The 72,089-nt window shown below is 36.1% G+C and overlaps 2 protein-coding genes and 4 pseudogenes across 3 annotated transcripts; all 6 read right to left on the bottom strand.

Moving 5' to 3' along the window:
- Nucleotides 1-8,802: 8,802 nt before the first annotated feature.
- On the bottom strand, nt 8,803-12,668 carry LOC143570920 (uncharacterized). Its single transcript, XM_077056437.1, has 6 exons — nt 11,363-12,668; nt 10,714-10,967; nt 10,365-10,506; nt 10,142-10,281; nt 9,451-9,538; nt 8,803-9,369 (listed from the first exon to the last, which is right to left on the bottom strand). Exons 1-6 carry the CDS (start codon nt 12,399-12,401, stop codon nt 9,035-9,037), a joined length of 1,998 nt encoding a protein of 665 aa, XP_076912552.1. The 5' UTR covers nt 12,402-12,668; the 3' UTR covers nt 8,803-9,034.
- Nucleotides 12,669-27,259: 14,591 nt separating this feature from the next.
- On the bottom strand, nt 27,260-54,665 carry LOC143570922 (calmodulin-binding receptor-like cytoplasmic kinase 3; annotated as a pseudogene).
- A 493-nt stretch (nt 54,666-55,158) lies between these two features.
- On the bottom strand, nt 55,159-58,410 carry LOC143570923 (putative receptor-like protein kinase At2g23200). Its single transcript, XM_077056440.1, has 4 exons — nt 57,797-58,410; nt 56,058-56,479; nt 55,336-55,407; nt 55,159-55,217 (listed from the first exon to the last, which is right to left on the bottom strand). The coding sequence occupies exons 1-4, from the start codon at nt 57,856-57,858 to the stop codon at nt 55,159-55,161; spliced, it is 615 nt and encodes a 204-aa protein (XP_076912555.1). The 5' UTR covers nt 57,859-58,410.
- On the bottom strand, nt 57,883-58,416 carry LOC143570924 (putative receptor-like protein kinase At5g39000 pseudogene; annotated as a pseudogene).
- Nucleotides 58,417-65,465: 7,049 nt separating this feature from the next.
- On the bottom strand, nt 65,466-70,553 carry LOC143570914 (calmodulin-binding receptor-like cytoplasmic kinase 3; annotated as a pseudogene). The gene is made up of 5 exons (XR_013142017.1): nt 70,163-70,553; nt 68,260-68,425; nt 68,085-68,174; nt 66,854-67,152; nt 65,466-65,663 (listed from the first exon to the last, which is right to left on the bottom strand). The product of XR_013142017.1 is annotated as a calmodulin-binding receptor-like cytoplasmic kinase 3 (transcript).
- A 273-nt stretch (nt 70,554-70,826) lies between these two features.
- LOC143570915 (receptor-like protein kinase FERONIA pseudogene) overlaps nt 70,827-72,089 on the bottom strand; it is a 1,307-nt pseudogene continuing 44 nt past the window's right edge.

Raw genomic sequence — 72,089 nt, forward strand, 5'->3', positions numbered from 1 at the left:
AATGTTAAAATTGCTCCCGCCTCAAATGAATTTGTAGACAACACGATAAAGAACTAATGTCTCTTAAGAGCCGATACTATTCATTAAGACACATGATTTATCAAATTTAATATTATTGCTTATTAAGACACAACGAATTTTGACCGCCGCCGCCTAATAAAAAAGGTAGGGGTTTGAGGACCGACTAACCACCGACTATTTAGCCTTGGAATCTAACTTTTACAACATTGTGTGTGTGCAATACACCAATTGTTATCATGCATAGGTACAAGAGAACTTGTATTCATGAAATTGATCCATGAAATCACATCACATGTTCTCGAAATCATTAATCTATATCCAATTAATCAACAAATCATCCAAAAAACAGGTATGGATCGTCAATCGATCAATTTTTTACTATTCTTAACGTAAAACGTTTTGTAAGCATAATAATGAAAAACTGATATGGATTTGACTGAATTGGATTTTAATATTTACCGTTTTTTGTAAATAGTTTGAACTTAATATTTACCGTCAATCGATCAAGTTTGAAAGCCCCGTGTTCCTTTAATGGAAAGCCCCGTATTCCTTTAATGGAAAGCATAGTGTTCCTTATATGGAAGTATATAGGATATTCCTTCTATGGAGAATATATATATATATATATATATATATATATATATATATATATATATATATATATATATATATAGAGTGTCCTTCTATGGATAATATAAATAGTAGGGTAATAGTAATAGTTCTTTTAATAGATATTATGTGACGTCCTCTTATGGATATTTATACATGGTTAAGATATGTATATGTGTAAGATATGTGTATGTATTGTATGTCGCCTGATTAACTAGAACTCACTCAGCGTAGCTGACTTTTAGTATGCACGCAGGTACATATGTTTATCGAGAAGGCATGAGGACGACACATGGCATGGATTGAACGGCTGGCATCTGAAGATGGAAGAAACGATGTTTAACATATGATGTTTTATGTTATGGTTTTAAAGAAAAGATTAAATGTTTTGTAATAAACGGCAAAAGTTTTATATTCCGCGAAAGTTTTAATAAACTCTGATTTGTAAGAACTGTGTTTATGAGTAAATCCGACGTTAAAGTAGGGTTTCCGGTAACGGGGCCTTACAAGTTGGTATCAGAGCATAAGTTCGAGAGATTTAAGCATCTTACATGCTTAGACTCGAACAAAAAATGGTACTTAAGTAATAAAAGAAAGAAGATGCCAGTTCAAGATAGCCATGTGTCACTCAAGCAAGCCCGGTAAAGGTAAAAGTGCATGATAACTTTATCTTAATTATTAAAAGAAAATTATGTGCAGGATAGGGATAGGATTAATTGGTTGTTTGATTGATTAATTGTTTTAAAGTAGAAATTAGCACAAGTGAAATCATAAAGGGAAGTATGTAGAACCTGAGGAGTAGTGCAAATAGTTAATTACACTTGGCCACTGTTATTAACTACTTACTTTACGAATCATGTGCTAAACAATTCCTGGAGTGATGACGTTTGTGTTCTTTAGAATATGATGACTGGAACAAGAAGGTTCCTTGGTAAGGGAGGTCACACTGGACGTCCTTGTAGGCCACGTGTTGTCTGGGAACCTTCTGAAGAACCAATTACTACCACGAGAAAAGAGAAAGGTGAAAATCTGCACCAAGCAGCAATGAAGGGTATCAGCTGGATCATGTTGTTCAATATGCCATTTCCTACGCTGTGGCTGCTGCTGCAAGGAAATTCCGTCCTGACAAGTCTACTGAAAGCCATGCAAGGGCCATTGAGAGGGCAGGGGAAGATGGTAAGAAAGTTGATGATAATAGAGTGGAGCGAAAGGAACCAAACAGTCTGCAGATGTCATGGAGTATGCGGGGAAGAAGACACCAAAAATTGTGGACAAGGGAACATGCAGAGTGTGCGGGAAAAGGCACATGGGAGAATGCAAGGCTGGTTCAAACCAGTGCTACAGATGCAGGGAGAAGAGGCACATCTCTCATGAATGCACAAAGGACCAGAAATGCTACAAGTGTGGTAAATCAGGTCACATAACTAAAGATTGCGGAGAGGCCAGAACAATGGGAGAAAAGAAGGAGGAGAAATGGGTTGTTCCTGCTAAACGACCCAGTGCCTAGTTGTGGAACCCTAAGGACAAGAAACAGAAGGTGTGGGAGATAAAAACGTGCAAGACGTGTGGGAAGGTGCATGGTGGTGAGTGCAAGTGGAGTACTGGTTCAGTTGTGTGTCACAAATGTTGAAAAGCTCATGGTGGAGAGTGCAGGTTCGGAACAAATGCATGTTACAAGTGTGGAAAGGTGGGGCACTATACTAATGACTGTGACGCAAAACCTGCATGCTTCAAATGCGGTAAGACAGACCACATGGAAAGGGAGTGCAAGGGAATTAAGGCGGGAGGCGCGAAGGGATAGGAGCATAGGCAAAGGAAGACTGCTGAGATGAACGCTCGATGGAGGAATAATTTCTTAGACAATAGTTTAAATTGGTTTCAAGTATGATTGCCTAAGAACTTGTTTTGTGTTAAGGTTTAAAACTATGCTTATCTATGACGTGTAATATATTGAGTTTGGTTATAAATGATTATTATGTTATGATAAAATGTCGTACTAGGAAATGGTGTTAAATGGTAGGGTGAGCGTTGTAATAGACACCGTTGTGTTTTTCCTTTTAGAATACGATGGCTGGCGCAAAGGAGATCGTTGGCACTGGAGGTCGAACTGGGAGTCGAGGCAGGCCTTGTATTGTCCGAAAACCTTCGGTACAAGTAGCTTCTAACACCGGAGACGAAGGAAGCGCAGCTGGAGGAAACCCGAGCAACAACGAAGGGGTTCAACTGGATCCCGCAATTCAAGCCGCCATTGTTCAAGCTGTAGCCGCTGCTATGAAGAACCAGAATCCCGAAAGATCTGCTGGAAGTCATGGGAAAACCGCTGAAGGATCAGGAGAGAATGGTGAGAAAGATGGTGAAGGAGTGAAGGGTGATTCAAGTGAAGCTGGGTCTGTGAAAGCCGATGATGGAAAGAAACGCCGGTGGGTGTAACTACAAGTCCTTCAAGGGCTGTGACCCGCGAAGCTGACTGGTCTAGGTGACGCAATCGCTACTCTCCAATGGATAACCGCAATGGATAAAATTATCCGGATTAGCGAGTGCCGTCCCGACCAAGCGGTGGGTTATGCCACTCAGTCATTTGAAGATGAGCTATGTACTGGTGGGAAACTGTGGAACAAAGGAGGACTCAAGAAGAGATTAAGGCAATGAGGTGGATTGATCTGAAGGAGTTAGTGATGAGAAAGTTTTGTGCTGATACCGAAGTTGAAAGAGTGGAGATGAAGTTTCTGAACTTGAAAGCGGGAAAGATGACACAACGTGAGTATACTACTGAATTTAACCGCATGTCTAGGTTGGTACCTGAGAAGCTAAGAGGATCAAGTGTTACGTAAGGGGACTTCCACGGAATGTTCGTACTTTGGTTAAGGCTAGTAAACCCGCAACATTAGACTCGGCCGTGGAATTAGCCGAGATGGTTTATGAGGACCTTGCCATCTGTGAAGAGGAGAAGATGGAACCGAAGAGAAAGAACCCAACCCCATAACCAAATGAAGCCAGTGATATGGATCCACGTAAGAAGAAGGAAAGGCAGGAGGAGTTCACCGCTTGTGAGAAATGTGGGAAGAGACACCCGGGAGAGTGCAGAATGGGATTAGGTGTTTGCTACAGGTGTGGGAGATCAGGACATTCCTCTTGGGAGTGTAAGGATTACCATAGGTGTCACAACTGTGGAGGACGTGGGCACCTAGCAAGTGATTGCAAGAAGCCGAAGGAAGGACGTGAAGCAGAGAAGAGTGCTTGAGGTTTAACAATTTCCTCCGTACGCTTAGAAAAGACCATTCATGAAGGCTAGATGCTAGCCATAAGTATTAAATCTATGTGTAACTTATTTATGACTCGATGCGTGTTGTTTTATGTTGAGGTTTAGACTGATGTTTATTAATTATGGTATGAATTATCTTGAATGCATGTTAGTCATGATAAATTGATGTGTTGTGATAAAGTGTCGTCTTAGGCATTAGCATTAATATGATATAAGATAAAGCCCCTTGAAGATCGAGACGAGACTTGGTATATCGAGGGCCTCATGGACAAGCTACATTAATAGCTAAAACACATGAACATCACTCGATGACTACAATTCAGGAGTAAGAAGGATAACCCAAAAAGCAAAGACGATTAGGAATTGTTCCTTTCACAATGAATAAGCTAGGTTTCGGGGACGAAACCTCTTTAAGGAGGGAAGACTTGTAACATTCCGAAATTTCCAAGAATAATATTTAATGTATTATTCGTTAACGATGGAAAGGTTTACTGGAATTGGTAGAGAAATGATGACGTAACAATAAGATGGTTCAAGTAGGCTAAGTAGATGGAATTGATTATGGACCAAAAAGAAAAGATGGGCCTTAGGTCCATGGGCTTAAGGGAGTATAAATACCCCTTAAACCCTAATCCTTTCCATTATTATCTATCACTACACCATAGCCTACACCTTGAGAAACACACACACACCATCCTTTAACCTGAGCCGAGATCCGAAGGCGAAATCCTAGGCTTGTTGGTGCTAGATCGTCGTGAAGAACCAAAACAACATCAAGGCTCAACCGTGTTTGTATTTCGACTCGTTTAAGGTACGTTTATAGCTAGAAATCATTCATATAGGTTCGGTTTGATTTGGGAAATCATAGATCTGTTTTAGTATGTTGAAAACGAATCTAACCAAACAAATATTACTGGAATTGATTAGCATTTGATAGGTTAATTGTTAACCTAAAATAACCCGTAACCTAGATGCATAAATCGCACCCTGTAAACCCGATGTTTTGAATGATTGAATGGTTAGGGTTTGTAGGCGCTGCTTAGACGATTCCAATGATACCTAAATCATGATTTTTGGTTAAGAAATGAAGGTTTAATCGCAGATCTAGTATAGTTTGACTGTTGGGTGTTCTTGACGATTTTGACTTTGACCATAAGTCAAGGACTGGATAAGAACAGAGATGATTCGTTATGATTGACCAATTCGTTACGCGTTCATAACGAATGGAACCCAGCTCGACCCCAGCCAGGGGCTCTGCCCCTTGGACCCTGCTAGGGGCTGCCGCCCCTAGAACCCCGCTGTCAGGGGCGCTGCCCCGAACCCCCGTTCGTTGAGGGTTATAATTAGACCAGGAACGCGTTATTGGTGGTAATAGTTAATTGATACGTATAATTGTTATACAGTTAGTCGCGCACAGCTAAAGAGAAGGACAACCTTTAACAGTGAACTTAACCGAGTTCAGGTGAGTTTCTAGCCCCACTTCCTTGTTATGTTTTCGGGGCTGTGTGCATACTTGATGTGACAGTTAATACACTTAACTTAAATGGTAAGTGTATGCCATATAGGATATATGTGTTAGATACGATTGATTTCTTGTCGGTACGTGAACGATCTTCGGATATTGCATGTACCGTTAGGTTATAAATAAAGATATTGATATTTTATGTAATGCAGGGATGATTACTTGTCGATACGTGAACGATCTTCGGATATTGCATGTATTGCCAAGAATAGCGATGATTGTCTCCTTATATGGATATTAAATGATAACTTATATATAGAGTTCCCTCTACGGATAATATATAGAGTGTTCCTTAAATTGAAAGCCCCGTGTTCCTTTAATGGAAAGCCCCGTGTTCCTTTAATGGAAAGCATAGTGTTCCTTTAATGGAAAACATAGTGTTCCTTATATGGAAGTATATAGGATGTTCCTTCTATAGAGAATATATATATATAGAGAGAGTGTCCTTCTATGGATAATATAAATAGTAGGGTAATAGTAATATAGATATTATGTGACGTCCTCTTATGGATATTTATACAAGGTTAAGATATGTATGTGTGTAAGATATGTGTATGTATTGTATGTCGTCTGATTAACTAGAACTCACTCAGTGTAGCTGACTTTTAGTATGCATGCGAGTATATATGTTTATCGAGAAGGCATGAGGACGACACATGGCATGGATTGAACGGCTGGCATCTGAAGATGGAAGAAACGATGTTTAACATATGATGTTTTATGTTATGGTTTTAAAGAAAAGATTAAATGTTTTGTAATAAACGGTTAAAGTTTTATATTCCGCGAAAGTTTTAATAAACTCTTTGTAAGAACTGTGTTTATGAGTAAATCCGACGTTAAAGTATGGTTACTGGTAACGGGGCCTTACAACCATGTTGAGGAAGTAAACGGTTTCTCAAAGTTATTAACAGTAATCAGTTTTTATAATAAATTGTTCTATATAGGTTACATCTGAAAATTTTACGAGATCAATGTTGAAAGTGTAGATTGTTTTGTTCGGGAATTTGGCAACGAAGGTTGTAAGTGATTTGCCCTAGCTAGTGTTAACTTTTCTTTATATTGTGTTATGATAATCACTAATGGCCTGGTGGAAAATGATTATAAACATCATCGATGCTGATATTAATCATAATCCATTGCTTAATTGCAAATGGATTTTTTCTATTTTTTTTTTTGTTTTTGGAAATGAAAATTGTGTCAAAATCAAACCAAAGTGGTGAATTCAAGAATTACTTAACCGATAACAAACAGCGGTTTCAAATAATCAATCACGCTTATAAGAATATGTTTCGACCTTAAAATTATTATTAGAAATGATGAAAGTCAATTTGGTGAAATTGGTGAATGGTATATATAGTCATGCATATATAATGAATAGTAGTATACTCGCGTGATGCTGCGGTGACGACAATATGTTTAAACGGATTTTTGGTAGTTGCAACCTTTTAAACATATGGTACGATACGGTTTTTACAAAAAATGAATGTTACTTTTTGTACGTTACAATTACTATACGAATCATAAAAACCAAGTTTTATACTCGTGGCATGGTAGTTTAAGAAAAATGATTGAAACTCATTTTGCTAAGCATTTTGACCTGAACCAAATCTATTATGGCAATCACGGTTATTTTGGAAGTCTTTTGAAATTTTGCTGAACATATATTCGTTTTTGTATATAATTGTTATAACGCAAACCAAAACCTATTTTTTTTAAAGATGACTCGAACTCATTATTCTTATAAAATGCTCTAACCAGAATCAAAGCTATTTTTTTTATTGCCCGGAACTCATTTTACTTATTACCCATCTTAATATGAACAAAATAACTTTTTTTTATAATGACCTTAACTCATTTGGCTTACATCTCGTTATAACTCGAATACATTTTAACATATCAAAGTCCTAGATCGTTAACCCGAAAAAATAAAAATATTAAAAAAAATGATTGAAACTCATTTTGCTGGACATTTTGACCTGAACCAAATCTACTATGTTAGTCACGGTTATTTTAGAGTCTTTTGAAACCTTCATAAACGACCAAAGATTTAATGTTCACCCCGAGCCAAAATTAATATTTTTTAACATCACCTAATCTCATTTTGAATATAATCGTTTTTACGCAAACCAAAACCATTTTTTTAAGATGACTCGAACTCATTATGCTTATAACATGTTTTAATCAGAACCAAAATTGACAACTTTTTTTTAAATGACTCAAACTCATTTTATTATTGCATGTTTTGACCTAAACAAAATTTTAATCTTTTTTTTATAATGACCTAAACTTATTTGGCTTATATCCGGTTATAACTCAAAGGCGTTTTGACCTGTCAAAGTCCTCAATGGTTGATCCGAAACAATAAAAGTATTTAAAAAAAATGATCAAAACTCATTTTGATGTCATTTTAACTTGAACCAAAGTTGATACTTTTTTTCTAAATGACACGAAATCATTTTGGTTATAACATGCGCATCAATATTCTTACATTGGAACGCCGACAAAAATAAACACGTTGTAATTGTGTGTTTGAAATTTATTAATACGTATTATATTCAAAGATATAAATGAAAAACAAAGAAAAAGAATATAGATGACTATGTGGGTAAAGTAAAGGGGATGGAAGAGTATTTATTAATTAAATTTACAAAATTGAGTATAGTTGAAGGGTTAAATTTGTAATTATATTTTAGGTTCATAATTGCATATTTGAGTTGTACTCTTCTGCCTAATTGACTTGTACGTTATAATAAACACCTCAAAATAAAACAAAGTTTATATTGAAACGTCAACAAAAATAAGCATGTTGCAATGGTAAGTTCGTTTTCGTTTAAAACCCAATATTTTAAAAGATATTGAAGAAATAAAAAATTTTAATGAATTTGTCAATTAATGGGTAAAGATAGAGGGTCTATGTGTAACTAATTTATAAATTAACAAAGTTTTATTGAAGTTGAAGGATTACTTTTATAACTATTTTCTAAAGTAACCATTTATAACCGTACAAGATGTCACAAATACTATATTGCCCTTATATTTTCAAAATTGAATGCATTAGTGATTGTATTTTATGTAACAGTGAGTGTACCTCTTAAAATTTAAGATGTCCTTCGCTTTATATATAGCATAGATAATGAAACAAATAGGAAATGCTATATCTATGCCAAAGAATTAATTAGTAAATTCAACATGACAGATTCGTCCCCTTCATCTATCCATATGGATTTTGGTTTATAACTAAGCCCTCACCCAAAACGACTATAGACTCGTTTTTATTTTATAGAACCTTGGTGCGTTGGGAACTTGATGTGCCTTGCAGAAAATCGAGCACATATCATGTATTATGTTAGTTTGATTAGTCATTACATGGAAAATCTTAGGCAAATGACTTAATTTGGAGGCCGGTAAAGGATTTTAAGTTTTCTAAAGGTTCTATTGATCATAATATCATCGAATTTGGCATCAGTGAACGGGATTAGTTTCACATCCAAGTGCGTACCTCAAAAATACAAACAATATCAACATCTGTAACTAGCAAAGATTATTCAAATTTCCAAAGACAAACAATGCTTTTAAAAGGTGTTTCTACAATGAATATGCATGCTTAAGCAACCACCCCTCTAGTTACCACTATTACCAATATTTAACATAATGACATAGATTTCTTCTAGTTCCTCCAAGACTGATTCAAGGGTTGGACGCAGATAGGATTTATCCACGGCACATTTTTGAGAAAGTAAAGCTAATTGGACTGCTGGTTTTGTTTGCAGGAAGTTTAGTTTTATTCGGCAGTCCAATGCACCATAAATGCTTGGCAATGAAACAAACCCATGTTCTCCTGGTAAACGATGCCTCGTTGCTGTCAGATCACTTTCACTAGCAACTGGATTCCCGGATAGTAGCTCCATCAATAGCACTCCAAAATCGAAGACACCATTCTTCACCTTCAAATCATCTGAAACTCTTGTATACTATAAGTTCAATATCAAAAATCAAGGAAATGAAAACAGCAGGAAGTGAATTAAAGTTAACTTACATGATGAATTTGGTTGGAGATATAATGGGGCATCACTACTCGCTACCAACATTGCCACATCAAAATCCGAAAGTTTTGCATTAAATTCCTGGGATATTTGTTAAGTGAAACAGAAAATTTGTCACTGGCATGTCCACAGAAGAAAAAAGTCATGGTAGTTAATCTTGTTGAACCGGTTCCAATATTCGGTTAGGGAAGTGCACTTGGCCCTCCATAAGTTAACCGAGCATTTCTTTTTTTAAATTTACAATACCAATTCACGGCTTCTGTTGTTTCTAAAAAGATATTCCAAATTTTTGTTTTCTGGGATCGGTAGAAGGATTTTTTTCTTTATCTTTTAACACATGGGATTACTTATTCTCATGCCAACAAAAAATCAAGTACATTTGACCCAAACTGCCAAAACTAAGACCACACCAAACGGTTTTGGTCAACGTGTACCGATTCCGCTAGTAACAATGATATTTTTAAAGATCATTATGCATGGAGATGGAGTGATATCATTCTATCATGTCTCACAATCCTAGTAGCTCACCCGTCACCTATGTATGTTTGATTAATAGCCTATCCGGACAAGTTTGGGTTAAAACACCAATGAAGTTGCTTCAACATTTGCATGCCTGCCGCACTAGATTGGGTTAAGGCATGTTGAAGGAACTTTATTAGACTGAATCTTATAAAGCACAAGTACCTCATCCAACAATATATTGTGCATCTGCAATGAGCAATCCACAAGTTTAGGCTGTGTTTGCAGGAAAACAAGACCTCTAGCAACTCCTATCGAAATCTTAACCCTCGAAATAAATAGGTGTCGCTCTGTTCTTCTTTCAACTGCAAGACAATTTCTTTTATTTCTAGTACTCTTATACTGCTATGTTTCAGCTACTTGACAAGTATACTTAAATGGCACTTACCACTAAATAGATAATCATTTAGTGTTCCTTGGTGCATAAACTCGTAGATAATAAGTACCGAATCTTCTTCTGCGCAATACCCTAAGATCTTAACAACATTGGGATCACTAAACTCTTCCAAACTTTTCATCTTCTGCTGTATCTGCAAAAATGAAGTAACTTGTGACCATGGAAATAAAAAGTTTGTACCCACTTTCGCAGAAAGAAAAAAAGAAGAAGAAAAGGTAACACGTGTAATGTTTGAGTACCAATTCTTTTCACAAAAGTTATAAACTTTAAAAAAATAGATAACAGCATCAAACAGTCAAAAGATTCATTCTATCAGATTTTTGAGGGAGTAATGATTTACCTCCTTTACCATATGAGGGTTAAACTTGTATGTAAAGAGTCTCTTAACTGCAATGATCAATCCACTATCAGACATTGAAGGGGAATAGGTCTTCTTATCAAGCCAACCTCTAAATACCTCTCCGTAATGTCCGTGACCCAACAACATGTGACTACCGAAATTCCTAGTGGCACGTTCGATATCTCTATATGAAAACATTTTAAACGAATGCTCCATATGGCCATTATGGGTAGATGGCAGTGTGTCAGGCTCACCTTAATAACAAGAAAAAACAAGAAAATTAATCATATTCTCAAGATGTAACAAAAAACATGACACTAGAATACTATCTTGAATTGTACCCAATGTGTTTGATGAATGTTCTTGCAGACCATTGTTACAATTTACAACCAGTGCAAACTGCAACATTTACTAGGAGGCTTCTCTGTCTTAATAATTACAAGTCTTTTAACAATTTGAGAACAATAATCATTATCTCTTGGATCTTTGAAAATGTCACTTACATACTTAGATAAAAGATTGTCTGTAAGATATATACCATTACTAATGCTACAAAAGTGAATTTACAATATACCAATTATGAAAGAGCATATGCAATTAATATTTATCAAATATATCACGCGGCACTTATGGAAGAGTTTGGCTATACCAGAGTTATGTCTAGACCCGAAAAGTAGATTCTGCATTTTATAGGTGAAACCCGTTGAACTTTCAGCTTGGGCAGGCCTATCAGATTGCTCCTGTAATGCCATTGATAGCTGAAGAGCAGCCACAACCTCAGCCATAGTGGGTCGTTCTTTTCTGGAGCTTTTTACACAACGACCTGCAATCTGGACAAACTCCTTTAAACATCTTGGAGAGATTTGTGTTGCAATATGAGAACTAACAACCCAATCTATTCGTCGTTCTTTGATACATTTTCTAGCCCAAGCTGCCAAATTAAGCCCCTCGTCTACAAACAGTCTATCCACTGCACGCCTCCCTGATAGCAATTCAAACAAGACAACCCCAAAGGAATAAACATCTGATTTCCTAGTCAATCGCCCTGTCATATAGTACTCTGGATCTAGATACCCAAACGTGCCTTTAAGGCGGGTACTCACACCCGATGTTTGTTGATCTATAATTTTTGACAACCCGAAATCTGCGATCTTTGCTGTCCAATATTCATCTAGTAAAATATTTGAGCTTTTCACATCTCGATGTATGACTCCTAGTTGGGTACCTACACCAGTATGAAGATAATCTAATCCTTCCGCAGCACCTATGCTTATCTTGAGCCGCTGCATCCAAGTTAATGGAGTATCAGCTTTGTGCAAATGGTGCTCGATTGTCTCATTGGGCATGTACTCGTAAACAAGTATCATCTCATTATTATCGGAACAATACCCAAGTAAAGACACCAGATGACGATGACGCAACTCGGAAAGCATCTCAATTTCAGTCTTGAACTCAGCCGCCCCTTGGTTAGAAAATGAATCCAATCGTTTAATGGCGACAATACGTTCAGTAGTATCTCTATTATCATTAATACGCCCTTTGTATACTTTCCCAAAACCTCCCTTTCCAACGATTAAATCATCATCAAAGTTTTGAGTAGCTACCTGAATCTCTGCAAGAGAAAAACGATGAAACGCGTGTTCCATTGCTAATGATTGCAATTTCCCTTCATCACCTACAGAGAACATTTCTTAATTGTATTGACTGAAGAACAGCCAAAGAAAGTACTCCAGATCAAAGTAAAATCAACAAACCCATCTTAAGAGTTTTATAATATCCAAAATACTTCTGTGTCAATGAAGATGAGGGATCCTCCTATCAATAAAGGCGGCTAGGAGTTAAATATCTACATATTACAAATAACATAATAGTTTATATGCAACTTGAAGTTCACAAGGAATCTTCATGTTGTTCAAGAATAATAAAGTAAATAGTGTCTCCATATACGCATAGAAAATAATAGTTGACGCATCAGAGTGGTGCTTCTTCTTCTTGGGGCCACATGAAACAGACAGCTAGTATTAAGTTATTTTGGTCTTTGGTAACTTTCGAAACTACCAAAGTTCTTTTTTTTATTTTTAAGGAAAATTGATTTTAAGTAATTTCAATAATAACCTATGGGTAAATAACAGTCTCAACTTCACACTTGGCTGGTAGCGGTCCAACTAAAAGTGTATTTGCTTCCAACGGTCCGCGATTAACGAATGGTTTAACTCTGTGTTAGTCTGATGCTGACACACCTAGTAAGAGGCCACATGATTATGCCACAAGAGCTTTTTTATAACTCAGCATGTCACGTAAGCATCAGACTAACGGAGTTAACCGTCCGTTAGTCACGGACCGTAGGAAACAAATACACCTTTAGTTGGGACAACGACCAACCAAGTGTGAAGTTGAGACTGTTATTTGTCAATAGATCATATTTAGGATTATTTAAAACCAATTTTCCTTTTTCTTTATTTGGTTATTTAAAATGGAAGTATAAAACTTGGTTACATCATAGGTACATACATACTTGTTGAACTGGTACTTAAAACAATTGCATCAACTCAGAGAGGTGGCACTTAGTTAACTAACTTAACTAATTTAGTTAACAGTTTTATAACCCATTCAACTTGTTAATTATTTATAACTATAACAACAATATCTAGATATATTACAATGGTAACTCTAAGGATAATAAGTAAGATTATATATGGGTCACGTTATTCTACAAACGGGAACAAAAATAAGAATAATGAGAATGATTTGTAGCCACTGTAGGTTCGTTGACCGGATCTAACAACACACACAACTATTACTAGTTATCTTGGATCAACCTCTACACTAGTTGGCGGAAACAACTAGTTAGGACCGAGATCTCGTATCTTGTTTGGTATTATTGCCGAGAAGATAAAATAGGAGAAGAGAGAGTTTGTAGGTAAATGGATAAGGTTTTTGTCAAAAGATTAATTTGTGCATGAGTTACACACACCTTATATAGTGTGTGCTCATGCACATCTATTCATTGATTACACCCAATGGGTTCCAAATACAAAGTCTCCTTGGGCCAAACATACATAAACAAGAGTCTAACAAACTAACATCACATAAACGAAATACAAAACACAAATACGAAAGACTAATCCTGAAATGGGCCTTACAATCTATCTCTAGCGTTTGGTATTTGCTTTATTTACTTCCATCACAGCTCACACTCGGACTCTTACTCGAAGATATCGTCTGGATCTTGAAAGGGTTGCTTTTCAACAAGCAATTGGAAAAACTTGTTGAATTTTCCAATGATGGCGTCCGTGGTGTCACGACGAACATCTTCCGCAGTAAAAATGGGCGACTGGACAATCTTCTTCAAGCCGAGTCCAAAACCTTCAAGTTCGTGTTTATCAAAGAACCGCAGGTCATGAGTGCGCTCACAGTGAAGAATGACTTCACCATGTTCATTATCAAACTCCCAAGAGACAAAGTCAAAGAGAAATCTTCAAAGGGCATGCCATGAAATATCGGTTCACCATGGTAATCTGGCATCTTGTATCTTCTTCCTTTGGACGACTTGTTGATGAAGGGATTTATCTCCTATGACATGTAAGACCTACCCAGATTGACTGTGAACGTCGGGTAGTTGGCCTTCCATTCTCGCTTCAAGAACCGTTTGAACCATGACTACACCGAGTCTTTGTCATCTTCTCGAGCTACGGTTTTTCTGAAGTAATTCATGTCGAGAATTGACGAAGAGTGCATATCTCCATAGGTAAGATATGTCAGATCCCCGTTTGCACGCCAAATAGCCCAGCTTTTGCTATCTTTGTGTCATCTTGCATAAAGAATGAGATCTGAGTCATGGTACGGCTTTAATCTCCACCGCATGCTAGTCATCTTGCTCACGCTATAGTACTTGATGTATTTTCTGGATCGTCGTCGAGCAGGCTTGGAGACAGGAGTTATGACAGTTTCTTGAGGGATGGTTTCTTCAATCACCCTTTCCGGAGTGTCCGAATTGGGTGAGTAGTTGATACCATCATCACTGTCTCCGTTATTTCCGTCCACGGCTTCTTGAGTTGGTGAATCAGTACCTGCAAATGAACATACATTAAATAAAGAGGCTATTTCAGCCTCGACAGCAGCATCCGTCTCACGAGTTTTCACAGCCTCCTGTGGCGGTTCATCATCTCCCACCTTATTGAAAGTGGCTTCACCATTGCCACTATCATCACCATTACCACCATCACTACCACGAGGATCATCGAAACTATCATACTCGTGGTCATCATCATCCTCATGTTTGTTCTTATCATCATTTTCCTCATCATCATCGTTGTTACCAACATCGTCTTCACCATCAGACTCATCATTGTCATCATCAACTCCATCATCTCCACCACCTTGAGATACTTGTTGTGGAGGAGCATAAGTAAGTAGAGCAGTTGTGAATACAACACTAATTTGCTCAACCGTTGAGGGAGCAACAATTTGTGAACTTGTGGAACTGACTTGCCCAGTTGTAGCGGCAGTAGCAACCACAAGTTCAGTGCTAACAACGGTTTCAACAACAACAATAGGCTCATCACCACCAGCCTTTGCACTAGATCCACCTTCACCAAAATCCTTTGGAGGTTCACCCGTGTTTAGGAAACCATACATGTTTCCTTGAGCTCTGACCCTTTCGGCATCAATGGCCAGATTGGCTAGAGCAGTTTGTCGTCGGTTTCTCTGCTCGGTCATTGGCCCTACTACACGGAGAAAGCCTCGAAAGGTCTCCATTAGGTGCATCCTTAAGTTCTCTACGTCCTCATCCGTTAACCGCATTACCTCCATGACTGCAAGGTAGCGGTTCACCAACGACTCGTTTATGTGACCTTGAGAGTCGCGTTGTTCTTCCATCTCTCCTTCCAGCCGCTTAATCATGTTGCGCAGCTCTACACTCTCACCCATCAATCTATCAACATACCAGTTGGTTCCACCTTCCAATAGCCCAACTCTTGAGCTCAGTCGCTAAAAGTCAATCCAGACTTTATCAAGAGTGGATTCAAGCTCCCTTCTGAAGTTGCTAGAAAAAGTGGAGGAAGAGGGAAGATTAGTCTCCAGCTTAGATATACTTGACTCAAATAATCTAGCTCAAAATGTTGATCATCATTTCTCAACGAATTATTATTGATTAATTCTTGCTAGTTGTTGATTCTTTGCTGCAATAGATCACTCCAATCTTTCTGACTAGAAATTTGTGATTGATCCATATCACGTCTTTCTTGTAGAATGCCAAATGATCAGCCAGAGCGTCTCTTTGTTGTGTAACTTCTTGATTGATTAATTGTTGATCTTTGATGAACTTGATCAACATCAACTCACGCTTGTCTTTATTCTCGTTTGCTTCCTCCAATGCCTTAATCTTATCGAGGATAGGATCTCGAAACACCGGCGACTTCTTCGATTTACCACTCTAAAGAGTAGTGGCAGCTATGAGTGGTGACTGTTAGGTTGAGGGAGGTGTAGTTGAAATGGTTGAGTGTGGTGTGGTTGGTATGGGTAAGGTTGTAAATGATGTGGTTAAGACTAAGGGTAGGCTAGTTGGTGTGGTTGTGGTTTCTATGATGGATGTGGTGGTTTGGATGTGGTGGTTTCTAAGGGATTGAGTTTTCTACTTGGGTTTGGTTTTGGTTTTGAGGATTGTCCTAGGTTTGGTTTTGGTTTGGGCTTAGGGTGGTGAGGTGAGTTTGGTTTTGGATTTGGCTTTGTGTGAAAGTGGGGTTTGGGCCTTGGTGAACTTGATTTGTTTAGCTTTTAGTACTTCTATGGTTTTGGCTAGGGTGGTAGGGGATCCTATGTGTAGGTCAGGTAAAGTTGTGGTTTGGGGTGTGATTGTTTGTGTGGCTAAGGATTCACTTAGCATAGCTAAAATCGAAGGAAGACGTACCTTAATATGAGGTACCTTTGAAGGCGAAGACTTCGTGGAATCTTTGGCCTTCTTCAAGCATTTAAGCGGACGCTCTGGCTCATCTACATCTTCCTCCTCCTCTGCAGCAGGAACAGACTTCTTAGAGGACTCACCAGCTTTCCTCTTCCCTTTGTCATGTTTCTTTTTCGATCTGCCCTCAATCACAACATCCACTTCCGGCTCTGTCTCAGTTTCACCAGCCAGTTCATCAACAGGTTCATCCTGTTCCTCTTCTTCATCATCACATTCATCATGACCATCAACATCATCAGGATCATCACCACTGTCGTCACCTTCCTCCTAGATCTCAGTCTCCTCACTGTCAGTTTCAGTCTCAGCAAACTGACCAAATTTAACCCCAGGCTCTTCACCTCTATACTCGTGGGTACTCCTCCCAGAAGGCTCAAGGATAGCCCTCATAGAAGATTGTCTAATCATTTTCACATGAAATGGCTCATCAGCTTCAATTGCATTTCCTTCTTCATCAACTTCATCAGTGTGCACAGGTTTGGGTTTGTCGGGAAGCAAGTAGTCCAAAATCAACTGGATGAAACTAGGATACATCATCCTTCTGTTCTTTGCAAGTGCATTTTGCTGTATATATTTGAAGAACAACCTTGAGTAGTTGTACTTCTATTTACGAGTCAAACACATCATCACTACAACCCAATCTACATTGAGCTTGTCAAACCCACCCTTTTGTGAAGATAGGCAGTTTGCAATCATGTGGAAGAGAAGCTTCCAATACACCGAGAGATGCTTCTTTTCACATGTAGACCATTTTACGTCATACCCAATCTCTTCCTTGGTGAATGTAGTAAATGGGTCATTAGCATTATCTTTTATCTGTAAAGCCTTTAGGATAACCTCTTCATTCATCACTACCTCTAACCCATCTATCTTGGAGGTGATCTTAGAACTTCCCTTCCTTGTCTTTGCCTTTTTCCAGACCGGGTTAACAACAGAAGTTTTTAGATTCGCATGCGAATCAAAAAGTGAATTTAAAATCTTTTTATCTCCACAACCCTTGTTTGTTTCCACACAATCACTTTCTTCTACACAACCTGCTAAAGAAGATCAACTACCATTATGACTTACTGAAGGAACAACTGGATCAACTGTCTTGTGAACAGCAGGGACAAATGTCTTTGGTTTTGGCACGTGACCAATACCATTGAACATTTCCTCCACATGTAAGGAATTAAAACTAAAGTGAGGAAGGCTAGTATAGTTATCATTAAAAGGCGGTGGAGCTACAATACTTTCATAGCCTATTCCTGTCTTTATATTTAACCCCATCTGTTCCCCAATTATTCTATTAAGTTTTTCAGAGGCTATGATATGGGCTAAATTATATATAAATATTATAATTACTTCTGACACTTATAAGTTTCTTTGGGGTGGTTTTTATTAAAGTATTACTTTTAATTGGTCCATATTAAAAGTCTCAAGGTTCATAAGATAACGTGCTAATATGAAGCATTTTCACTAAAAATGAGACCAACGAATAAATAGTCGAACAAATATTATTATTATTATTATTATTATTATTATGCACCCTTGTTTCTTATAATATTAAAAATCAATTCTCTTATATGAAATTGAAACTCACGTAAACTTAAAAGTGTGAAACAAGTTTCAAAGTAAATATGTATGTATATGAATACATATTTAAATTCTAATAATAAAACTTGTTTGCATTTTATTTTGAGGTTCAATTCCAGCCCACATGACATGCTAAATTGGATCTTGGGCCCACAAGAAAAACTCTATGAGATCAATGAAATTAATATAAAGAGGATTGGGAGCTAGGTGAAGGCAGAGGTCAAGAGAGGGTGGCGCAAGTCAAGGGGGTCCACCCCTGTTGGTTGCTTCTCGAAATAAATTAGATAACTAAGCAAGCAAGCAGGCAGGAGCACTTTTGGTCGTTGTGTTTGTCCGAAGGAAGCAGGCATACAGGTTGCTCTCTTAATTAAGCTGGCTAGCACACAGGTCAATTAATTTAACCAGGCAGGCTAGTAGCTAACTTATTTTCTAATTCTTTTGCGATGAACTCTTTTATAATTATTTTGTTTTCGTTCTTGAACATGGTTATTGGCTAAACCTTTTTAGTTATCTAGGCTTGTGATGATGCTTTGTTGAGTGTTTTGGACTAGTCGGTTTTCGAGTTTTGTTTATGGATTTTGATTAATTAAAAGTTTTTGACTAGTTTTATTGGATGTGTCTCATGCGTATTTACTTTTGATTTGTGTCAGAATGAACGTTTCACATGTTACTTGATTGATTGTTTTTTCGATTATAGGTTGCATGTTAGGGTTGTTTACTGTGTGTTTGCAACTTGTTTATGGTTTATTGAGCTCATTCACCATAGAAACTAATTTTCGGCATATTATTAAAAGTTTATATTCTTACCTGCTTAGATATCCGACGGGTGATAAGTTGTCGGGTTTGTCTGCGTTGTTAGGGTTTTAGGTTAAATTATCTGACAGGAAGTTTGCCTATTTTTGCCTTAATTTCACTGTTTACCCGTATCCTTTAGATTGTTCATAAACCACCCCGTGTACTTTGGTGCATTGAGATAGTGAAACCGACGGGTTAGCTGTTTTATAGGGTAATTAATCATAATTAGTGAACTGACAGGTGAACTAATAAGCCAGTGTTTTTACATGATCTCTAAGATTTCTTTTTTGGTGACACCTTGAGAGTGATTAAGGATCCATTAAGTTTCGTAGAGCTTCATACCTTTAGATTCCCGGTTCCCGTAACACTTACCCGTAACCGATAAAAACCCGAGTCGTCACAATTCGGATTCCTTGCCTAGATAACTCTTGCTCTCATTTGAATTTGTTAAAGTTTTTACTCGGTAATTTAATTTTCTAGTTTAATTTAATTTAATTAAGTAATTAGTTTTTTAAAATAAGATAAATAAAAAATCCAAAAATATATATTTTCTTAATTATTTCTTTAAATTAGCTTTCAGAACTAGTTTCGTTAATTTAATAAGTGTCTCTAGGGTTGATATTCCCGGTCTTCTCATAGCTATTCTACACCCGATAGGTTCACTTGCCTGTTGCTAGTGGTTTGGTTTAGGGTATTCTAGGTTTTTATTACTCGTTGTGCTTGGTCATTATTTGTTAAAATTTTATATACCACTTTACGCACATCAGGCTAACTCAAAATTCTCAATTGTAATTTTTCTTTGGGCTAAATCTAGCTCTAACTTGACATGATGTTTAGCTAATTTTTCAGCTATAAAAACTTTTTGACTAAGTTTAGCCATGTCATTACCATGAGTTTTAATCCTAGTAGCGTAGATCTTTTCAGCTTTCTTAAGTTCATCATTCTGACACCTAATGCTACGGATTTGATCTAAAATTTTAGCATCGTGGCTTCTATTGTGTAAGACTATTAATACAAGCTCGTGAACAAAGTTTGTGTACCTCGGGAATGAGAGAGGCAGGTGTAGGAATTCCGTCTGCATGGCTTGACGAGCTGCTTGCTTGATTCGTGAAGGCCATTCCAGCAAAGGTCAGAGGATTCTTCAACTCCTCAACTTGATCATCATCCCAATCCGGTTGATTTGATTCAGCAGTTCTTATGATCATGTCCTTTGAACTTGACTCGAAGTTTCCCTTTGATGATGTGTCTCCTTGACTGATTCTAGGGACTCTTTGCTTCGGGGAGTAGCTTGGAATGTGTCTCTTGTCAGGCCTTTTACCAGCTTCATTTTCAGACACCTCAGTGATCTTGATGTCATTCACAGCTATTGGTGGATTTGTACATTCCCTAGCAAAGTGGCCAGGTTCGTTGCATTTGTAGCAATGCAGCTTGTCCTTCTCAAACCCAATGTTCTTCCCATCAGCATCTTTGAAGTTGTTCTTCCCTTACTTCTTTATAAAGTTTGACGCTCTGTGAACAGCCATGGACATCTAGTACTTGATGTCCATTTTCTTGAGATCTTTCTTGTTGATCTCGGGAAGATCTCCTTGCTCAAAGGATAGAGGAAGCAGCTTTCCTTACAATAACTCTTCGTGGCTTGCTATAACGGCATGAAACGGTGCCATGTTGGAGTCAAGTGAGATGGTTTGAGGGGCAGAGTAAGCTTAAGATATGGGTAATGCTTTGATCCCATAAGCTTTTAAGGCTTGTGTAACGGCTTTGTCGACTGCATTTTGAAAGAAACTGGAGCTTGAGCTTCATGAAACTTGAGGTATGGTAGAGGTCTTTGAAGGCTGAGTTTGCATTGTGAGCAGCAGGGTGAGTTTGACTTATGAATGTCGTGCTTACACCTAACCCATTAGTCATACCAGCTTTAGAAAGAGAACTAATGTGATTACTCATCCTTAATTTTTCATCCATTTCAAATGACTTGATAATTAAGGTCAAGTCAGCAAGGCTAGTAATCTGAAGATTAGTGGTTCTCTTGATTGTAATGACACTGTTGTTCCAGGCATAAAGAAAATAGTTGAGTAGCTTGTCATTGATTTCAACTTGATCATATTCAATACCGGAACTTTTAACTTTGGTAATTAAGGCTTCAAATCTCTTAATGAGATTGACAATTGATTCACCTTGAACATGATTAAACATGTTGAATTCTCCCTTTAACATTCCCTTCTTTATAATGCATCCCAGAGTGTTTTAGCTGTGGTGTAATTTCTAAAGGTTAGTGCAATTTCCCATGAGAGACACACACTAAGAACACCGAAAGCTCTGTTGTCTTCATTGAGCATCCTTCTGTCAGTATCATCATAATCAGCTACCTGTTTTTGAATTGAACATCACCATCGGCAGTTGAAGACGTGGGACTATATGGACCTTGCTCGAATGGTCTAAGGAGATTATAGTCAATGATTTTAAGGTAGTTCTTGAATCTCCACTTGAATTCGTTAATGTCACTATCCCAATTCATTAGCTTTGGAGGCTTTGTCGTAGTTCCGGTCTCATTTTCAAACATCACATAACTCCTTACGGCTTCGTTACTGATTTCTGCACTTGGATTGGCCATTGCTAGAACAACTTTAAGATAAAACACAAACACAACTAGATTCTGCTGAAAATTACAAGTACAAGGTATTCTAATGGAGTGTATTCGAATGTAAGGTAATTAAATGCAAGGTAATTGGATGAACAAGCAAATTTTGAAAATGGTTAAGTATAAAGCATTCAAATGACTTGATATTCTAATCGAATGAACAAATCCAATCGAATTAGATTGTATTTGAATCGAATGGACTACTCGAATCGAATGGGGATTCGATTAGAAGATGATTCGATTCGAATGCAATCTGGACTCGATTCGATATTGCAAATTATATTCGATTGGTGATTCGATTCGAATGGTTACTTGATTCGAATATGCTGACTTGATTCGATTCGATTAACCTTGATTTTGATTATATTACAGTTTGATTCTAATCGAATGGTGATTCGATTAGAGTAGACACTCGATTCGAATGGGCGTTTAATTCGAATAAACTTGTACTTTGGGAAAGTATAGTGTGTACTTTCCTGCCACCTTTTACAAGAAATCCCTTTTGGTGAATGTCACTTCTTTCAACCTTGACCCTTTATGGATCTACACAAACCCCAATGTTTTCACACTTTCAAACACCGTTTTATGAAGATCTATGACCTTTTTAACCCAAATTACTTGTACTTTTAACACAAACTTTTGAATCTTTAAAGCTTGAACACACTTTTTATGAACTTTTGAGCATTTTTCATGAACCCGTAACCCACAAACTTCTTGAAAATCGTCTTTTGACACAAACAAGACCAAAATCCAAGGTTGTGACCCAAGATCTACAACTAGTAGAGCTGTAGGTCCCTTGTCAAAATCTAACAACACACACGACTATTACTAGTTATCTTGGATCAACCTCTACACTAGTTGGCAGAAACAACTAGTTAGGACCGAGATCTCGGATCTTGTTTGGTATTATTGTCGAGAAGATAAAATAGGATAAGAGAGAGTTTGTAGGTAAATGGATAAGGTTTTTGCCAAAAGATTAATTTGTGCATGAGTTACACACACCTTATATAGTGTGTGTGCTCATGCACATCTATTCATTGATTACGGCCCAACGGGCTTCAAATACAAAGTGGCATTGGCCCAAACATACACAAATAAGAGAACAAACTTACATCACATAAATGAAATACGAAAGACTAATCCCGAAATGGGCCTTACAGCCACACAAAAAGAACTATTCAAAAAAATTAATAAAAAAATCATAACTTAAAATTTAATAAAAAAACGCAAAAAGTAAAAACAAAAATGTTTTCACCTTCTTTCTCTTTCTAAAAAACAAAAAAGATAACGGTGAGTGAAAAAGATCTATGTGTTTTTTTGTTTATCATTGTGTTTTGTATTTATATTCGTCATTAATTGTGTCTTTTTTCTTCACACTTTATCTTTTTTTCTTGATATTGTTTTATATTACTCAACATAATGTTATATTTTGTTCGACATTGTGTTATATTTTGCGATATATTGTGTTTTTTATTAGTTACAATTGTGTCTTTTGTTAATTTTCGTCATTGTGTCTTTGATCTCGGCATTGTGTCTTTTCGTCAGTTTTTTTAACAGGAACAACGGGGAAACATTTTTGTTTTTTTCGTTTTTATTTATATTTTACTAGGTTAGGTACCCGTGTGATACACGGGTTGGATAAATTATATTATAAAAAAGTCAATGAATCTAAAGATGCACTTAAAACATCTAATAAATTACAATAAAGACAAATAAAATTACATGTAAAAACTCTCTAAAAATCTTTTTATATACAACGTTCGTAGTCTTTTTTTAAACTTGACCATTTTCATCAAAAATGAGTACTTTGAGTCCTCTTGTTTTAACTCTAGACAGCACAGCATATAACTAGTCATGAGCGAAAACTGGTTGTCTAAGAAATAAACAAACCCTATAAAGTGATTGGCTTTGGCTTTTATTGTTGTCATTGCAAAACAAACCGCAACCGGAAACTGCCATCTTTGAAATCCAAATGGAATTTTTTTATGTGTTGGCATAATATTTGTTCTTGAAATATAAGTGTGGTCACCAATATTGATTCCAGATATGACAACTTTAATAACACGATTATAAAGTCTCTTTACTTGTAGTCTTGTTCCATTACATTGACCATTTTTCCGGTAAACATTTCTAAGTAGCATGATCGTTACTCCAACTTTTAGTAATAACTTGTGATTTGACATTCCAGAAATTTTTAATCCATTTAAAACATTAGGAGAGTACATATTTTCTTGAAGCGTGTCACAAACATTATCATCTTGACATATACTATCAGAGCTAAGGTATTCTTTCTCTTCTCCTGGAACGTGGACAACAAACGATCGTTAATTTCCTCAACGACGTCATTTGTTGGTGAGTAAGACTCCTTCACTAAAGAAATCTGGATTTTCATAGTCTCTGAGGATACAAGGATATACAAAGTTAATTAATTGTGAAATAGGATCACTAGTATCCTTAATAAGAAGATCGTCATGAATATCAAAAGTCGCTTCACCATCATTTTGACCACCAAATTTTCCCTCTCCTAGATCCAAAAGCCAATTAGCAAACTCTTTTGTTTCTTGTATTATAGATTTGTCACTTCTAACGTTCAACCTCATGTTTTTTGTTAGTTTAAGTAGTTTGCAAATACCCCAAAGGTAGGATGAACACAAATGCATTTCTACAATAATATCTCGACTTTCATATGAATCATTAATGTCTTCAACAATAAGAGCCACAACTTCAGATGTGGTTGGTAAGTTATATGTTCTTCCATCTTGTTGCCTTTTTCCAGTAAGACGGAGTTTTAGGTTGCAATTTGGATTTCGTTTGTAACAATCTCTAACCATTTTGTATGTTTTGACCAAAACAGTTTGAGAGTCTAACATACTCTTCAATTCTGTTATAATTTCCAGATCAATCAAGTCTGAAGTTGACGTAGATCCCCTGGTTATGTCACTGCAAAAAATTTATTATTATTAGACTAATGTATATATAAACAATGATAAAACCAAATAATAATAATAATAATCTATAATGTATATGAAAATTTAAAATGCATACCCACATACTATCTTTTTATTTGATACTTCATTATCCATGTCATATATGTAAAGTTGGGAGAATTTTAGGTTTTCCACCTTGGAGAGGTAGAAGACTTCCAATACGATGATAATTTTGTCCACCAAGTCTAAAAATGTACGACGTTTTACCCTTATTAATGGAGTTAGCAACCTTTTCACCCATTGAAGTAAAACTAAATATCGAATTGTAACGACGAATATTCTTTAAAAAGTATTTTCTTTTAGAGCCAAGACCAGTAAACAAATTTTTATAGTTTATATAAGGAGCTTTTAATCGTGGAAGTTGAACCTTGCTGTAACCACAACATAACAAATAATTTGTTATCCTATTACCTGTTCTATTGTGTACTCCTTCATTTTTCCATAATTTTGCGTAACAACTTCCACACGTCAAACTTTGATCACCATGGTCCAAGTAATCTGTTTCACGATTTGAAATAAATAATTATAAATTTGTTAAAAAAAGTGTACTAAATTTTTATTATTCTCAAATATATTTACCTTATAGATATTCCTGCAAACGGGTCCCTAACAATATCTTCAACATGTATATGTTTTTATGCGTAATGTTACTCATATTAGATGAACATGCGAAAATTAAAAAGTTAAAATTATAATAACGAAAACTATTGCTAAAATTGGAATGTTGTATGTGGATGTGTTCTTCTATAACTTTCAATTTTACATTCGTAATAAAACTCAAAAAAAAACCATTTAATATCTAAATGCTTACCAGCATTTAATCTGATGAAGTTATACTTTCGTTGACGCTAGAGATGGATGTACGTTGATGTCTAACAGACGTATTTGAAGAGGAAGCTATTTTTTACCATAGGATATGCGGTTACTGTTTTTATGTAAAAGTGTAGTATTTTGAAGCCTTAATGTAGACGCGCGCAGTTTAGATATTCTATTATCCAAAATTAGTTTCCGTGCTTTTCGTTTATCAGCAACAATTTTATTAACAACTGTAAACAAATATGAAGAAAAAGGAAAAAATATGAATATTAATAGAATTATACTGAATTACAAAATTGAATGGCAAATGTGACATGCCATTCGAAATATCCAATAAAGGAGTTCTTGATAAGCTCAATTACAATAACAAAAATTAAATCAAATAAAAAAATAGATAGTAATTAACGTATCTAATTTATGCAGGTAAGTATAATGTGCAAATTTAATATAAATAGTGGAATGTTTTAAATCTTAATTAAATTGTATTTTAAATAATTTATGCAGGTAAGTATAATGTGTAAATTTAATATTGATGTGATAATTGATAATGCTAATAAGGAATGTTTTAAATCTTAATTAAAATTGTATTTTAAATAATAAATTTAATTAGAAATACATGAGTGTGCCACTTGTCAAAATATTAGGCCAACTAAGGGGTTTGTGTTCAACCAACATTTTTGTTTATTATAATAGTAGAAGTTATGATTTTTTATTATTATTTTTGAATTTTTTATTTAAGGGATTTTTGTATAGTCACTAATTTTTCTCACATTTCTCAATTTTGTCTTCATTTGCATTTTAACTTTACCCTTAAGCTAACACTCCCACTTAAGCTAGCTTCGCATCCTTCATTCATCTAGCTTGACTTTTTTCCATTTCATGTTTTCATCATCAACTACGGACAATATGGTTGACTTCCTTTTGGACTATAACATTTAAATCTCATCCTGGGCTTGCATAACGCAAGTTGCGTTCCTTCTTGCCATAACTTCCCCCGAACATTCTTTGCTTGTGGATCCAAGTATCGTCTATTCGTCTCTTTGACCATCATGGTTTTAATGAATCATTCCCACCATATCAAGATATTTCACATAGATAATCCTCAAATTTGTTGCTTTTTTTTTCCAATCAAGGCAAGATTTGTGGCATTTACATGATTCCTATATGTTGTCTCATGATATTTTAATCTCCTTCCTTTTGGATTCATTATAAGTACAATTTGAACACGTTAACAATTTCTCCATTTTAAAGCCTTGAAGGGAAGGGCATATCACCTTTTGATTTTAACAAATCCTTTAAAACCAAGATACAACTTGGTAAAAGATCGGATGTTCTCAATCTCAGGCATCCACACACGTCGTAGGTGTTAATAATTCCTTGAATGTTTATATCGTCTAATGCATTTGTACTATATCTACAAGAGTCTATTGTACTTGTATTTTTGTACTAATAATCAAACTATATCTGAAGTTTGTGGTTTCGAAATTTACATAATTCGACATTTTCCTCCATCTTAAACAATAAATCCTGTTGATGGTCGTGTTTGTGCAAGACTTAAGACTTTCGATTAAAAATTGGAACATGTATCGTTGAGATAGTTTCTTTTCCTTGCTTTGTGTGGATAATCACGTCACTGAATCCATGCATCATTTAACTAATTAACTGTCTCTTGACCTATTTAAATGGCTAGTAAACTATAGATAATACTGAGATTATTAGAATAATAAGTCAGAGTATATATAGTCGTCAAAGCATGAAAGTTTGATTCAAATGAAAGCGTCAAGCATTTTCATTTTTTAAATACTCCACTCTAATGGCCCACAACTGCTCGGCCACCACCTTCATATCTGGGCGGTCTGCTCTTGTCGGTGCTGCACATTGAAACGCTAACTCAAATATTTTTCCAACTATATCAATGTCCAGAGCTTCTTTCATTTGAGGGTCAACCAAATCCTTAATCTCACCTTTTATATACTTTCCAAATGCCTTCAATCAATAATCAGTACACTGATCTTGTAAAAAATGCACAGCCACAAATGCAGGTCAAAAAAGTTCAAGCAAATTAATAACATGCTTTTGGCCATGGAACAAGTGTACAGCCACAAATGCACAAGTGAACAAGGTATAATTAGTGCATACGGATGGAAACAGCGCTAAGAAGGTGCAAAACAATGTACGTACTAACTGATCTTGTAAAAAATGCTTTTAAACTTTTAAATACAGTACACTGTACAAGGACCAAGGTACACCTTTATCATTATATGTACGATGGATGAATCGTTGCAACACTAAATCACACATGTTCGATTTGTATATAAAGAGAAGACGTCATCATCATCGATCATCAGTTGATCAATCAATAAAGTTTGTTCATATAATTCTCTGTTTCATCTTTATTCTACCAAATCTGTTGCTAAGATTATTAATCTGGTAACAGATCGAGATTAAAAAAATAAAAAGAAAATCCATTGTTTCGCTCAAACCGGTCACTCTAGCCATCCAAGGTTGTTCAACCTTTATTTCTCATGCAATTTAGTTATGGGTTCTTATTTTATTATCTGTTTTATCTTTTATTACCTAACAATTAAGATCACATACAATTGATTTTAGTTCCACAAGCTATATTATTTAACTTTAAAAAAAATGTTAAATGAAAGTAAGTCTTGTTTAGTGTTTTTTTTCCTTTAAAAATATTCTGATATATATTTAATAAAAAGGCAAGTTCTTTAGATTTAATGAGTATTAAAACTTGGGTTGGGTTGGGTAATAGGATTGGATTGGATTGGGTTGTATTTGTATACTAAACGGGTGCCCGCACGATGCGACGGGTAGTTGGTGTTCATGGTTCGGTCTAAACCTTTAAAACCAGTCATTGGTGTGGTTTTCGACGTCAAAAAGATGTTACTAACAATTGGACTCAAGGGATAACATAGGACCGTCAAAACCAACCGTGAACACCCAACGTAGTAATTTATTTAATTTATAAAAGGGATTACTCTTTAAAATGGTAACCAAGTTTCAGGATTGTTCCAATCAGGTCATTGGTTTAAGTTTTTGTTCTAATCAGGTCACTTAACTTTTTAATTTGTTCCAATCATAGATATTTGTCCTGAATAGCAGGTAATTCAATTCATTAACACTATAAGATTACCAAAATACCCTTTAATAATGCAATTTCTAATAAATTATATATTCAGAATATATATAATACATATATATATCTTAAAACCTCTTTACCCTCTACGGATGGCAATGAAACCCGAACCCAATGGGAAAACCCAAAACCCGACATATATGGGACGAGTAATACCCGACCCATTAGGGTTTGGGACGGGTTTGGGATTTGTTTTGAAATTTTTTGCTGGTTTGGGATAGGTTTGGAATTTCTAATATACCCGATTACCCGACCCGATTATCCAATAACATAAACCCATTTACCCAATTATATACTCGAGTACCCGATATAGCTTATTATATTACATATATGTTATATTCCAAATATATTATATGTAGAAATTTGTTTGTCAATTATTTGAGATATTTTATCTTTATATTAACAATCTTTGTAATCGATTAGTTATATTTTGTCAAAACCCGGCGGGTTTTGAGTCGGATATACCCGACGGGTATTTATTAAAACCATATAAGAACCCCGAAATCCAATGGAAAACCCGAAACCCGACGGGCAATTACCCGATTAAAACCCGTCGAGTTTGAGACGGACTTTAATAATTGGGTATGGGTTTCGGAATACCTAAACCCGACCCATTGCCATCCCTATTACCCTCTCACTATGTTTCTTCACACCATCACCGGACCACAGCACCACACCACCACCTTCCGTCGACATCCCCGACACTTTTTTCCTTCTCCGGCTACGAGTGAATCAGAGCAGCACAATCGGTGATGTTTGGGTATAATCGTGGGTGTTTGCAGGCCGCCGGAAACCAAAACCGAAGGTGTAATACAAGATCTGGACGCCCGAATCCACCTACGATATCAACACAAGATAGGAGCACGTGTGGTGTTTAGGTGGCCGGAAAAACGAAATCCACTCTCTGCCTCTCGCCATCCTTAGCATCGGCACCACCAAGTCCAAGGCCCCCACACAACCCCCACCCCACCGGATCCCCGTTTTTTGCAGTGGACAACGTGCAAAATATTACGGCAACAGAGATGGATATCGGGATATCGATGGTGGCAAAGTTTAGGCATTGGATGGTGAATTGGTTCGAGGGTGGCGGCCGCAGTAATAGGTGGCCGGGGTTGGTGTCGGCAGGAATCCTGGTGGGTGCGTTTACTCGGTTTATCTTATTTGTTATTAATTTATATAAATCATAAATAACATGTTATCTCAGATAAATTACTTTTAAAAACACCTAACTAACCTGTTATTTAGGTCAAATATCTATGATTGGAACAAATTTAAAAGTTATGTGACCTGATTACAACAAAAACTTAAACTAGTGACCTAATTTGAACAATCCTGAAACTTGGTTACCATTTTATAGAGTAATCCCTTTATAAAACTATATCAATATCATACTCAAATTAAAGTGAATAAAACGCTCATTTTATGGTGTGACTTTTTTAGAAAAATATTAATGTACGAAAAAGTTATGGTCGTTTAAAATGTGCGGGGGAAAGTTGGTTTAAAATTGAAATTTAAGTTAATATATGGTTAAAGATGAAAGAGTAAACATGTAACTATTATTTTATTTGACAAAAGTTGACTTAAAGTTTGGGGTGCAAAATTGTAAATATTTTAAAGAGTTAAATAAATCGTATAAATTGGGTGTTTAAAAGACAAGTTTGTCCTTTTTTATATATGTACATTGTGCATTATTGGTTGTAAATTACTTAAAATCCTTTGTCTTAATTTGCTCTTGTCTCCTATATTATATATGGTATATATAGTATAGATATATGGATAGGGGAAAATTAGATTTTCTTTTTCTTTTTTTATGAAAAAACAAGTTGGGTTAAATTGTGAATAGCCTAATGGGGTGGTCTAAGAGCCGGCTAACCCATCGGCTCGTACATCTATTCGCTTCAATACAAGTATACAATCATCAATACGAAATGTACAACTTGATGATGCATATGCATAAAAAAATAAAAAGAACAAGAAGCTTACCCATCTTAGTGTCTCATACTCCTCATAAGATCTCCCGGATTTGATGGGCCTACGACCCGTTAGAATTTCTATAAGTAGAACTCCAAACGAGTAAACATCACTTTTTGGGGTGAGTTGAAAGGTTCTCATGTATTCCGGGTCAAGATACCCGTCTGCGCCTTTAAATACCTCTGTCACAACATATGTTTTAACAATCTATGCTCCTCCAACATATAATTTATCAATCTCTCCAACTCCAAAATTGGCCACTTTCGCTCTTAATCTCTCGGTTAGAAGAATATTAGACGACTTAACATCCATGTGGATAATTTGTTTTACTGTTCAAAATGAAAAGAATAACAATTCAAAGCGTTTGGCAATGATTATATAAACATATCGGCTTCACTAGAAGGCCCGAATCAAGTTGAGCTCAAACAAGTTCTAGCTAAAATCCAAACTCACATTTAGTAAACGATCTCAACCCTATGCTTGTATAATGAGTTTGAATAGTTTCGCTGTGTTACAAGAATGTTTTAAATATTAATTTACTATTTTTATTTGGAAAGTTGGAAAAGAATAATCCCATCTTTTGCATATTGGCTGATAATAATCACAACTTTAAAAATCACTATTAACGGACTTTTCAACTATTTTTGTCTCAATAGACCTCCATTAAAAAACACTTAACGTTGTTAAGTTTTTTTCCAAGTTTCAAACCGATGTTTTGGGATTTTGATTGGAAGAAGAATACGAGTCGACTGATGTAAAACTTATCTCAAAACGGTGATCCAAACGACGAAACAGTGTTTCAAGAATTCTTGGGTGTTTGAATTTCTAAATTAACAAAAATCAAGCCAATTTTAATCACTGTTTCAAAATAAGTTTTACACCAGTCGACTTGTATTCTTCTTCCGATCAAAAGCCCTAAAACGTAAGTTTGAAACTCAGAAACTATATTGCCGTAAAAAAATCGCAAACTATATTTTCATCTTAAAATCAAAATTAACTCACAAATGAAATTTGTTTGTTTCTTTTTTTTTTTTTTTGAGACTTTATTTATTTTTTTTTTCTTATTGATCTTCAACACAACCCGTGACAAAAAAAATATTGATTCATATAAATTATATGAAAAGTATAATAAAAATACAAACAAAAGCAAACATCAATAAAAATAAACCTAAGGATAACAAAAAATTGGTTATCACTATTTTCATATTAAGAATAAAATATATTTGATCATGTTTTTTTGTTGAAACATATTATAAAACTATATGAATTGAAAATATGCGTTTTTAAATCAGTGATGTTACCCTAGTTAGAATAAATTTTAATTTTAAACCAAATAATAATAGTTTTTTTTATCAATTCAGTTACATACTTTCTTAGACAATCATTATGTTTTCATGTTATTTTGTACTATTTTCCATAACAATTTTTTATTTACTATAGTGATATAGTAATAATAATGTTTATAATGTTTCTAAAACAAATTATATTTATATGATATTATAATAATATTACAGATAATAATTTGTTTTAAAACCATGTTGTTTAGAGGCGATTTTGTGGGTTATCAGTGTAGTTGTAGTTGTTACCATATTATCATTTATATTATTAGATGAATATGTGTCGGTAAATTGTTAGTTACTATGCTGAAATATTATGGATTTGGAGCTATAGGTCGAATTTGAAAGAGTAATGTTTGTGGCTCATGGTATTATGCGGACGTGTAATTGAAGCTAAAGTTATTTTTGATACTAACATCGGATATCGCACCTTAATTAGTCGAATTAGCTTTACTCCATCAGATAAGAAACTTACTTTTAAGTTAAAGAGAAAACAATTTAAAGATAAGAAACTTACCTTTAAGTTTTTTTTGGTACTAACATCGAATATCGCGTCTTAATTAGTCGAATTAGTTTTACTCCATCAGATAAGAAACTTACTTTTAAATTAAAGAGAAGACAATTTCCTATTTTACTTTGTTTTGCAATGACAAACAATAAAAGTCAAGAACAATCGCTATCAAGAGTTGGCTTATAATTAAAAGACAAAACGTTTTTCAACATGACCAACTTTATGTCAATTTATCAATAGTGAAGAGTAGACAGGACATTAAATTAGTCATACTCGATAAAGAATCAAAGCTTATACAAATAGAACAACAAACGTTGTATACAAGGTTATATTTGGAAACTTATTATGAAGAAGATTAGTTTGGTATGTATTTTTTAACTTATTTTACATTTAATATTCACTACAAAAAAATTGGTTAATGCAACTGTTTATTTTACAAAAAAAAACCTCATTAGGTGAAGTTGCATTAAACCTAATGCAACTTTTTTATTACTTAATGCAACTGTTTCTTTATAATGCAACGTTTTAAGAAGGTTGCATTTAAAAGAAACGGCTGAGTTATCTAACAAAAATGTTGCATTAGGTCTAATGCAACTTCACCGAATGCAACTTTTTTTTGTAAATAAAGGTTGCCCTAGGCACATTTTTTTAGTAGTGATTATACATTTTTTTAGTAATATGCTTCATAAATTTTCAGATCTTAGACTTAATTCATAGTTAAGTATTACTTAAAGAATGTAAGTTTTTCTTTTAACTATATACTTTTTATGTTATAGCTAATTTTTTTTAATGTATGTGTGTTTTGAATTAAATAATATTTATTTTTACTATTTCAGTTAATGTGTAATGTGTATCTGACAAGACAGTTTGAATGTTGAATTCAATATATGATTAAGTTTTAATTACTATGTGTTTTTTTTATTCATAGTATAAGTTATAAAGATATTTTAACTTTTCATTTATCTCTATTAGTCTTTATATGTTTTTATATTTGAATAATAATAACACGGTAATGCATTAAAATTCATGTAAAATTATCCTTTTTATAGAATTCCTAATGGGTTTTTCATCTCCATCTTTAAATTTTAACTAAAAAAACACAATTTCTTTAATTTATACATCATTTTCTAAACATCTCCCTAACCCATTCTTCATTTCCATCTCTATATTCATTTTTTTTATTTTTTCTCTTTCTTCCATTTATAATTTTAACTACTAACTATTTTATCTTATTATTATTTTTAATATAAATTTATTTCTAATATATATATTTTATAGAATGGTAGTTGAAAATTGAGTGTTGTGGTAATGCTTTAAATATGGAGGCGTCCTATACTATTTTACTAAAATTTAGAAATGTAGTTTGAAGGTAGGGGATGGGTTGGACTAGTTATTTAGATGATTTTTTAAAATTTAAAAAATGAATATGAGTATGGATAACTCATTTGAAATGCTCTTATAAATATAACATATGCATTCGATTCAATTTAAAATATATGTATATATATATATATATGATGTTTTAAATATTTTTTAACAGTGTGTAACACGGGTGATATCCTAGTGTACATTATGATTATCGATTTTAGGCATTACCTGTTAGAAAATACAAAGAAGGAAATAATAATTAATAGAGGATTTTGTGGGATTAGTCAAATGTCAACATTATCTCCCAAAACTTAAGGATCAAGACACGATTTCCTCCTTATTGCCAGCCTATAATTGATATGTATTCCTTGTTTACACCTATGTATATGCCTATAAATTAAGGCTTCTTTTCATTGTAAAATCATCACAGTTAATACAACTCAATTATTCAAACCAGTTTTTCTTATTTCTTTTGAAGATGGTATCAAATCATGGTTTTTAATCTGCTTATCATCTACCCACGTTAACAACCTGTCATAACCGAGCCACCATGTCCGACGGCGGTAACTTGGAAAATGACCTAACCTTACAACTAGCCAATCTGTTCAAAAATTACCAACAAAAAAGCCAGAGCTATAGCTATCTGATAGTTTACAGATCAATCTTAAACTAGATAGTCAAAATTATGCTCTATAGACCCGGATGATTCGGGTCGCCATAGGTGGAAGATCAAAAAACTTGCTAAAACATTTAACTTCAAATCCACCGGATCAAAATCATGAAACCTACGAGCAGTGGGAACAAGACGACTTAGTCGTTTTTTCATGGTTAATTCAAAACATCGAACCTGTCCTTGTAAGCAACCTAACCGAATTTCCCACAGCAAAAACGTTGTGGGATGCCTTGGCAATCACCTACAGCAGTGGACGAGACAAACTTCAAACCTTTAATCTCCATGTCAAGGCCAATGACATCAAACAAAACAACAGTTCTCTCAAAGATTTTTGGATCACCCTTCAAGGGGTATGGGGAGAGATCGATCGAATCGATCCAAACCCAATGACTTGTCCATCAGATATCCAAACATATTCGAAAATCAGATCTGAGCAAAAACTTTTTCAGTTCTTGAACGCCCTTGATCGAAAGTATGACCCTATAAAAAGGGAAATACTCCGGTCAGAACCACTTCCGACGGTGGAAGCTGCATATGCCATCGTTCGCAAGGAGGCTGCTCACCAAAATATTCTTGGAACACCTCTTAATGACACACATGGCATCGCAGCGGGTCTAATGGTTACCAAAACAAAAGGGTTGGGCTTGCAACAAAGGGATATCGACGGGTCGATGGAAAAAAAATTGGATCGATAGACAGAGAAGACAAATCTCACCTAAAATGTGACCACTGTGGTATGTCAAAGCATACAAAGGAGCAATGTTTTAGACTCGTCGGATATCCCGAGTGGTGGTCCGATGGTCACAAGAAAGGCACAAAGTCTACGGGACAGGAGAAAGGGAAAACACCCACCACAGGCAATCGGGAAGCCGCTGGCGACGGTAACCGGAGCACCAGTTTCGGAGGCATAGCGGCGGCAAAGGAAAATGATGATGACCTGGGTGATGGTGATGTTGCCATCTCAATGGAAACAGGTAGCGGGTTTGAGGAAGATACCTCAGACCCCTCTTCTTCATATTTTTCACCAAATTTTAATAGTTCCAATTTAGTCCCTTGGGAAAATGATTGGGAAGAAATAACCTCATTAATTTTTTATATAAAAAAGAGTTTTGAAAATTGCAAAAACAACCCAACAATTAATAGAAGTGCCAACATGGTTAACAACTATAGTGAAAAACGAGAAAAATCATGGATTTTGGATTGTGGTGCTACGGATACCATGACCTATGAACTATCAGATCTAATTTCATCATCGAAACACATGAAATCATATATACAAATGGCTAATGGTGGGAAAATGGATGTGAAAACGGGGGACAATTGAGATTTCTCCAACAATAAAGCTCTCAAATTGCCTCTATGTTCCCTCCTTTTCTCATAAACTCTTATCCGTAAGTCATGTAACAAAAGAACTAAATTGCTCGGTTCTTATGCAACCCACATTTTGTATCTTACAGGATATCAGGACGGGAGTGATAATTGGGCGTGGCACTGAAAGACAGGGGCTATATTACGTGGACGAGGTGACTTAAAATGGTACCGTGATGCCAGGCCCGGCTCCGAGAACGGTTAAAAATTTTGGGGCAAAGGCGAAATTTTTTTTGGGCCTTAATAAAAAAAGGTATCTTGTTGGGTTTAAACAGTTTAATTTTTAAATGACCCTTAATTTTTTGAGCCTTATGACTTGGTTGTGTAAAGAACATTTTTTTTATAAAAATATGGTTAAAATGACTCAAGTGAGGTTAGAACCCACAACCTCTTGGTTGAAAGTCATACCCCTTTACCACTAAACCAAGCTAATAGTTGTGTAATTAAGTTTAAACATTATATATACATACTGTTTTTCATAAAAATATATATATAATTTTAAAAAAAAATCCGGGCCTATCAGGATGTCGGGCCGGGGTCCGTCGACCACCCGGCCCTCCCTTATAGCCGGCCCTGCGTGATGCTTGCTCATGGAACACATAAACGTGAAGCATGGTTATGGCATAGAAGATTGGGGCATCCGTCTACGGGTTATTTACATATTTTATTTCCTAAACTTTTTTCTTCTAAATGTACGTCACATTGTGAAACATGCGTGTTAGCTAAAAGCCATAGAAAAACCTTTAAACCAAATAACACAAGGGTTGGTGTACCTTTTCATTAATCCACTTTGATGTTTGGGGCTGCTCCAATAATTGGAGGGCAAAATTTTCGATATTTCGTCATATTTGTTGTTGATTGCACTCGAATGACCTGGGTTTACTTCCTAAAAAACAAATATGAGGTCCTTGATAAATTCACCATTTTTTATACAATGATTCAAACTCAGTTTCAAAAAAATATTCAAATTTTTTTATCCGACAATGGGGGAATTCGTTAATAACCCCATGAAACAATTCTTTCAAACCAAAGGGATAATTCATCAAACTACGTGCCCACACAATCCAGAGCAGAATGGTGTTGCCGAACAGAAAAATCGCATTCTTTTAGAAATAACCCGAGCCCTTCTAATCGAATCACAAGTCCCTAAAGTTTATTGGCCTGAAGCTCTTGCTACCGCTACTTACCTTATAAATCGACTTCCAACCCAAATTCTTAAACTAAAAACCCCATTACAAACTTTATCTGAATTCACCAAACTTCCTTCCATTCTAACTCTCCATCCACGGATTTTTGGCTGCACGGTCTTTGTCCATATACCCAAATCGCATCGAACTAAACTTAAACTCGATCCTTGTGCCGAAAAATGTGTGTTTGTCGGTTATGGGGTGAATCAAAAAGGGTATAGATGTTACAATCCCAAGACACGTCACATGTTCACCACTATGAACTGTGACTTTCTTGAAACTGAATATTACTACACCTCCCAACAAAGTGGTCAGGGGGAGAGAGAATGTCTAGACATACTAAGTTGGTTGAAGTATGTCCCATATGTTCCAGCCGTAGAGAAAAAAAGCCACAATGAGTCATTTGAAACGTCCACGCAATATGTAGACCCAAACATCAATGCCACCGAAGAGACTCCTCCCAACCTGATGTCTAAGGTAAGTAACTCTCACTCTTCTGATCATCCTAAATATAATGAATCTCCTCAAGATACTATTGCTTCTAATCATGAAAGACCATAGCAGGATGAACCTTTACAGGAACAGGGTGAAGAGCAAGATGAACCTTTACAGGAACATGGAGAATCCATATAAGAAGAAACACAAGGAGGATATGTTTTACCACCAAGAGCAAACAGAGGAATCCCACCAAAACGATATTCTCCAGAGAAGGAGTCTCGAGGTTCCAAGTATCCTATGGCTAACATAGCCAAAGGAAACTTATCCAGTGAAGCAAAGGCATTTATTTCGTCTCTTTGTTCTGAAGAAACCCCTAAAAATGTGGAAGAAGCCTTGAAATCTAAAAATTGGAAAGATGCAATGGAAACAGAGATGGAGGCCTTGATAAAAATAACACATGGGAGAAGTGTGCTCTGCCACTAGAAAAGAAGATGGTTGGATGTCGTTGGGTCTTTACAATTAAGTATAAACCAGATGGTACAGTTGAAAGATATAAGTCTCGTCTAGTAGCAAAAGGCTACACCCAAACATATGGTATTGATTACTCCGAGACGTTCTCTCCAGCTGCCAAAATTAATACAATTCGGGTTCTATTCTCAATAGCTGCAAATGAAGGATGGCCGCTTCATCAGTTTGATGTTAAAAACGCTTTTCTACATGGGGAGCTAAAGGAGTAAGTTTATATGGAAGTTCCACCTGGATTTACAAAGAACTTTAAAGTCAGGGAAGTTTGTCGTCTAAAGAAATCTCTTTATGGATTGAAACAATCCCCTCGGGCGTGGTTTGGTAGATTCACCCTAGCTATGAAGAAATATGGGTTTAAGCAGAGTAACTCAGATCATACTTTGTTCCTTAAACAAAGAAACAAACTCATAACCTGCTTGATTATATATGTCGACGATATGATCATTACAGGAAACGATGAAGAAGAAATGACAAGGTTGAAGAAAAGTTTGTTCACCGAATTCGAGATGAAAGACTTGGGAAGACTCAAATACTTCCTTGGTATTGAAGTTCTAAGGTCAAAACAAGGGATATTTATTTGCCAAAAAAAATATATCCTTGACCTATTGGCCGAGACAGGAATGATCGACTGCAAACCCGTTGATACTCCCATGATGATAAACCACAAACTTCATATGGAGGAAGGAGCAGAGTTAGCAGACAAAGAGAAATACCAACCCATGGTAGGAAAACTTATATATCTCTCACATACCCGTCCAGATATAGCTTATGCGGTAGGGGTTGTAAGTCAATTTATGCACCAACCTCAAGTTTCTCATATGGAGACAGCTTGTAGAATAATAAAATATCTTAAGGGAACCGTTGGTCATGGGGTTTTGTTTAAATCAAATGGACATTTAAAAATTCAGGTGTATACCGACGCAGACTGGGCAAGAGATATAGAAACTCGAAGGTCAACCTCAGGCTACTTCACTTTGGTTGGAGGAAATCTTGTTACATGAAAAAGTAAGAAACAGAAAGTGGTTGCCCTTTCAAGCGCAGAAGCTGAATTCAGAGGGATAGCACGAGCCATAACCGAAGTACTATGGATAAGAAAACTCCTAACTGAGATCGGCTTTCCTCCCAAAGAACCCAACAAGATTATGTGTGATAATAAAGCAGCCATTCAAATCTCAGAAAATCCGGTACAACATGATCGGACAAAACATATAGAGGTAGACAGACACATCATCAAAGAAAAACCGGAAGCAGGAGTCATAGAGTTACCATTTGTTCGCTCAGAAGACCAGCTTGCCGACATCTTAACGAAGGCTGTCACCAGGAGAACTTTCAGTAATTTTTTAGTCAAGTTGAATTTTAGAAATCCCATCATTCAACTTGAGGGGGAGTGTTGGAAAATACAAAGAAGGAAATAATAATTAATAGAGGATTTTGTGGGATTAGTCAAATGTCAACATTATCTCCCAAAACTTAAGAATCAAGACACGATTTCCTCCTTATTGCCAGCCTATAATTGATATGTATTCCCTGTTTACAACTATGTATATGCCTATAAATTAAGGCTTCTTTTCATTGTAAAATTATCATAGTTAATACAATTCAATTATTCAAACCAGTTTTTGTTATTTCTTTTTAAGATTACCAGTATATACGTGGAGATATGTTAAACCATGGGCGATATCGATGCAGATTCCAAGTCTGTGACCAAAGTCCAAAAAGGTTCCATGAATACTTGAAATTGGGAAATGAATAAATTACTTTTTTCGTTAAACGTATGTATGTGTACATATTAGTAAAATTATGAAGTTAAACAAAACAGAAAACTTACCATCCAAATGTTCTCTAAGGGTACCATTTGGAACATATTCCGTGATGATTACATGCTCGCTGCCTCCATCAACATAGCCAAGAAACTTCAATATATTCATGTGATCAACTTTGTGAAGAAGTTCAACCTCATTCCTATATTCAATTCCAGTAGCATCAAAATGTTCCTACACGATTTTTTATGGTTAAAATTTAAGAAAAACCATTTTTATTTTTAACACTTGGGGTTAATAGGTTATTTTTACATCCTAGGTGTTAGACCATGATTTTTATACTGAGAATCCTTTATCCTTGACTGTCTTATAGATAGTTTATCCTTGAAATATACATCAGGATACAAAGGATCGACGATCCTCGGTACTATTTGTTTACTAATGATTGCATTTAGTATGGTGATGTGTTAGACAGGTGTAGCAACTTTAAGACATACTTGTACAGATTATCCTCACAGGACATCCTATAGTTGGGACATGGATCTAGGATCCTAATTCTATATAGCTGATTATGGACGAACTCTCTAGAAGATTAGCGTTTAAATAACAACAACGGTATCTAGACCTGGTCTACCCCTTTATTCGCTAGTGAGTGCTATCAGCACGTGGTCAAAGAGCACGTTGGTGAAGAATGGAAGACTAGCGGATTTATAGGATTAAGTTGTTAAGTTTGTTAATTACTCTTTTCTTATATATTCGAGTACGATCGAGTAGGGATACACATGTATTTACACACACTAGAGCAGAACTAAACACTCTCTCTACACTAGCTTTCTTTGTAATCTCGATCGTATACTCCACAAACACTTGTAATCACTTTTTGTTAATTAATAAACTCGACGGTGATAATTTTCACCGTCCGAGGGTTTTTTGTGCTGGAGATCAAGATAACCCTATACTCGTCGACCAAAGGTTACCTTGTTGATCATTGGCTAAAGTACTTCGACCAAAGATTATCCTATTAATCCTTGACCGGAGCTATTTTACCAACGATTGCCTTGATAAGTTTTGACCGAAGTAAGAATATTTTGGTTAAGGGCTTATCCCCTCGTGATCAAATCTTTGTGTTCACCAATACTACGCTTATACACTTGTCATCATCAAGTTAGCACCTTACCTCACTTAACAGATTTGGATACATTATCTTTTTTCCAAAACAATTTGGCGCCCACCGTGGGGCAATTGGTACTATAATTCATATTATTCTTATCATTCTCAACTTTTTCATACCCATTTCACTATCAATGGCCTCTCAATCAACCTCTGCTTCATCAACCATGCCGGCTACGGTTCCTGTCTCATCGAGGACTTTGCCACCGATGCCTCCGCCACGGGAACGCAACGACCTGCTGCTGCTGGAAGCAAGACGCAACTACCAGTCTTCCAGAGCTCAAAAACCGCTACTACTACCCCGGTGGTTAGTACTAACAGTGATGTTTCATCTATGTTTTCGCAGGTTAAAGCATACATGGAGCAGCAAAACAAGACCAACCAAAGGATCCTCCGTGAGATAGAAAATCTCAGGAAGAACAAGAGGCCAGCCGAGGATCTCACCCCCTTGATGCCCAGGATGCTGGATTTCAACAGTCCAGAGTCCATGGCACTGTTCTCACAAGGATCATCCTCCTTCGACCAGGGTCCATGGATTAACAGGTTCAAGGATCCTCAATATTTCAACCAGGATCTTCTATCCTTCAACAGAGGCCCGTGAGTCAACAAGCTCAAGGATTCTCGTTAGATCAGCCAATATCATCTAACTTCCATCAAGGATCCATGGGTTAGCAAAGCCAAGGATCTTCATATTATCGACAAGGGTCAACCTTCTTTCCGCCAGGATCTACTGGAGCGTATACTCAGCAAGGATCCTTCTTTCAGAATCAAGGATCCTCAGGAGTCCAACAGCAACGATCCTCCGAAGTCCACGAAGGGGATATAATCCCATGCAGACCATAGCTTCTGGAGGACCACTCCGATTGCCGACTCCTCTTATCCCAGATACTCGTCTAGAATACCAAACTCCACCTATAGAGGTAACTGGTACAATCCTATATCCTTTGATACTAACCATGTTCCCATGCAGGATTCAGGTATCAACCAGGCCATGGCCAGGGAGTTACAGAAGCTAAAGGATATGATATCCAGTGTTCCCGGAGTGATACGTCCAATTCCTGGAATACCGGAGGGGAGTCACAAATTATCCAGGTTCGCTCCGCCCATATGTGATGCTGAAATTCCGAAGCGGTTCCAAACCCCAACATGAAGACGTATGATGGGAGCACCGATCCTGAGGAACATGTTGCCCAATATCGAGAAAGAATGGAAATTAATCCTGTTCCTGAAAGGCTCAAAGAGGCTTGCCTTTGTAAAGGATTTGGAGCAACACTAACGGGAGCTGCACTAAAATGGCTGCTAAGTGTCCCCCCTTTCTCGGTTACATCTTTCTCTCATTTAGTAAATTTGTTTGACACTCAATTTTCCTGTAGTCGGAAATTTGAGAGGTTGACCAGTGATTTATATCGTATTGTTCAACCTAGTGATGAATCCCTTAGTGATTTTGTTACAAGGTTCGGCAAGGAAGCTCTAGAAATCCCAAACCTTGATATGACTACTGTTGTTGAAGCATTCAAGATGGGAATTCAAAAGAGCTCCCCTTTTTATGATGATTTAGTGATGACTCCATGCAGGAGTTTAGATAAAGTCAGAAACAGGGCATTAAGGTACATCCGCTTAGAAGAAGATAAAAAGATCCAGGATCGTCTCGTGGGACAAATGAAACCAGAAGCTCTTGAAAAGAATAAAGGATCCTGGAACAGGAACAACAATTCGAAGCCATACGCCAAGTTCAACAACCAGAACGTACGGGCAGTTGAAGAAGGAGATGACGATGAAGGGCTATCCTTGCATCTCCGACTATTGTTTCTCTGTAGATACTCATGGCTTGATTTGTGCCATGAAGGATCTGGGAGAAAAAGCAAGGTGGCCCCGAAAGAATGAAAAGGTTGTCGGCTTCAAAGACAAGTCTAAGTGGTGTGCCTTCCATAAATATTTTGGCCATGCGACAGACGAGTGCATCGTCTTAAGGAAAGAAATCGGGTACCTCTTGAGCAAGGGTCACTTTAAAGAACTCTTGGGAATGAAGAAATCCAAAATCCAGGATCCTGAAGATCTTCCACAGAATGCAACACCACCACCGCCGGATGCTCATGTGATAAACTTCGTCTCCAGAGACTATGAACTATTTCAAGATTCTTGTGCTATCAAAGAAAGTCCCATAGAAGAATTCGAGTTAGATGATGAAATAAGACCACTCATCCTCACAACTCGAGTGACTGATCAAAGAATCTTTTTCAATTCAAGGATCTAGGATCCTCAACAAGACAAGCCAGATGTGCGAGCAATTAATTTCATCTCGGGAGGTTCAGATATATGTGGAACTTCTTTCTCTGCAGCAAAAAGATTCGCCAAGGAAATCAAGATGGATAACGGAGATCATCTGATAGTGTCAACCACATTAACAACAGACAAAAGAATCTTCTTCGATGAGGAAGACAAGCTGAACATTCAGGATCCTCATCATGATGGTTTGATTATTACTTTATTTATCTCTAACCATTATGTGCGCAGGATCCTAGTGGACGGTGGCAGCTCGGTCAACATAATCCAACATGATGTCCTCAAGAAGATGAACATCCCGGATTCAGAAATCATCCCAAGAACATCGGTGCTGGTCGGATTCAGTGGCGAAACTAAGAAGATATTGGGGGACATCAACCTGCCAATCTATATTGAAGGGTTAAATTCATATAAAAAATTTTGTGTTATAGATAACCTTTCATGTTGAAATGTTATTTTAGGTAGGCCCTGGCTCCATGTAATGAAAGCAGTAGCCTCAACGTATCACCAATGCATCAAGCTACCTACCCCTTGGGGAGTCGTGAAGATAGTGGGTGATCAAGCGTAGGCCAGAAACTACTATTCTTCATCAATGAAGCCAACAGCCAAACAAACTATAGCATAGCAACTACAACAATATCCTAGGGACGTGTTGGAAGCTCGGGAGAAAGGCCTTAAAGAAGTATCATTGGACCCCGAGGATCCAGAAATAAAGGTGTTCCTAGGATCCAGTATCCCCAGTAAGATCGAGGAGGATATAATATCCTTCTTAGCACGAAGAATATCTACTTTTGCTTTCAAGTACTCGGAAATGACAGGTATTTCAAAAGAGGTAATCACTCATAAGCACTGCCTTGATTCATCTGTTAAACTCGTCCATCAGAAGCGAATGAAATTCGCTCCTGAGAGGAACAATATCATACAAGAAGAAGTTGAGAAACTTCTTAAGGCCGGTATGATCAGAGAGGTTCGGCTAGCTAATGTGGTCGTTGTTTCAAAAAAGAATGGAAAATGGAGGGTGTGTGTCGATTTCACGGATTTAAACAAGGCATGCCCCAAGAATCCTTTCCCATTACCACATATAGATGCCATGGTGGATGCAACGGCTGGACATGAAATGCTCACCTTTAAGGATGCTTCCTCTGGATTCCAACAAATTCAAATTGAACCATCTGATCAAGAGGACACAGCGTTCATGACTCCAACCGGCATATATTGTTATACTGCTATGCCGTTTGGACTAAGAAATGCAGGAGCGACGTACCAAAGACTAGTCAACATGATGTTCAAAGACCAATTGGGCAAGACTATGGAGGTATACATAGACGATATGGTGGTAAAGTCGAAGAAGGCAGAGGATCACCTAAGAGACCTTGAGGAAGCATTCAATATCCTTGACCATTATAACATGAAACTAAATCCATCCAAATGCCACTTTGGTGTTAAGGCTGGAAAGTTTCTGGGATATATGGTCACAAAGAGAGGAATTGAAGCAAGCCCGGAACAGATCGAAGCCATTGTTAATCTCAAGTCTCCTGCAAATGCCAAAGACGTCCAGAGACTCACCGGAAGAATAGCAGCCTTGAATAGATTCATCTCAAGATCCTCCGAGAAGTGCAAAGACTTCTATGATATTCTTAGAAAGAACAAAAAATTCGAATGGACTGAAAATCATGAAGCCACGCTTACAGCCCTGAAGGATTATTTATCCACAGCTCCAGCGCTGATGAAGCCTATGGATGGAGAATCCTTGTATCTATACCTTGCCGTCTCAGGAAATGCAGTGAGTGTAGTCTTGGTAAATGATCATGAAGGTGAACAACATCCTGTATACTATGTAAGTAAAAGTCTTCTAGATGCGGAGTCCAGGTATCCTCATTTAGAAAAGTTAATTCTTGCACTTATTATGGCTTCAACTAAACTGAGACATTATTTTGAAACTCACCCTATTATTTTAAGAACTAACTATCTTGTAAAGAATGTTCTTAGAAAACCAGAATTGTCAGGTAGAATGGCCAAGTGGGCTGTAAAGTTAAGTGCATATGATATCCAATATGAGCCCTTGACAGCAATTAAGTCTCAAGCACTAGCGGACTTTGTGGCTGATTTCACTAGTGATCTACAAAAAGAAGCTGACTTGGAAGTCCAACAACTGGAAAAGATCAAGGATCCTTGGATACTATTCACAGATGGATCATCCAACGTAAGAGGAACAGGATTAGGGATCCTACTGAAATCGCCACAAGGGGACATATTACCCCTGTCCATAGCTTGTGAGTTCCAGACAACAAACAATGAAGCAGAGTACGAGGCTTTAATCGCAGGTTTGCAATTAGCCAAAAGCATGAGGATCAGGTATCTTCAAGTTTATGTAGATTCTTTATTGATAACTAACCACTTTAACGGCTCGTACGCTGTTAAAGGTGAGAAACTAATGAAATATTTAGATGTTGTGAAGGAATTGTCGAAATCCTTCGAAATATTTAGTATTACAAAGGTACTGAGGGAAGAAAACGCTGGGGAAGATGCCTTAGCAAACTTAGCCTCATCTCTGAATATTCCTGAGGATTTGAAAATCCCAATAATCCATATTCTCACGCCAGCAATAGGAGAACAGGAAGTTGGATAGATAACAAAAGATAAAGATATCATGCTCTGGGATCCTTTATCCGCAAATAACAAAGGATCGTGGATCCATCCTATAAGAAACTATATTCAGACTGGAGAAATTCCAGCCACAGAAAATCCCAAGTCCTTCAAACTCAAGGTATCCCAATATATTTTATTAGATAATATGGTGTATAGAAAATCTCTTGCAGGTCCATATCTGAGATGCATTGAGGATCCTGAGATCCAAGAAGTACTTAAGGATTTTCACGAAGGAGATTGCGGCAATAACACAGCTGGAAGAGCGTTATTTTCTAGGATACTCATAACTGGATACTTTTGGCCAACAATGAAGAAAGATGCAGTGGAGTATTCAAAGAAGTGTGATGCTTGCCAAAGACACGCAAACATCCTTCATCAACCAGTGGAGCCTCTATATCCTATATCCTCCTCATGGCCTTTTATGAAATGGGGTATGGATATTGTAGGCAAACTACCAAAAGCACCAGGTGGAAAAGTCTTTATGCTTGCCATGACTGACTACTTCTCCAAATGGATTGAGGCAGAGGCATTTGTACAAGTCCGAGAAAAGGAAGTAATATCTTTTATTAAACGAAATATTATAACTAGATTTGGTATTCCCGCTGAAATTGTTTGTGACAATGGTTCCCAGTTTATCGGGAAAAGAACCACTAAATTTTGTGACAGTTGGGGCATTAAAATGATTACTTCCACTCCGGTTCATCCTCAAGCCAATGGCCAAGCAGAATCTAGCAACAAGATCATCATCAACAATCTAAAAAAGAAGCTAGGATCCAAGAAGGCTGAAGAACTTCCTTATGTTCTTTGGGCAGACAGAACTACGCCCAAAAATGCAACAGGCCAGACACTCTTCTCTTTGGTGTTTGGATCAGAAGCAGTAATTCCCACAGAAATGGTGGTTCCTACTGCAAGAACCAGCATCCGTGATCCTGAAGCCAACGAAGAAATCCTTCTTGAAGACTTGGACACTATAGAAGAACTCAGAGACCTATCAAAAGTCAGAATGGCAGCTTATCAACAAAGGGTAGCTGGGGTATACAACAAGAATATCAGAATCAGAAGATTTCAAGAAGGAGATCTAGTATTAAGGAAAACCTTCCAAAACACAACAAATCCGGCTGATGGGAAATTAGCACCCAAATGGGAAGGAACTTATCAAATTGAGTCCGAAGCAGGAAAGGGGGCATACCATTTGCTCACAATGGAAGGCAACACGTTACCAAGAGCTTGGAATGCCATTCACATCAAGAAATATTTTTTCTGACCAGGATCCTTTATCCTGAGAGGATACATTATCCTTAAAGGATCAAGGATCCTTAAATCGGTAATATCTATCTGACTACTTATTCATTTTTATATTCTTGTTATTCTAAGGATAATATATTCTTAACATTTATTTTTTCCAAGTTTTTAAGTAACATTCCAGATTTCAATAAGAAGTTCAATGTCTAAGAGGCTGGCCACCTCTCCTTTACATATAAGGTACTTTACTACTTTCCTTGGCCTTGCCCACGATTAGATATGACCCTCGATGGTCATATCCCCTAAGGTTTAAAGGTTTTCACCTTTCTCACGATCGCCATTTGCGCACGCTATTCGTCGTATAGTTTGGGGCAGCGGGACCAGTACACGCTTAGTGGCTGATAATTTCTTTGTTTCCGGCTATATGGAGGATCCTACGATATATGGTAGACGTACCATTTCATAAGGTTTAAGGGGTTTTCACCTATTCTTAAGGGCATTGTCGCCAGTTTAATCCTAAGGTTTAAGGGGTTTTCACCTCTTCTCAAGGGCCCTGTCGCCAATTTAATCCTAAGATTTAAGGGGTTTTCACCTCTTCTCAAGGGCCTTTCGCCAGATTAATCCTCAGTTTATTTTATGGGCTTGTCCCCAGTGCTTGTCCTCAGAATATTTGTTTGGCTTGTCCCCAGTTTATTATTTGGGCTTGTCCCCTGCTTAATGGGTTTGATCCCAGTTAACATTGTGAATTATTTTCAACAGAATTATTAAGTTTTCTGCGAAGATCAAAAATACAAGGATCCCGGATCCTAAAGCTTTTCATTCAAGGATCGAGAATTCAACGTTTCTGGTAACTTAGGTCTATCTAGACCTTCTGGTATGATCTTTATTAATTAACTTAAGTTCGATATTTATTGCAATAACTTTGGATATTTCGGTTAGAAAGGTTGTTCTTTTAAAAGTTAATTGATATTAAAGCCTTTAGTTGATCTCGAGATACTTTATCTTAAAATTTGCCCTTTGGAAAAATTTTCCTTATTAATTAATAAAGATGTCTTATCCTAATATTTATGATTTAAGGATATTCTATTCTAAATGATTTTTAAAATCTTTTACTCAAGATTATTTATCAAACTAGAAACAATGCTAAGCTTTTATCTAACAAATTATTGGAAGAAAATAGCAAGTAGATAGTCAAAAGATTTTTTTTTATTAATTAGAATAAGCCCCAAGGACTTATCCAAAATTCCTTAACCCGGACTCCACCATACGAAAAGATGGACCATCCATCCGGGTTAAGTATAAGTTACTAACAGTTTAAAAGTGCAGGAAAATTAAAAATAGGGGCAACAAAGGCTTCATCCCCACAAACAGAGGATCCCTTCACCTTTGTCACCCCGCCGATTGTCTTAAGGATCATGGATCCTTTATCCTAGAAACTATTGTTTAGTACAGACCATAATACTTGTTCATAAAAACACAATAGAAACAAAATAGAACGGGCTAAGGCCTTGTCTTTGGTATCCTTCATCACCCGTTCATAACTTTGTTTCCGCCTCCTGATCCTTCACACCGCTTGTTCCTGCTTCGCCCGCTTCAACCATTATAGCCCCAGTCTCATCTTCAGCCCATCCAATTCGATCAAGGCTTGCCTCCATTCTTTGATTTCCCATGAAGATTTATCAAAAGATGGATCGTTGGCTTCGGTAAACATCTTGATTCTGGCCTCGAGGATTGACTTGGCTGCCCATACTTTCGCTTCTTCGGCAACCCGATTGATTTCGTCCATCTGGATGGCCAAAGCAGCAGCATGTGCCTCTATCTCTCTTTTCTCTTTGGTCATCTTCGAAAGAGCCTTCTCCTTAGCAGCAGCAGTTGATCTTAGTGCAGCAAGAGTCTTTTCATGCTCAGCAACAGTCTTCTCAGAGTGGTGTCGGGCAGAATCTATGGCCTGCGGAAGAAATTGGAATAAGCTTAGCAAGATACTTGGAATAAAAAGAATTAACGAAGATAAAGGATCCTTACAGTGGAAAGCATGCCCAGAATTTGCTTTTCGGCGTCAAAGGGATCCTCTGTATCTGAGCTCTTCTTTCTCTTGGTTCTGGATTTTGTTCGAGTTGTGATTGAACGAGGCTCGGATGTAGGAGTTGACTTTGGGATCCTTTTCATGGTAAGCATGCAGTCGATATCTTTGAGGGAGAACTTGGAGGCAGATTTTCCTGAATTTGGAGCACCTATAAATGGCAATTGACAGATAAGTTTTCAATTATTTACACTTTCTATACTAAAAGTTATTATTCTTACTTGACATAATTGATGCTGAGCTTGATCTTTGAAAAGATTCAACAAACTTTGCTTGAAAAGTCCTAATCGCAGGATCCAGTAACAGAAACCTCTTCACTCTATCTTCAACTCCCGGAAGATCAGCCAGCAAATCGAAGTTTTCAACTGCACAAATGATAAAAGTTATTAGCGGAAAAGAAGAATATACTATCTTGATAACCTAAGGATCCTGGATCCTACCCCTTGGTATCCACTTTTTTGGGAAGATTAGTTCCACCCGGAATAGAATCTCGTCTTACGAAGAAGAATTGGTTTTTCCAGAAGGTGCTATTAAGGGTGACCTTTGAGATGGGACTTTCCTGGTGAGGTTTCGATTTAAAGATAAAGCGATGAGAACCGAGGCTGACAAGATTATATAGATATGCTAGTTCTGCTAAGCCAAACTCAATTCCCTCCTCTACGATTATCCTTTGTATGGAATGAAGGACTCTCCACAACATTGGCGTGGCCTGGATATAAAAAATCCCGCCAAGTTAAAGAACTTTTGGGTGAAATTAGGGAAAGGATACTTATAACCGATGAGAAACGGCTGAGTCGGGAAGCAAATCCAGTTCTTTGAAATGCTGTCACTACGAGCTGAGGAATCAAAGGGCCGGAAAACTATATCGGCTGGAAAATAGATCGGATTCCATCGATATCCGAGTATGTGAATTTACAGGTTTCGGAAGAGGGCGATTGAAGAAGGTTTTGTGAGTAAAGGTCATCGGGATGGAAAAAAGAAGAGGAAGAAGATGTAGAAGCAGTTGACATGTCGAAAGAAAATAAACAGAGAGAAGAATACATGGAAGATGCTTGAATATATTTGGTTATATGAATATTATGATTGTCACATATATATGTGGCGTGTAATTATGGTTAGTAGATATTGAACCGCTTGATACACGTCTAATCAACTTCTGTTTTGTAGGATTTTAAATTTCAAAATGACAGTCGTGCTCCACTGTCACCCGCCATTTTGGGGGCAATTGTTAGACCATGATTTTTATACTGAGGATCCTTTGTACTTGACTGTCTTATAGATAGTTTATCCTTGAAATATACATCAGGATATAAAGGATCGACGATCCTCGGTACTGTTTGTTTACTAATGATTGCATTTAGTATGGTGATGTGTTAGACAGGTGTAGCAACTTTAAGACATACTTGTACAGATTATCCTCACAGGACATCCTATAGTTGGGACATGGATCTAGGATCCTAATTCAATATAGTTGATTATGGACGAACTCTCTAGAAGATTGGCGTTTAAATAACAACAACGGTATCTAGACCTGGTCTACCCCTTTATTCGCTAGTGAGTGGCTATCAGCACGTGGTCAAAGAGCACGTTGGTGAAGAATGGAAGACTAGCGGATTTATAGGATGAAGTTGTTAAGTTTGTTAATTACTCTTTCTTATATATTCGAGTACGATCGAGTAGGGATACACATGTATTTACACACACTAGAGCATAACTAAACACTCTCTCTACACTAGCTTTCTTTGTAATCTCGATCGTATACTCCACAAACACTTGTAATCACTTTTTGTTAATTAATAAACTCGACGGTGATAATTTTCACCGTCCGGGGTTTTTTGTGCTGGAGATCAAGATAACCATATACTCGTCGACCAAAGGTTACCTTGTTGATCATTGGCTAAAGTACTTCGACCAAAGATTATCCTATTAATCCTTGATCGGAGCTATTTTACCAACGATTGCCTTGATAAGTTTTGACCGAAGTAAGACTATTTTGGTTAAGGGGTTTTTTCCCTCGTGATCAAATCAATACTACGCTTATACACTTGTCATCATCAAGTTAGCACCTTACCTCACTTAACAGATTTGGATACATTATCCTTAGCAGATTGTTGTCCAAAACACTAGGTACTTCATAGTGCGTGTGGGCCCAATCGTTGTTTCTGCATGCTTTTTTTTACTACTGTCATTTTTAGTAAATAGTTGATAAATCGGTGTTACACGATTTTGACTATGTAAATAATATGTCACTATTGGGTTGACTAAGGCTACCCGTAGTGTGGGCGATAAGTGATAACATGCCCAATATTGGGCGATAAATGGAGTGCGCACCACTCCCCCCCCCTCTTTGTCGCCCCATGCGATAAATGGGGCAACAAAGAGGGGGGAGTGTTTTTTTTTTTCGCAAGATCAGTGTGGGTTTATTTTATTATTATAATAGTATGTGTGTGTGATATATATATATATATACATATGGGAGGGTTATTCTAAAAATAAGTAATTTCCTAGGAAGACTAAAAATAAATCATAGTCATTGGATCATATCAATCAATGGTTGAGATTTAAAATTACCCAAAACCGTCATAGTTTCCTAGAATTACTCTTTCACAATTATAACCGACATAGTACCTAAAATTATTCTTTCACCATAGGTTTTAATGTCAAATGTCAAAATTCTATTGGTTCTTACCATTCCTAGGAAACAACTTCTTTTTATTTGAACTTTTATATATATATATATATATATATATATATGTATGTATATATATAGAGAGAGAGAGAGAGAGAGCTACACCACCATTACACCCCTAAAACCAAAACCCACAATTTACTGATTTGGCGCCACATGACGTAAATCGTCCTATTTTGTAGCTCCTCCACTACACATATCCTAACATGTTTGCCACGATCTGATTATTGCATCAGAACCACGTTCCCATTCAATGCCATGCAACTTTCATGTGTTCCTTTGTTTTTGTTTACTTATGTTTGTAGTGGTTAGTTTTTTTTATAGTTAGCAAGCAGTGGGTTGTACCGTAGTAGAACTTAAGGCAATTTATAACCGGTAGCTTTTGTTCTATGATTAGGAATGAAAAATGATGATTTAAGAATCAAGTCTATCTTCTACCTAAATTTTTAATTTGGATTCTTTCTATTTTCTTTGTTAAATTGAAGAACCACATCGATCATAACACGGCCCCTCTGATAAATATAACAGGTTCAAGTTGACTAAAACTACCTGTTTAGAATACGAGTTGACCCGTTAGCTGGTTTAAGTATTTAAAAGAACTTTCTATAGTTATGTTTTTGTTTAATCCCTGTTCCATTTTTTTTAAATATAATATTTGTCATTTCCAATCCAAATTCACAATTTTTAATATTTAAAATAAATAAATTCATATTACTCATTTGTTCTATTGACTCTAAATTATATATATTTTGTTTAAAAAAATCTTTTAAATTCTTTTTGATATATGGGTTAAACGAGTCGTTTTAGGTCGACCTAAATTTGTGTGTGTACGGGTTAAGGTTGAAATCTTTAACACAAATAATAATATGGGTCGAGTTGGGGTTGCACATTTCAATCCGCCAACCCAACATTACCACATAGGTTCACGAAATGCCAATGCTCATTTCTACAAGCATGTCTCACAATGTTGTATCTGTTCTATTTTACGTCAAATCGGACCAGAAAACAAAAATATTTAATGACAAAAACCATTAGGACAAATGAATATGCTTAAACTGCGTCTATACTGTCATTCCCACTTTGGTGGGGTGGTAAGATGGTTTGGCTGTAAATTTGGTGGGCTAAGGGCGCATTCGTTTTACAGAATTCGTGGGAATTTAAAGAAATTGGAATAAAAATTTCATGACATAACGTGTTCGTTTCGTTGTAATTGGAATCTTAATTCTATTTTGATGTATTTGGTTCAAAGAATTGGAATTCAATTCCTTCACATTCCTTTAATTAAAGGAATTCGAAATCCTTACAAAATGTGGAGGAATTCATTGGAATCTTTCCTCAAGGTGTTGTTATTTTCTTTAACGAGGACAACGAATAAAACATTTTACTTTTTTTTATTTTTGGAGTTATGAACTTTTTATCATTATTTTTAATATTTTTTGACGGTTTTTTAATCTTAATAAAAAAACCCTTAAAAATTCAAAAAAATAATAATAACGCCTAATATAAATAAAACAAAAAAAACTAAAATGGTTCCGCTGTTATCTTCGTTTAAAAAAAAAATTCCATTTCATTTGTCAAACGAACACATCAAGATGGAATTGGATTCCAATTCCTATTTGAATGTTTAGATTTTAAATCCAATTCTTTCAAATTCCAATCTTATGCAAATTCCAATTTCATTCGATTTTTTGAAACGAACGCGCCCTAAGAGTTTAATCCCCCTAATGTGTAATATTTACTTGTTAAAAAAACTGCGCCTACGCTAACCAAAGAATAGAAAGGATCATGGACTTTTGACACTACTAGAAAACAAGTCATTTTCTCACAAAACTTTCCTACAAATTTCCTACTACAAGTAGTTCTAACAGATTTCCAACACAAAAATAAGCTCCAACTTTGCTACAATATTATCTAATAAACATTATATTTAGTCAAAGCAAATATTTGTAGGAAAGTTGTAGGAAGTTTACAACCACATGTTTTTGTAGCAACTTTGTAAGAAAAGTTGTTGGAAAACGGTTGAAAACGATTTTCAAGCATGTGTTTTTCCAACGTAACTTTTTGTTGGAAAACTGTTAGAAACTGGATTTTCTAACAAATTTCCTACGAATTCAGTTGTAGAAAAACATCTTTTTTCCAGTAGTGTGAGACACATTTGACTTTAAGTTTTCAAACGGCAGGTTATCAACTTTTTCTAGAAGAAATGTCAAGATCATATGTATCAATTCTACAATTACAATGTCTGACCATGCCTTGTACATAAGCAAGTTCTAATTCCAAAAAATCATGTTATGTTCCAATTATGGCAAAAACTATGAAGGAATTAATCCTACTTTATGACTATTTAACTACTCGCAATTAATCGGATGAACCTTTTTTTTCATGGTCTTTTGTTAAGAATAAACATGCTTGTTCATAATCGTTTGTCAAAATTTTAAAGGAACAGTTCACAAATGTAAGCGAACACAAACAAACATAAATGAACATAACTGAGCAAATGATATTACCTTTTTTGCCCGTTTTATTGCAACAAATAGTCCGTCAGGTAATTGAGCTTTGTACACGGTTCCACAACTTTCACCAAGCTTTAACGATGGTGAAAAATTTTGGGTGGTGGCTCTTGCCACCTGTCTCAAGGTCAAATGAACCAACCCAATCCTATGAAGTTTTGGAGACATCGCGAATCTGTGAGGACTAGGTGGTACACGCAGTGGACTAGTTGGAACCTCTTCCAGAACAGAGTTTGTTTCTAAAGAAAGTTGAATGCATTGCAATTTGCAAATCAGATATTAATCCAAAATGCCAAAAAATGTATTTGACGATTGTAAGTTTTTTAAAAAACTGTTAGCAATGAAAATGATTTCTAATGGGACCAGAGTAGGCATTTTCAACCAATCCAAAGGGAACAATTTGAATTTTATTTATTAGTCTCAAATAAGGAATCAAAACGCGGCGGTGCACTGACCAAGTCAGTATTTGCTAGGTTCGTAACGTTAACGGCAATAAACCTAAAAAAGTAAACATTCATAATACGGAGTAGTATTTAGCACTCATATAATTTATGATAAAAAACATATTTAACATAACTCTTTTGGTAAAACCCGTGTAGTAAAAGTGAGGAACATGGTAACCGTGAGTTTTAAATGTAAAAAAATCATTAAAATACTCTCTTTTTCATGTAAGCACATGATTCCCTAGTTCTCAATTTTTTTTGTGGTTCCTCAATTAACCCACCATATATATGTATGATATTATTTATGACATTATCCGGTTCTAAAATCCAGTATGACTAGTGAACATGTAAGGCAATTGTTTCACTGTCTGGTTTAATTCTGAAAACATTGGATAAAAAACTAAAAAAAAACATATATGAAAAAGGCCTTGTTTGGGTCGATTGGTTTCATTTACAGCCCTATATGTAACATAGTGATTTTTCGTAATTCATCTTACTTGAACTCGGTTTCGTGGCAAGAACAGTGTGGGCCGTATATATCTTTTTGGATCCAGAGTTGGGAGGGTCAGCTTAACCACATATAGAGAAAAAACAAGAAAATAAATCATATTCAAGATGTAAAAAACCAAAAATAAAAATAAAAAATGCATGGCACTATAGTACACTAAAATCTTGAGTTGACCCCAGTATGGCAATATTTGATGTATTATGTATGTTCTTGCAGATAATTGTTACAAGCACTGCAACTACAAACATTTAGTAGGGGACTTCTCAATCTTAACGAATGTAAGTCATTCAAAAATTTGATAAAAGTAATAAATCCGTTCTGATCTTTGAGAATGGCATTTACAAAAATGATAATTTGTCCTTCCTATACTTATAGAAAAGGTTATTTTGTAAGATAAATGTGTATACACTCTTTGTAAGATAAATGAGTATACACTCCATGCCATCTTTTTTAATTTCCAGGACTTGTTAAATGGACTACAATATACCATTGTTGTACTAGGGCTATAAAAGTAAGGGGCTGTTTGACAATCTTGTGTTGAATCAATAAGCGGCCTAGTCGATTAATAGGTATAGGTAGGCTCTGAATCATTCAGTATGTCTCTATGACTTTTTAGTGAACCAAACACACTCTAAATTTATAACACGCCGACTATGCAATTAAACCCAACCATATATATCACACAGCACTTATAAAGGAGTTTGGATATACCAGAGTTAAGTCTAGACCCGAAAAGTAAGCGCTGCATTCTATGGGTGAAACACGTTGAACCAGCACCCTGAGCAGAAATGGCATATTGCTCCTGTAATGCCATTGAAAGCTGAAGAGTAGACACATCAGTCATTGTTGGGCGTTCCTTTCTAGAGCTTTTTAAACAACGTTCTGCAATCCGGACAAACACCTTCAAACATTTTGGAGAAATTTGTGTTGTAATATTAGCACTAACAACCTGATCTAATCGTCGTTCTTTGATGCACCTTTTAGCCCAACCTGCCAAATTAATCCCGTCCTCTACAAAGAGTGTATCCAGTGCACACCTCCCAGATAGCAACTCAAACAAAACAACCCCAAAGGAATAAACATCTGATTCCTTAGTCAACTTCCCGGTGTTACAGTATTCTGGATCTAGGTACCTGATACTTACCCACGACCCATGCAATCCAACTATTTAAAACGTGGGCTTGGCTCTGCATGTTTTCATTTAGTTTTATAACTTCCTTTTATGCTATTATATTATTGTTCCTAATTACTAGAGTAGTGGGTTGGTTAAGTTATTTGCTTTTAGCCTAAAAGTAGTCAAGCTTGTTTAATGTTTTGTTATGAATGAAAATATAGAAAATTGGCATCAATGTCGTGTTCTCTCTCGTCTATGTTCTTTGGAGTCTAACCCGCTCAAAGGGTCACTATCTTGGGAGATTAGCCATCTCGAATCGGCTTCTATCAATGGTGCTTTCATTCTCGAACCCTATACCTTCCTACCATGAACCAAAACCTCTTAAACAAACCATATCGGCCTTTGCCGATGTCCTCTCCGAACAAGCGGCTGCGATGAAGGAGTATTCCTCCAAATTAGATGTCTTCATCACGTCCTTTGCCGAAGCCCAAGCCGCTCAGTTTGAGCAAACCAACCTCTTATTATCGTTCGCCAAATCACTCCTCACTACCCTTGCTAAACCGAAACCGTCACTTGAACCGTTTACACCACCACCACCCGTGACAACCTTCGCCAAGAACGACCAAAGATACTCACATACTCCACTTCCACCATCGACAAACAACCATCAACCACGGAAATTTTTCCTACTTCATGGCCCACATACACCTAAAACCATCGAGACTCTCGCAACATCTCCTACACCTTCACCAAATGTCGCCCACAAAACCGTAGCATCACTCAACTTAATTTCTAAGGCTGGAGATTTAGTATTGGATGTTCCTTTAACTATGGGCTTTGGTTTAGAAGTCATGGGCAGGATAACAAGTCCTCCATTTCCGGAGCAAAGACGAGAATGGCGACCACCATGGCAACCACCTTTGTGCGATATTGAAACTAAACTGAATGCTAATGGACGACGTGAGTGGCGACCGCCATGGACCGAGCATACCGTCCTTGAGGAGAAGGACGTTTTTTAGGACGGGAGTATTGATACTTACCCACGACCTATGCAATCCAACTATTTAAAACGTGGGCTTGGCTCTGCATGTTTTCATTTAGTTTTATAACCTCCTTTTATGCTATTATATTATTGTTCCTAATTACTAGAGTAGGTTAAGTTATTTGTTTTTAGCCTATAAGTAGTCAAGCTTGTATAATGTTTTGTTATGAATGAAAATATAGAAAATTGGCAGCAATGTCGTGTTCTCTCTCGTCTATGTTCTTTGGAGTCTAACCCGATCAAAGGGTCACTATCTTGGGAGATTAGCCATCTCGAATCGGCTTCTATCAGTACCCAAATGTGCCTTTAACTTTGGTAATCACCCCAGAAGATTGTTGACTTATAACTTTCGACATCCCAAAATCTGAGATCTTTGCTGCCTAATTCTCATCAAGAAGAATATTTGAGCTTTTCACGTCTCCATGTATAATTTCTTGTTTGGTATGCACACCATTGTGAAGGTACTGTAATCCTCGTGCCACACCTATGCTTATCTTGAGTCGATCCATCCACGATAAAGGAGTTCCAGCTTTGTGCAAATGATGCTCAACGGTCCTGATGGGCATGTACTCATAAACTAGTATCTTCTCGTTGATTTCGGAACAATAACCAATTAAAGAAACCAGGTTATGGTGTCGTGCTTTGGTAAGCATCTCAATTTCGGTCATGAACTCAGCTGCCCCTTGGTTAGAAAATGTATCCAACCGTTTAATGGCAACAAAACATGGAGTAGTATCTCTAGTAAAAATATGACCTTTGTATACATTTCCAAAACCTCCCTTTCCAATGATCAAATCAACATCAAAGTTCCAAGTAGCTAACTGAATATCTTCAATAGAAAAACGAAGAAATGCGCACTCGGTTACTAATGAATTCAATTTCTCTTCAACTCTGGTTGCCACTACAGGGAGCATCTCTTGATTAGATATTGAGTTATAGGATCACTTGTAGGACTATAGCATAGACTGAGAAAGAGAGAAAAAAAAAGAAAGAAAAAACCAAATTAAGTATAATCAACGAACGCGTCTTAGAGTTCTGTAATCCGACTCAATAAGAGCTGCCTGGATTTAAATATCCACATGTTATAAAATCACAAATAACATTGCACAGTCTGTTTGCAAGTTGATGTTTACAAGAAATCTTCATGTTGATCAAGAATAATAAAGTAGTAATTCACATCCACATAAAATTAATAGTTGACCCACAGTCTTTGATTATCAACAAGTAGATATGATTATGGAGTAGTGCTTCTTCTTCATGGGGCCGCATGGAAAGACAGCTAACAGGTTAGCTATTCTATTCTAGTAAGATTATATGCAGTCAAAACTTTTTACATAAAGACTTATATGACACGTGATGTCCCAGTTAATAATTGAGAGTTTTGTAAAAATTACTGTAGTGATAAAAATCCCTTGTAATGATTACTTGATTATTGTACATTAAATAGGATATAAATAACTTAAATATTTGATTGGTTAGAGTTTGTGGGGGAAAAAAGAGAACTAGAGGGTAGGGTCGTTTTGTGGAAAATGTTGAACACCAAAACTTTGCACAAAACAATTTTCTGGTAAGGGGGGCTAAACGCCTACTACGGATGGTCAGACCAAATAATTTAAGTATTTTTCCAACTTTTCTAACTTCCAAATTTTTTAGGTTTTTTCTTATTTTCTAGTTTTCTAAAACAATTTTTTAAATTGTAAAAATTTGAACACTACGGGTGGTCTAACCAAGTAATTTAAGTTTTTTTTTAATCTTTTCAAACTACCAATTTTTTGGTTTTTTTTATTTTCAAGTTTTCTAAAACAATTTTTTAAATGGTAAAAACTTGGTTATTTAAATTGAACAATTATAAACTTGATTAATCTTTATTAATTGTGATGTTCAAGTTTAACATGAAGTATTAGGTGGCTAAAAAATTAATAAACTATAACCAAGTTTTATATTTTGTTGTTCCATATAGGTTATTTATGAATAATTTCACAAAAACATAATAACTTTTAATACTTCCAAGGTTTTATTTATAAATTTTGACTTTTGGGCAAACAAATTCACAAAAATGTACGATAATCAACTCGTTTCGACATATGTAACAATTCAGACTTTTCAAATTTATATTCTTATCGTTTGCCAGACCTATTTATATGTTCGGGAAATTTTACCGATAAAATATTGCGTTTATCGAGTTATTATTTTACTATTATTGGTTATTATATTATAATTTATTATATTTATTTAATATAAAACAACTTTATTATATATCCAATTTTAACCATGACCATGTACTTTAAACCATTTTTGATTCCATCTTCATAGTAGAGGGACCTTTTAGCAAAGTCTGATAATAATAATCTTCTTAACCCATTTACCCATTATCCAAACCCAAACCCGAGACCCAAATAACGAACCCGTATACCCAATATCGTGAGCTTGGACCTCAATTCTCGTCACAATCATTGTAATTGAATCTTTGGATTTGTTAATCTTGCCATAAACGACCTCACCGACGTTCTAATTATGTTACATCAATCAATTTTGATTCTTATTACTCGTTATTACGGACCGACATATCTCGTAAACCATTATACATCATAAAAATTGATATAATACAATTAATATTGCTGATACCATTTTGATAACCTCGCCCACTAAATCCCCAATACTAATCAGATTAACATAACTTTCTGGTACATGTTCTTCATCGCTTAAGTGCCGGCTACTCTTCGATCAAATTAGCGATCAACTAGACTTCATTACAGGTAACTAGTTATATGGATTTGTTCGTCGTTCTTCCCTCGTCATTAACCCTATGGTTAATCGGTCAATCAGCAAATTGGCCGATTGATTGTTAGGATTTATATCATAATCTGGGTTTGTCTGGTTTTAAGGGTTCTGTTGCATCTCTAAACAAGTTGGCACCCAACTCAGTTTGCTTGGGGTGCGGGTGTTAGGATTGCTTGGCTGGGACGCGGGTTCGAACCACCCCCCCCCCCCCCCCCCCACCTGTTTTTGATCTTATTTTTGGTATAAAAAATCATTTAAATTGTTATATTTGTTTAGTAAATCATGTAAAATATAGTATAAATATATAAAGTTAATAATTAATTTATACTTTGTTATAAACAACATATTAACGAATCACTTTTCCGAACCTTGTTAAAACTTATGTGATATATTTGATTTATTTCTTTTGAGAACCGCTTTAAGTTTTAAGAGCTCGAAAGAACTCAACATAACAATTTTTTTTTTGAATTTTTGTTACACATGTATAATACGTAAGTGTAAGTAATGTACAAAAAAGTACTGTATTTTTTTACACACCGAATCGACTTATTACACATGTGTAACTAACATTTAAACTTATGTAATCATAAAAAAATACTTATTCTCTCTCCTGATTAATTTTATAATCAGATTTATTCTCAGCCACATATTTCATACTCATTTAATTAAATGTGTGGTCCATATTGAGTTTTTAAGTTCTTACAACTCATCAAGATTCTCAAAATATATATATATATATATATATATATATATATGTGTAAAGGTTTAAATTATATAGATTTAAAAAGGTTTTGTTTTAAAATACATAATTACAATAAAAAAATATTTTTAACCATTTTAAAATAATGATTTAATCAAGTATTTTCTTCACAAATGTATTTTATATATACAAATATTTATATTATATATTACAACTTTAATGGTTATGAGTATAAATATTTTATGAACAATTATATACAATATTAATTTATAAGTAATCTTTGGTAAAAAGAAACTTTAACGAATTATTTTAAACTCTTGATACCGGTCGATCTCAAATTATTAGTAATATATATTACAACTATAATACTCTTAGTTAAAAAGGAATTGTTTTTATAGTTATGTATCTTTAAATAATCGTTATAAAATAAATATTAAATAGATTATTTTAAACATTACCCGTTCATATCTCGAATCCATATTATCACTCCTCTCCGCATAGTTGTTTCTTCGTTATCACTCCACTCTCATATTTTACTCATTTTATCTTTTGGGGGCATATGCGTAAGTTAGATACTTTTATATTATTATTATGATTATCCACACTAGCAACTGTTATTCTGTATATCAGTTTGTGTCTAACTTGCTATTTGTTTAGTTGTTTTATTTAAACGCACGCGGAGAGGTCCAACATATTTTAGTATGAGCATACGACCGTCGTAGTGGCCGGTGTCCGATCGCATGACAATGGTTTCACCGACAACTCATTTTTGTTAACCAATTCCCGATTCGCATGGCAACGGTTTAGCCATTTCTTTATTATCTGATGGAATTGTGTACGCGCTTTGGTTAAATTGTTTATCTCACATGAACAATTTGCATTTTTCTCTATTTATTATATATTATATCACTTAACTGGTGTTTTACTCACTCAACCTCGTCTTGACAAAAAATCATTTTTTTCAACGCATATGCAGGTTACCGTGTAATTTGATTTATCCGGATTTATTGAAGAACTTAGAGTTTGCAATGCTAAAAAAGAGATATCAAGATTTAATCTGATTTTGAATTATTTACTTTCTTATTTGTTTTAATTATGGATGATGTGTTTTGTTTATTTGGATGTTGTTGAATATTTAAATTAAATAAATAGATATTGTCATTTTAATTATTGCATGATAGTACATTGAGAGCTGTGAGCAATCTGCTATCGCCCCGACATTTCCATCTTAGGTTGGGGTGTGACAGATTTGTATCAGAGTCGAAGGTTTAAGATAGGTCGTTAGTGGTGCCTTAGTAACATGCTTAGGAACCCCATACATGCTTATTTGTTTGCCTTATGTGTTCAAATTATTTGTTTACAGCTTTCTTAGATAATTATTTAATTATTGTTTATTATTATTATATTGTCATGCACACACACAACTCCTACTATCCATTCCTCAACTTGTTTTGAATGTTATTTTTGTTAGAGTTCATCATACGTGGTGGTTCACGGGATGCTCAAACTACTCATTTTTATCTCATTAGTTCGTTATTTAGTTGGTACAGTTAAAGTGTCATGTAACGCTCATAGGCCGTCCAACTCTCTTGCATTGATAATTCGTTAATTAGTTGGTAGAGTAAAAATGACATGTAATACTCATGGCCGTCCAACTTAGTTGTTTTTATCGTTAGTTCGTTGGGCCATTCAACTGCCATGGAAAGCTCATGAGAGGCCAACACACAAACTTTGTTTTGTTAATTGCTTGTTAAGTTAATTTAATCAAATAAATTTCAAGTTTTAAATTGACATCATCTAGTTACCACGCATTAATCAAATTGACTACATTACCTCATAAATATTTACGCAATGTACCCTTATCGTACAATCTTTTACCTTTGTTCCTCATAGACAGGGCCGGATCTAGGGCTGTGCAAGCCGTGCAGCCGCACGGGGCCCGTGAACCTGGGGCCAAAATGGTTTTAGCATGTACAGTAGATTAATTAGAACTAATGTGGACGAAGATTGACGGAGAAAGACTTTGAAATCGTCGAGTCGGTACAAGCTGCGAACAACCTCGCCTAAAACCTTCCGGGTCGAAAAAAATGGAGAAGGTGGTTACGGCTAGGGTGGAATTAATTGACAAAGTTTCAATTTGGTCCTTCTAATTTGCTTCCTAATTTATTTGTTTCCAAACTATAAAAATAAAATTTCCAAAACGCCTCCTTTGATTAAGTCTTGTTGAATCTTGATCCAAACTATTAAATTATTAGCATTTTCCATTACTCCCTTTTTATATACATTATACCAAACTACGCACGCGAAATTGGCTGTTATATGAACTCTGGTCAATTGAAATTGTATCAAACTTTGATTCCATGAAGGTCAATTACAAGGTATTGGTATGAGATTATGTCTTGAAAGTTGAAATTGATTAATTAGTGTTATCCATTTATAAATCTACAATAGTATTGTTTTGTTAATGGTATCACTCTTAACATTCAATCATTGATTGTGTGTGTATAGAAGTTTATATGAGGGCCCATTTTTTTTACTCGCACGGGCCATGAAGACCGATACATTCTCGGGGACGGCCCTGCTCATAGAATGTCTTCACTAAGAAACCACCGTCGTCATCAATGTTCCTCTGGTTCTCACGATCACCGTCTGTCTGCTAGAATCACCAAAGTGTTTGCTGCTGCTATGCCCACAATCATAACCCAAATCCAAAGCCTCAACTCGAATGGATATGCTACTTCGGCTGCACCGAACAATTATGACTTCTTGAGTACACAATCGTAACTTCTTGAGTACCAAACATACTTCCTTTCGTGGTGAGGAGAATGCCACCAAGCTGTTGCAATGGTTCGAGAAGATGGAGAATGTGTTCATCCACTGTGAATGTCAGGACGCAAAACAGACTAAGTTCGCTTCGAGCGTTTTCAAGGACCGAACTGTCACATGCATGGTGGAATGCCTTGAATGCCAACCAAGGACCTGATTTGGTTGTAGAGCCATGCCTTGGGAGGATCTCAAAGAGGCTATGAAGAAAGAGTTTTGTCCCTAACATGAACTGCAAAGTTTTGAAGCTGAGTTTTGGGAACTCAAGCAAATCGGTGGGGATAACTCCACCTATTCCAACCATTTCCGTGAACTTAGCCGTATCATACTCCACCTTGTAACCCCGAGAACCGTGGCATTTAGAAATACAATCGCGTTTTACCAAACATTTTCGGTGATGCTGTGGTGAGTCGTGACCCATAACCATTGGTGAGGCTATGGACTTAGCTACTTCCCTCACCGACAGTCATGTTAGGGATGGAAGCTTGTCCCGAAAGGATTCCAAGCCTACTCCCGACAAGGCCGAGACCGACTCATCCTCTGATGTTAAAGCGTAACCTAAACCTGCTTCAAACAACAACAATCACCGCAACAACAACCACAACAACAAACGTAAGGCCAACCATCAAAACTATGCCCTTAACCAACCCAATAACCAACCTCCTCCTAACCGACACCAAAATTCCCGAACAAAAAGGCCTACGCCGACCTCATCCCCTGTATACCAAGTGTAACCTTCATCACTCTAATTGATTTGATATAAAAATCGAGTAGAAACAAAGAATTGATTGAACACACTTTTATTAAATTGAACAAATTACTTTTGATGATGAAGATAACTGCCCCTTATTTATTTAAAGTGTCTATCCTATATCTCCTAGTCACTCTCACAACAGTGTTTTTGTTGGGAGTTTTTATGGAATAACAGAATTACCATCTCTCACCTCCACAACACTCGTTCTTTCCTCCACCTCACCTCTGACTCCTAGTATTAGGTGTATGCAAGTTTAATAATTCAATTCATGAAGATTTTGATATATCTAATTAACTTGTGAGTTTTTAAATTCTTGAAATACGCTTTAATATCCTTCTGCATGTGTACGTCTAGTTTTGCATCATCAATTGTGTTGTTTAATTTATTTTTTCCCAACTTGATATTGATCGATTCTCCTCATCTTCTTCGATCGATTCTTTTTCAAACGGAGGTGATCGGTCATGAGTGTGAAGATTTTACTTAATCCGTTCACAAATTTTCATGATTCCACATGTTCCTCCATATAAACATCATATCCTGTTGATGTTAGTTGCGCGAGACTTAAAATTTTCGATTAAAACTTGGAACACAGTATCGTTTGAGCTAGATAGTTCCTTTTCCTTGCTTTGTGTGGATAATCACATCATCGAAACCTTGCATCATTTTGACTTGACTAACTCAATTTAACTGTCTCTTCAGCTATTATTTTTATGGTTAACTGTAAGAATAAAAATCTAGATTATATATAGACAATGTCATATTACATGTATTAGAAGCGTGTACATCATATACCAACCACACATAGGCTTATAGCCACATGTCACAAGTCGTCAAAGCATGAAAGTTTGATTGATACAAATGAAAGCGCCAAACTTTTTCTTGATACCTGAAGCTCGCCCTTTTCTTTAATCTCTTATATAGTCCATTCTAATGGCCCACAACTGCTCTCCCACCAACTTCATATCTGGGCGGTCCGCTCGTGTCCCAGCCATGCATTGAAATGCTAACTTAAACATTTTTCCAACGATTTCGCTATCAACAGCTTCTTTCATCTAAGGGTCAACCAAACCCATTATTTCACCTTCAGTGTACTTCTTATATGCCTGAAATCAATCATCAATATAGTCAGGTTTAGAGGAATTGGTTGATTCAAGTGTTCACCCTATTTCCATTTCAATCAAAAACCCTTTGACCCAATAGAGATTGCAAAATAAATAAATAAAGACACACACACACAAACTACCGGAATTAGCCCATTTAGTAGTTTTATTGACATATAATAAAGATCAAACACTTCGAAGTCACAACCCGATTCTTGGTTCTATACTGATGCATAGTCTTCTCTGGTACAAGCAAATTAATAACATGCTTTTGGGCATGGTACAAGTTAACATTACGAATGCACAACACTGCTAGAAAACATGTCAATTTGCGACAACAGTTTTTGTGGCTAACCTGTCGCAAAATTTGCCAATGATTTGTCTATTTTGCTACAAATTTTTGTTATTTAATTTCCATTTTGATTTTTTATTTCTTAGGGTTAAAAATTAATAAATGATTAAAAAATGTTGGGAAGTTGTCGGAAAAGAACTAAATCTTGTGATAAAATTTCGACAATCATTTTTAATACCGCTATGTTGTAGAAAACTTGCGTTAAGTTAATATGTTTCACTACTAGAAAACTAGACATTTTTCTATGACTGATTTCGTAGATCTGTTGGAAAACCCACTTTCCAACAATTTTCCAACAAAATGTGGTGTTAGAAAAACACATGCCTGAAAATTGTTTTCAATCATTTTTCAACAACTTTTCTTACAAAATTGCTACAAATATACATCATTGCAAATAAAAAAACAAAAGAAATAGTTGATAAATATGTTTTTTGTTGGAAGTTTGTTGGAAAGTTAGCAACAATTTTCCAACGAAATCCTATTGTTACTATTCTGTTGCAATATTGTAGGAAAATTAGAGGGTTTTTTTTGTTGGAAAGAAATCTGTTGGAATTACTTGTTGTAGGAATTTTGTAGGAAATGTTTGAAGGAAAAGACATGTTTTCTAGTAGTGTTTTTTTTTCTTTTTGTTTTTGCTGAAAAGTCGTGGAAAATTTGTCGGAAATTTTGAGTTGTCAGAAAATTGTAAGAAATCTTTGCAGCAAATTCACCCATTTTCTAGTAGTGCGCAAGGTACCCACTAGCTCACACTTCCTATTCGGTTCAATATACAACCATCAATGCGCAAGGTACAAACTTGATGATGCATGTGCATAAGGGATGAAAAGAACAAGAAACTTACCCATCTTAGAGTCACCTTCTCCTCAGGTGGTCTCCTGCGCTCAATGGGCCTACGACCTGTTAGAATCTCGATAAGTAGAACCCCAAATGAGTAAACATCACTTTTCGGGGTGAGCTGATACGTTCTCATATATTCCGGATCAAGATACCTGACTGTGCCCTTTACTTTGGTCAAAACATATGTTTTATCAAGCTCAGGATCTCCTAGTCTTGCAAATCCAAAATCGGCCACTTTTGCTCTGAATTTCTTAGTTAGAAGAATGTTGGACGACTTAACGTCTCGGTGGATGATTTGCTTTTCTGTTGAAAGTGAAGACATAATCGAAAGTTTTTGTCAAATTATGATTTTTATAATAATTGAATATGTTAAACCAGGTATGCAAGGGCTTGCTAAAACTCCGAATCACGTCGAGCTAATCAAATTCGAGTGTGAGTCCAAAATTTGACTTCATTTAGCAAACAAGCTTAAGTATGAGGTTAATTACAAAGTTTTAATAGACTTGTGAGACTAAATAGGTCTATATTAAACCAAAAAATAAAAATTATTATTTTTTATTTAAGTTAATAAGATATAATTGCACAACACAAAAACTATACACACACATATCACACATAGTGATAGTACCAAACTCAAACTTTAAAAATGTAGCTCAAAGTGAGTTGAGCTTGGGCTCGTATCCTGACTCCTTATGAAAAGGACCTAATGACATTCTTAAGAAAAAGAAGACACGTTTGTGACACCATAGGTAATTTTATTAAAAAAACCTTTCGGAAAAAATTTTGTGGAAGCAAATTATGAGGTAATAGCCTCAAAACGCAAATCCAAACAAACATCCCTATAAGAGCATTCTCAACCTATTCTCTATATTTTTGTGAGGCAGTTTTGTAAATTATATGGTATGGTTATGGATGGTTGTGAGTAGAGGAGAGATAAAATGTTATATGAGAAAGTTAAATTTGAGGTTTCACTGTTCATATCGTATAATTTTTTAATATTTTCTAAAAGTGGTTGTGAGTGATGGAGAGAGAAAAGAATAAAAGTATAAAAAATATTATTTAATTGAACATGAGAGAGAAAGCACGGTGATTTTTAGTGTAATTATATGATATATAGTAGGGAATAGACTGGGAATGCTCCATCATAACTAAAATAACTCGAAAAGATATAGAAGTAAAATCTTAAATATAAAGTACACGTGTACATTACGATTATATATTGGTGTTAAGCATACCGGCGTATAGATGCAGATACGTTAAACCATGAGCAATATCAATGCAAATTTCAAGTCGTTGACTGAGATCCAAAAGGCTTCCATGAACACCTGAAAAGGGGAACAACTAAATTACTATTTTTGCTAAAGTTATGTCGATCTATATTAACAATATTATGGGTTAAGTAACATATACCATCTAGATGTTCTCTTAGGGTACCGTTTGGCACGTATTCTGTGATGACGAGGAGCTCACCTCCGTTATCAACATACCCAAGAAGCTTCACTAGATTCCGATGGTCAGTTATAGCAAGAAGTTCAACCTCACTTCTAAATTCACTTGTTAGAGCATCAGAATGTCCCTACACACTTTTTTATGGTTAAAAGTTAAACCACTAATGGAAATTTTTAATTAACAAATAATTAGACGAGGGTGGTATCAAGATCTATAACGGTTTTGAGCTTGTTCGGGTTTTGCTTGTGGATCGATTAATGATTCTTTGATCTCTTCCTTGTATGAGCTCTTATATCAACCAATGGAGTTGATCGGAACGTACAACACAGAACACCAGTTAATCATTGTCAAGGAAAAAATGATTTACCCTATCACTTTATATACTTGGAAAAACTTGCTAAACAAGTAATCTATTTAGAGTCGACTTCTTATCGAAACAAATTAATGGTTATAACAGTAAGAGACTCCAATGACTTTGGGTTATTTAAATCTCCTTCTTTTCTTTATCTCCGACCGATAACTCCATGTAAATAGTGAATTATCCAACACAGATTGACACGTTCCATATGGCAAGGTTTGGGACGCAACCTTTAGAGTGGCCGAGTTAACCTCCGAAGAAACTAGCTAGGTTAAGGAAAGAACATAAATCTTGGAACAATTTTCTTCCCCATTTTTCCGATGCAGAACACTTGCAATTTATAAGGGGAAATGTGCTAAACATGGATCCTAAATGTTGGGTTATGTAGGCTTCGGCCTACTTCGGGTCAACCCTAATTATCAAGGGTTAACCCTAATTAGGTTTTACCTATATGTAGATCTCATTGTACATGTATTCCTAATTACTAATAAATTACAAGCCATAGTTACTACTTGTGAAGGTAGGTCATTCTAGACCGAACCACGTTAGCTCTCTCGTGCTCGTTTACTTGTTTTCGTTCGTGTTTGTGTCTTGGATTCCTGACCAAACACTAAACTTAAGCAAGAAGAAGTAAAATATGCAAATGGGTTAACCGCACTCTCCTAGCTAGCTAACACACGCAACATGGGAAAGAGAATAAAAAACTAAATGCAAACTCGGAAAACAATTAAACTTGGCTGACTGTTTCATCCTTCTCATTCGGCTGGGCGGTAAACAGGTAAAGTTCGTCAAGTTCCTATCAGTTACGGTTAGGGCCTAGTGGCTCGTATCAGTTCAACTATTGCAAACATCTATGTAGTTATTAACTCTTTTCTAGAATAAGCAAGAGAAAATTGTGGTTTTCGTCCTTGTGGTTTGACCACATTTTGCGGTTTTAGTTCACTAGTTTTGTTTTCACTTGCAATTAAACCCGACCCAACAAACCCCATTAACCGTGTTTGTTAAACCCGGCATGACCTTACGTGAGGGGAAATTTTGTCCATAGTTGGTTGTGGAATCGTTTGACACATTTATCTACCAAATGTGTCATTATCGAAGCCACAATGAGATGAATCGTAATCCTCGTTTGTTCATGTATAGTTTGTGGAAGATGAAGGAAATTAACGACGTAGGGTTAAATTGCAAGTGAAAACAAAACTACTGGACGAAAATTGCAAATTTGAATCTTTTGTACTAAAACTGCAAATATGGTCAAACCACACGGACGAAAACCGCATTCTCTCAATAAAAAAAAGTCAAAGATCAAATGTATCAGTTCTGAAATTGAGAATTAGTCTATGTGACCCAAAAAGTCAAAGTTGTGCTCTCTTTTTCCTGTATAAACAAGTCCTAATTCCAAAAAATCATGTCATGTTCCAATTATGACATGAATTAAGAAGGAAGTAATATTGTAGAAAGAGATTAATTATACATTATAAGTATTAACTATTTAACTACTCGCATTACCTTTATTGCTCGTTTTATGGCAACAAGTTCACCGTTTGGTAGTTGAGCTTTGTACACCATTCCAAAACCACCTTCACCAAGCTTTAACGACGATGAAAAATTTTGGGTGGCTCTTGCCAGCTCGTTCATAGTCAAATGAACCGACCCAATCCTATCAAGTTTTAGAGACATCGTGATTCTTTGAGGACTACTTGGCGCACGCAGTGGGCTTGCTGGAACCTCTTCAGAAACAGAGTTCATTTGTATAGATGAATTTGCATCCACTGCAAAACCTATAGTAATCTAATTTAATTAACCACAATGCCAAAAAAAATGTAGTTGATGACTGCAAGTTTTCATATAATTTCTTTTCATAAAAATTATTAGCAATGAGAATGGTTTCTGTTGGGACCAAAGTAGACAGTTTCAACAGGTTCAAACATGACCTGTCAAATGTGGTGAAAGATGCTACATTTCTATTTTTCTTGCAAACAAATTCATAAATCATCTAAATCAAATATTTTTATTATCTCATAATAATGACCCTAATAATAAATTAATAATAATAATGATGCTTTTGCAATGACCAAAGCATTATCAAAGTTTTGAGTAGAGAAGGTCACCTTAGTAACAGACAAATGAACTTGAAAATGAATTATAATCAAGATGTAGACAACGGAAAAAACATGACTGCACTACTCTAAAATCTTGAGTTGACCCAAATTTTTTATGTTGTTCTTACTGATTATTGTTACAGGCAGTGCCAACCGCAATATTTAGTAGGAGACTTCGCAATCTTAATGATCGTAACTCTTTTTAACAGTTTTGTTGATCTTCAAGAACAAGAATTGGGAAATTGTCTCATATGCAATTAAAGACAACCAAATATATCACACAGCATTTATGAAGTAATGTGGCCATACCATAGTTATGCTTAAGCCCGAAAAGTAGATGTTGCATTTTATGGGTGAAACCCATTTAACCTCCAGACTGAGCAGAACTGTCAAATTGCTCCTGCAATGCCATTGATTGCTGAAGAGCAACCACAACATCAGCCATAGACGGTCGTTTTTTACTAGAGCTTTTCAAACATCGGATTGCAATCTGGACAAACTCCTTCAAACATTTGGGAGAAATTTGTGGAATAATATGAACACTAACAATCTGATCCATCCGCTGTTCTTTGACACACTTTTTAGCCCAAATTCCCAAATTCCACTCCTCCTCTTTAAACCTTGTATCGACTGCACGCCTCCCAGATAGTAACTCCAACAAAACAACCCCAAAGGAAAAAACATCTGATTCCGTGGTCAACATCCCAGTGCTACAGTACTCTGGATCTAGATACCCAAAGGTGCCTTTAAGGCGGGTACTCACACCAGAAGACCTTTTATCTATAATCTTTGACAACCCAAAATCTGAGATCTTTGCGGCCCAATCCTCATCAAGTAGAATATTTGAGCTTTTCACGTCTCGATGTATGACTCCATGCTGTGTACCGACACCAGTGTGCAGGTAGTCTAATCCTCGTGCAGCACCTATGCTTATCTTGAGTCGATGCATCCAAGATAAAGGAGTCTTAGCTTTGTGCAAATGGTGCTCAATGGTCCCATTGGGCATGTACTCGTATACTAGTATCATCTCCTTGTTATCATAACAATAACCAATTAAAGACACCAGGTTACAGTGGCGCAGCTTGGTAAGCATCTCAATTTCGGTCATGAACTCAGCTGCCCCTTGCATAGAATATGAATCCAACCGTTTAATGGCGACAATACGTTTAGTAGTATCTCTAGTTCCATACATATGACCTTTGTATACCTTCCCAAAACCTCCCTTTCCAATGACCAAATCATCATCAAAGTTTCGAGTAGCTAACTGCATCTCTATAATAGAAAAACGATGAAATGCGTGTTCAGTTGCCAATGAATGCAATTTCTCTTCATCA

Source organism: Bidens hawaiensis, unplaced genomic scaffold (genome assembly GCF_021521415.1).
Source record: "Bidens hawaiensis isolate Kalapana, Puna unplaced genomic scaffold, B.hawaiensis_p1.1 tig00025175_1, whole genome shotgun sequence".
NCBI classification, from domain to species: domain Eukaryota; kingdom Viridiplantae; phylum Streptophyta; class Magnoliopsida; order Asterales; family Asteraceae; genus Bidens; species Bidens hawaiensis.

What these genes read in the sequence shown, in the direction of transcription:
- LOC143570920 (XM_077056437.1), bottom strand. Translation starts at nt 12,401, where the DNA reads ATGTTCTCTGTAGGTGATGAAGGGAAATTGCAATCATTAGCAATGGAA. An exon ending in CGGGTCTAGACATAACTCTG is followed by an intron (nt 10,968 to 11,362) that starts GTATAGCCAAAC and finishes CTTGTTATTAAG; the next exon opens with GTGAGCCTGACACACTGCCA. An exon ending in AAATGATTATCTATTTAGTG is followed by an intron (nt 10,282 to 10,364) that starts GTAAGTGCCATT and finishes ATTGTCTTGCAG; the next exon opens with TTGAAAGAAGAACAGAGCGA.
- LOC143570923 (XM_077056440.1), bottom strand. Translation starts at nt 57,858, where the DNA reads ATGTCGAAAGTTATAAGTCAACAATCTTCTGGGGTGATTACCAAAGTT. An exon ending in CGGGTCTAGACTTAACTCTG is followed by an intron (nt 55,408 to 56,057) that starts GTATATCCAAAC and finishes TATGTGGTTAAG; the next exon opens with CTGACCCTCCCAACTCTGGA. An exon ending in TGCCACGAAACCGAGTTCAA is followed by an intron (nt 55,218 to 55,335) that starts GTAAGATGAATT and finishes CAATGTTTTCAG; the next exon opens with AATTAAACCAGACAGTGAAA.